The 70,485-nt window shown below is 35.9% G+C and overlaps 5 protein-coding genes across 5 annotated transcripts; 3 read left to right on the top strand and 2 right to left on the bottom strand.

Annotated features, from left to right (window-relative positions):
* Positions 1–17,403: 17,403 nt before the first annotated feature.
* eif1ad (eukaryotic translation initiation factor 1A domain containing) lies at positions 17,404–20,593 on the bottom strand. The gene is made up of 5 exons (XM_042493404.1): positions 20,434–20,593; positions 19,913–20,031; positions 19,685–19,793; positions 18,083–18,191; positions 17,404–17,982 (listed from the first exon to the last, which is right to left on the bottom strand). Exons 2-5 carry the CDS (start codon positions 19,997–19,999, stop codon positions 17,751–17,753), a joined length of 537 nt encoding a protein of 178 aa, XP_042349338.1. The 5' UTR covers positions 20,000–20,031; positions 20,434–20,593; the 3' UTR covers positions 17,404–17,750.
* A 1,894-nt stretch (positions 20,594–22,487) lies between these two features.
* Positions 22,488–29,392, bottom strand: ctsf (cathepsin F). The gene is made up of 14 exons (XM_042493758.1): positions 28,992–29,392; positions 28,124–28,234; positions 27,405–27,486; positions 26,548–26,609; positions 26,290–26,362; positions 25,498–25,611; positions 25,194–25,342; positions 24,988–25,084; positions 24,768–24,848; positions 24,452–24,571; positions 24,094–24,158; positions 23,759–23,849; positions 23,621–23,679; positions 22,488–23,151 (listed from the first exon to the last, which is right to left on the bottom strand). Exons 1-14 carry the CDS (start codon positions 29,235–29,237, stop codon positions 23,077–23,079), a joined length of 1,425 nt encoding a protein of 474 aa, XP_042349692.1. The 5' UTR covers positions 29,238–29,392; the 3' UTR covers positions 22,488–23,076.
* Positions 29,393–30,378: 986 nt separating this feature from the next.
* aup1 (AUP1 lipid droplet regulating VLDL assembly factor) lies at positions 30,379–40,771 on the top strand. Its single transcript, XM_042493594.1, has 12 exons — positions 30,379–30,700; positions 32,194–32,331; positions 32,887–33,037; positions 33,401–33,588; positions 34,361–34,433; positions 35,905–35,978; positions 36,408–36,474; positions 36,752–36,854; positions 38,206–38,343; positions 38,492–38,631; positions 38,907–38,995; positions 40,405–40,771. Exons 1-12 carry the CDS (start codon positions 30,660–30,662, stop codon positions 40,445–40,447), a joined length of 1,245 nt encoding a protein of 414 aa, XP_042349528.1. The 5' UTR covers positions 30,379–30,659; the 3' UTR covers positions 40,448–40,771.
* Positions 40,772–42,025: 1,254 nt separating this feature from the next.
* On the top strand, positions 42,026–49,953 carry fnta (farnesyltransferase, CAAX box, alpha). Its single transcript, XM_042493415.1, has 9 exons — positions 42,026–42,190; positions 43,188–43,273; positions 43,659–43,773; positions 44,169–44,273; positions 44,478–44,604; positions 44,829–44,977; positions 47,282–47,344; positions 47,616–47,808; positions 49,355–49,953. The coding sequence occupies exons 1-9, from the start codon at positions 42,063–42,065 to the stop codon at positions 49,520–49,522; spliced, it is 1,134 nt and encodes a 377-aa protein (XP_042349349.1). The 5' UTR covers positions 42,026–42,062; the 3' UTR covers positions 49,523–49,953.
* Positions 49,954–63,540: 13,587 nt separating this feature from the next.
* LOC121947709 (transmembrane protein 271-like) lies at positions 63,541–64,584 on the top strand. Its single transcript, XM_042492794.1, has one exon. The coding sequence runs from the start codon at positions 63,696–63,698 to the stop codon at positions 64,485–64,487; it is 792 nt and encodes a 263-aa protein (XP_042348728.1). The 5' UTR covers positions 63,541–63,695; the 3' UTR covers positions 64,488–64,584.
* The last annotated feature ends 5,901 nt before the right edge of the window (positions 64,585–70,485 follow it).

Genomic DNA, 70,485 nt, shown 5'->3' with positions numbered 1-70,485 from the left:
AAAAGTGAAAAAAATACTGAAAAAAAAGTCACAGAACAGCATGCTGTTTTATAGTGTAAGTCTGTTGAAAAAAAATGGTCTAAAAAGTCAATATTTTTGAGCGTTTAGGCCAAAGTTTAGTATGGAGAAAAACGCCATACTATAGCTCAGGGAAAAAAGGGAAAAAAAAAAAAAATGATCTTTCCAAATACTGAAAAAAGTCATAACAGCAACAGCATGTTGGGCTGTTTATAGTGTAATCTGTTAAAAAAAAAAATGGTCTAAAAAGTCAATATTTTGAGCGTTTTAGGCCAAAGTTTAGTATGGAGAAAAACGCCATACTATAGGTCAGGGAAAAAAAAAAAAGGTCAAAAAAGTGATCTCAAAACGCTGAAAAAAAAGTGAACATCTTTCAAATGCTGAAAAAAAAGTGTTGAACAGCAAAAAAAAAATGTTAAATAAAAATCTGTTGTCAAAAAAAAAAAAAAAAAAAAAAGTCAATATTTTGAGCGTAAAAAGGCCAAAGTTTAGTATGGAAAAAACGCCATACTATAGCTCAAAAAAAAAAGGTCAAAAAAAATCTTTCGAAATACTGAAAAAAGTCACAGAACAGCATGTTTTGGGCTTTTTATAGTGTAAAAAAAAAAAAAAAAAATGGTCTAAAAAGTCAATATTTTGAGCGTTTTGAGGCCAAAGTTTAGTATGGAGAAAAACGCCATACTATAGCTCAGGGAAAAAAAGGTCAAAAAAGTGATCTTTCGAAATACTGAAAAAAAACGAACAAAAAAAAAAAGTCATTGAACAGCATGTTTGTTGTTGTAATTAAATGTAAAATCTGTTAAAAAAAAAAGGTCAAAAAATTTTCAATTTTTTTGAGTTTTGGAGAAAAACGCCAAAGTTTAGTAAAAAAAACGCAAAAAATACTATAGCTCAGGAAAAAAAAAGGAAAAAAAAAAAAGATCTTTCCAAATACTGAAAAAAAGTCATTGAACAGCATGTTGGCTGTTTATAGTGTAATCTGTTAAAAAAAAATGGTCTAAAAAAAGTCAATATTTTGAGAGTTTTAGGCCAAAAAGTTTAGTATGGAAAAAAACGCCATACTATAGCTCAGGAAAAAAAAAAAAAAAAAAAAGTGAAAAAAAACGCTGAAAAAAAAGTCACAGAACAGCATGTTTGGGCTTTTATAGTGTAATCTGTTGAAAAAAAAAAAAATGGTCTAAAAAGTCAATATTTTGAGTGTTTTAGGCCAAAGTTTAGTATGGAGAAAAACGCCATACTATAGCTCAGAAAAAAAAAAAAAAGGTCAAAAAAAAATCTTTCGAAACTACTACTGAAAAAAAGTGAAAAAAGTCACAGAACAGCATGTTTATGGGCTTTATATGTTGAAAAAAATGGTCTAAAAAGTCAAAATATTTTGAGCGTTTTAGCCAAAGTTTAGTTGAGAAAAACGTTAAAGGTCAGGGAAAAAAAGTCAAAAATATTAAAAAAAGGAAAAAAGGCAAAAAAAAAAAAAGTAAAAAAAAACAAAAAACTTTAAAGCTCAGTCAAAAAAAAAAAAAAAAATGTGAAAAAAAAAAAAACTGAAAAAAAAAGTCATAGAAAAAAAAAATTTTTTATAAAAAAATCTGTTAAAAAAAAAAAAGGTCTAAAAAGTCAATATTTTGAGCGTTTAGCCAAAGTTTAGTAGGGAAAAAAAGCCATAAAAGCTCAAAAAAAAAAGGTCAAAAAAAAGTCGAATCTCTGAAAAAAAAGTCACAGTCAACAGCATGTTCTGCTTTTTATAGTGTAAAAAAAAAAAAATGGTCTAAAAAGTCAATATTTTTTTTTTGAGGCCAAAATAGTATATGAAATGGAAAAAACGCCATACTATAGCTCAGGGAAAAAAGGTCAAAAAAGTGATCTTTCTCAAACGCTGAAAAAAAAAGAACAAAAAAATGTTGATCATTTTGAAAAGTAGTTTGTGTGAAAAAAAAAAGTCATAAAAGTCAAAAAAAATTTTAGTAAAAAAGTTTATTTGTAAAAAAAAAAAGGTCTAAAAAGTCAAATATTTTGAGCAAAAAGGCCAAAGTTTAGTATGGAAAAAAACGCCAAAAAAATAGCTCAAAAAAAAAAAGGTCAAAAAAAGAAATCTCTGAAAATACTGAAAAAAAGTCAAGAAAGCAAATGCTGTTTATAAAAAATCTGTTGAAAAAAAGTCTAAATTTTCAATATTTTGAAAAAAAAGGCCAAAGTTTAGTATGGAAAAAACGCCATACTATAGCTCAAAAAAAAAGGTCAAAAAAAGTGAAAAACGCTGAAAAAAGTCACAGAACAGCATGTTGGGCTTTTTTATAGTGTAATCTGTTGAAAAAATGGTCTAAAAAAGTCAATATTTTGAGTGTTTTACGGCCAAAAGTTTAGTATGGAGAAAAACGCCATACTATAGCTCAGGGAAAAACTAAAAAAAAAAAAAAAAAAGGTCAAAAAAAAAATGAAAAAAAAATACTGAAAAAAAAAAAGTCATGTTTGTTGTGCATGTTGTGCTGTTTGAAAAAAAAAAAATCTTTTAAAAAAAAAATGGTAAAAAAAGTCAAGTTTTTGAAAAACAGGCCAAAGTTTAGTAAAAAAAAAACGCCAAAAAAAAAGCTCAAAAAAAAAAAGGTCAAAAAAAAAAAGTGATCTTTCGAAAAAACTGAAAAAAAAAGTCATGAACAGCATGTTAAAAAAATTTTATAAAAAAAATAAAAAAAAAAAAAAAATGGTCTAAAAAGTCAATATTTTGAGAGTTTTAGGCCAAAGTTTAGTATGGAGAAAAACGCCATACTATAGCTCAGAAAAAAAAAGGTCAAAAAAAAAAATCTCTCCAAATAAAAAAAAAAAAGTCATAGAACAGCATGTTCAGGCTGTTTATAGTGTAATCAAAAAAAAAAAAATGGTCTAAAAAGTCAATATTGAGTGTTTGAGGCCAAAGTTTAGTATGGAGGAAAAAAAGCCATATAGTATCAGGGAAAAAAAAAAAAGTGATCTATAAAAAAAAAAAAAAAGAAAAAAAAAGTGATCTTTAAAAAGTGTAACTGTTGAAAAAAAGTCAAAAAAAGCATTTTGAATTTTGAAAAAAAGTGTTTGAAAAAAAAAAAGTTAGTCTAAAAAAAAAAAGTTAAAAAAGTCAATATTTTGAGAAAAAAAGGCCAAAGTTTAAAAGGAAAAAAAAACGTCTAAAAAAAAGCTCAGGTCAAAAAAAAGTCAAAAAAAAAAAAGTCAAAAATACTGAAAAAAAAAAAAAAAAAAGAACAGCATGTTCAAAAAAGTTAAAAATAGTGTAATCTGTAAAAAAAATGGTCTAAAAAAAGTCAATATTTTGAAAAGCCAAAGTTTAGTATGGAGAAAAACGCCATACTATAGCTCAGGGAAAAAAAGGTCAAAAAAAAAAGTGATCTCGAAAAAAAAAAAAGTCACAGAACAGCATTTTGGGCTGTTTTTATAGTGTATAATCTGTTGAAAAAATGAAAAAAAGTCAATATTTTGAGCGTTTGAGGCCAAAAGTTTTAGTATGGAGAAAAAGTATTTAGTATGAAAAAAAAAAACTATAGCTAAAAAAAAAAAAAAAAAAAAAAAAGGTCAAAAAAAAAAAAAGTCTTTCGAAAATGTTAAAAAAAGTGTGAACAGAAAAGCATGAAAAAAATTTTTAAAAAAAAAAAAAAAAAAAAAAAATTAAAAAAAAAGTCAATATTTTTTTTTAGGCCAAAAAGTTTAGTATGGAAAAAACGCCATACTATAGCTCAGGGAAAAAAGGTCAAAAAAGTGATCTTTCAAATAAAAAAAAAAAAGTCATTGAACAGCATGTTGGGCTGTTTTATATGTTGTGTAAAAAAAAAAAAAAAAAAAAAAAAGTCAATATTTTTTTGAGTTTGAGAGCCAAAGTTTAGTAAAAAACGCCATACTATAGCTCAGGGAAAAAAGGTCAAAAAAAAAAATCTTTCGAAAAAAATACTGAAAAAAGTCACTGAAAAAAAAGAACAGCATGTTGGGCTGCTTTTATTGTTGTTGAAAAAAAAAAAAAAAGTCATGGTTTGAGTGTTTCAAGGCCAAAGTTTTTTAGGAGAAAAAAAAAAAGTTATAGCTCAGTAAAAAAAAAAAAAAAAAAAAAAAAAAAGTCAAAAAAAAAAAAAAAATGAAAAAAAATGTTGAATCAAAAAAAATAAAAAAAAAAAAGTGAAAAAAAAAAAAAATGTTAAAAGCTGTTTTTGAAAAAATTTGTTGAAAAAATGGTAAAAAAAAAGTAATAAAAAAAAGCAAAAAAAAAAAAAAAAAATGGAAAAAAAAAAAAAAGCTCAAAAAAAAAGGTCAAAAAAGTGATCTGAAAAAATACTGAAAAAAAAAGTCAAGAAAAAAAAAAAAATGTTTATAGTGTAATTTTGAAAAAAAAATGGTCTAAAAAGTCAATATTTTGAGCGTTTGAGGCCAAAGTTTAGTATGGGAAAAAAACGCCATACTATAGCTCAGGGAAAAAAAGGTCAAAAAAGTGATCTCTCCAAAACTGAAAAAAAGTCACAGAACAGCATGTTCGGGCTGTTTATAGTATAGTCTGTTGTTTGAATAAAAAAAAAAAAAAAAAAAAAAAAAAAAAAAAAGTTAAAAAAGTCAAGTAGCCAAAGTTTAAAAAGCCAAAGTTTTAAAAATGTCAAAAAACTCAAAAAAAAGCTCAAAAAAAAAAAAAAAAAAAGTGATCTCTCAAAAAAAAAAAAGTCAAAACAAAAAAAAAAAAAATTTAAAGTAGTGTAATTTTCTGTTGAAAAAAATGGTCAAAAAAAAGTCAATATTTTGAGTTTAAAAAGGCCAAAAGTTTAGTATGGAAAAAAAACGCCATACTATAGCTCAGGGAAAAAAGGTCAAAAAAGTGAAAAAAAAACTGAAAAAAAAAAGTCATGAACAGCATGTTGATGGGCTTTTTAGTGTCTAAAAAAAAAAAAAAATGGTCTAAAAAAGTCAATATTTTGAGTTTTGAGGCCAAAGTTTAGTATGGAGAAAAACGCCATACTATAGCTCAGGAAAAAAAAAAGGTCAAAAAAGTGATCTTTCGAAACGCTGAAAAAGTGAACAGTCATGCATGAACAGGCATTTTGTTTGTTTTAAAAAAAAAAAAAAAAAAAAAATTTTGAGGTCTAAAAAGTCAATATTTTGAGCGTAAAAGGCCAAAGTTTAGTATGGAAAAAAAACGCCATATAAAATCAGGGAAAAAAAAAAAAAAAAAAAAAATCTCAAAAAAAAATGTTTTCCAAGTGTAGCTGAAAAAAAAGTCAAGAACAGCATGTTTTGGCTGTTTTATAAAAATCTGTTGAAAAAAAAAAAAAAAAAAAAAGTCAATATTTTGAGCGTTTGAGGCCAAAGTTTAGTATGGAGAAAAAACGCCATAAAAATAGCTCAAAAAAAAAAAAAAAAAAAAAAGTGATCTTTCGAAATACTGAAAAAAGTCATGAACAGCATGTTTCATGCTTTTATAGTGTAATTGTTGAAAAAAATGGTCTAAAAAGTCAATATTTTTTTGAGTTTTAAGGCCAAAGTTTAGTATGGAGAAAAACGCCATACTATAGCTCAGGGAAAAAGGTCAAAAAAAGTGAAAAAAGTGATCTCTCTGAAAAAATACTGAAAAAAGTCAAACAGTTCATGCTGTTTTATCATGTTCTGTTGTATGTAAAAAAAAAAAAAAAAAAGTCAATAAAAAATCAAAAAAAAAAAAGTCTAAAAAAGTCAAATATTTTGACTATAGTAAAAAAGCCAAAGTTTAAAAAAAAAAAAAAAAAAAAAACTAAGTCTCAAAAAAAAAAAAAAAAAGTGATCTTTCAAAACTGTTGAAAAAAAAAAGTCAAAAAAAAAAAAAAAAAAAATAAAAATCTGTTGAAAAAAAAGGTAAAAAAAAAGTCAATATTTTGAAAAGTTTTTGGAGAAAAAGTTATAGTCAGAAAAAAAAAAAGTCATAAAAAAAAAAAAAAAAAAAAAATGGTCAAAAAAAATCAAACAGAAAAAAACAAAAAAAAGTCATGAACAGCATAAAGGCTGTTTAAAAAAAATCTGTTGAAAAAAATGGTCTAATTTTCAATTTTTTTTTGAGCCAAGTTTTTAGGCCAAAGTGGAGTAAAAATACTATAGCAAAAAAAAAGGTCAAAAAAAAGTGATCTTTCGAAAGTCAAAAAAAAAAGTCTGTTTAGAACAGCATGTTTTGAAAATGCTGTTTATAGTGTAATCTGTAAAAAAAAAAATGGTCTAAAAAGTCAATATTTTGAGAGTTTTAGGCCAAAGTTTAGTAAAAAGAAAAACATCAAAAACGCCAGGGGGAAAAAAGGTCAAAAAAAAAAAGGTCAAAAAAAGTCAAAAAAAAATACTGAAAAAAAAAGTCATAGAACAGCATGTTCATGCTAAAAAATAGTGTAAGTCTGTTGAAAAAAAAAAAAAAAAAAAAAGTCAATATTTTGCCAAAGTTTTTAGGCCAAAGTTTAAAATGGAAAAAACCATACTATAGCTCAGGGAAAAAAAAAAAAAAAAAAAAAAAAAGTGAAAAAAAAAACTGAAAAAAGTCACAGAACAGCATGTTCAGGCTTTTATAGTGTAAAAAAAAAAAAAAAAAATGGTCTAAAAAGTCAATATTTTGAGCGTTTGAGGCCAAAGTTTAGTATGGAGAAAAAACGCTATATATACTATAGGGAAAAAAAAAAAAAAAAAGTGATCAAAAAAAAAAAAAAAAATCTTTCAAAAAAAAACTGAAAAAAGTCACAGAAACAGTTATGTTTGCTGTTAAAGTGTAAAAAAAAAAAAAAAAATGGTTAAAAAGTTTCAAATTTTTGAGTGGTAGCCAAGGCCAAAGTTTAGTATGAAAAAGAAAAAAGTCATAAAAATAGCTCAGGGAAAAAAAAAAAAAAAAAAAAAAATCTCAAAAAAAATGCTGAAAAAAAGTCATTGAACAGCATGTTTATGCTGTGTAATCTGTTGAAAAAAATGGTCTAAAAAGTCAATATTTTGAGCGTTTTAAGGCCAAAGTTTTTAGTATGGAAAAAAAACGCCATACTATAGCTCAAAAAAAAAAGTCAAAAAAAAAGTGAAAAAAAAAATACTGAAAAAAGTCACATTGAACAGCATGTTGGGCTTTTTATAGTGTAGTCTGTGAAAAAAATGGTCTAAAAAGTCAATATTTGAGCGTTTTTTAGGCCAAAGTTTAGAAATGGAAAAAAACTATATACTCAGGGAAAAAAGGTCAAAAAAGTGATCTTTCGAAAACTGAAAAAAAGTCAAAAAAAAAAAAAAACAAAAAAAAAAAAAAGTCAGTTGAACAGCATGTTTGATGCTGTTTATAAAAAGTAATTCTAAAAAAAAAAAAAAAAAAGTCAATATTTTGAGCGTTTGAGGCCAAAGTTTAGTATGGAAAAAAACCATATAGCTCAGGAAAAAATCAAAAAAAGTGATCAGGGAAAAAAAAAAAAAAAAAGAAAAAAAAAATAAAAAAAAAAGTCATAGAACAGCATTTGGGCTGTTTATAGTGTAATCTGTTGAAAAAAAAAATGGTCTAAAAAGTCAATATTTTGAGCAAAAAAGGCCAAAGTTTAGTATGGAAAAAAACGCCATACTATAGCTCAGGGAAAAAAAAAAGGTCAAAAAAGTGATCTCTCGAAAAATACTGAAAAAAAGTCACAGAGAACAGCATGTTGGGCTTTTATAGTGTAGTAAAAAAAAAATTTTAGTCTAAAAATTTCAAGCCAAATTTTGTATGGAGAAAAAGCCAAAGTTTATAGTAAAAGAAAAAAAAAAAATAAAATAAAAAAAAAAAAAAAAAAGGTCAAAAAAAAAAAAAATCAAAAACACTGAAAAAAAAAGCATGTTTTAGTGTAATCTGTTGAAAAAACAGCAAAAAAAAAAAAAAAAAAAAAATCAAAAAAAAAAATGGTGAGAAAAAAAAGTCAATATTTTGAAAAAGCCAAAGTTTAGTATGGAAAAAAAACGCCATACTATAGCTCAAAAAAAAAAAAGGTCAAAAAAAATCTTTGATCTCTGAAAAAAGTCAAAAAAAAGTCATGAACAAATGTTTGGGCTGTTAAAATAAAATCTGTTGAAAAAAAAATGGTCTAAAAAGTCAATATTTTGAGTGAAAAAAGGCCAAAGTTTAGTTTAGTATGGAAAAAAACGCCATACTATAGCTCAGGAAAAAATCAAAAAAAAAAATTTCTCCAAATACTGAAAAAAGTCATAGACAGCATGCATTTTTATTGTATTGTTTATGTAGAAAAAATCTGTTAAAAAAAAATGGTTTGAAAAAGTCAAATATAGTTTGAGAAAAAAGGCCAAAGTTTAGTATGGAAGCTCAAAAAACGCAAAAATAAATAGCTCAGAAAAAAAAAAAAAAAAAAAAAAAATCTTTAAAAAATAAAAAAAAAAAAAGTCACAAAAAAAATGTAAAAAAAAAAAAATAAATGTTTATAGTTTTCTGTTGAAAAAAAAAATTTAAAAAGTCAATATTTTGAGCCAGTTTGGAAAAAAGGCCAAAGTTTAAAAATGGAAAAAAAAAACGCCATACTATAGCTCAAAAAAAAGGTCAAAAAAGTGATCTTTGAAAAAATACTGAAAAAAGTCATTGAACAGCATGTTGGGCTGTTTATATAGTGTAATTCTGTTGAAAAAATGGTCTAAAAAGTCAATATTTTGAGCGTTTGAGGCCAAAGTTTAGTATGGAGAAAAACGCCATACTATAGCTCAGGGAAAAAAAGGTCAAAAAAGTGATCTATACTGAAAAAAGTCTGAAAAAAAAAAAAGTCACAGCATGAACAGCTTTTTTGTAGCTGTTGAAAAAAAAAAAAAAAAAAAAAAAAAATGTTAAAAAAGTCAATATTTTGAAGTTGGAGAAAAGGCCAAAGTTTAGAAAAAAAAAAAAAAAAAGTCATAAAAGCTCAAAAAAAATGTCAAAAAAAAATCTCAAAAAAATAAAAAAAAAAAAGTCACAAAAAACAGCATGTTGTTGGCTGTTAATAGTGTAATCTGTTGAAAAAAAAAAAAAAAAAAAAAGTCAATATTTTGAGTTTAAAGGCCAAAGTTTAGTATGAAAAAAAAAAAAATACTATAGCTCAAAAAAAAAAAAAAAAAAAGTGAAAAAAAAAAAACAAAAAAAAAGTCATTGAACAGCATGTTGCAGGCTGTTTATAGTGTAATCTGTTGAAAAAAAATGGTGGTCTAAAAAGTCAATATTTTGAGTTTTAGGCCAAAGTTTAGTATGGAGAAAAACGCCATACTATAGCTCAGGGAAAAAAAAAAAAAAGGTCAAAAAAAGAAAATCTCTCCAAAAATACTGAAAAAAAAAGTCATGTGAACAGCATGTTCTGTTGAAAAATAAAAAAAAAAGTGTAATTTTGTTAAAAAAAAAAATGGTGTAAAAAGTCAAATTTTTTGAGAAAAGCCAAAAGGCCAAAGTTTAGGAAAAAAAAAAAACGCCATACTATAGCTCAGGAAAAAAAAAGGTCAAAAAAAAAGTGATCTTGAAAAAAAAACTGAAAAAAAAAGTCATGTTGAAACAGCATGTAAAAAAAAAAATTGTTTAAAAAATAAAGTAAAAAAAAAAAAAAATGGTCTAAAAAGTCAATTTTTTGAGTGTTTCAGGCCAAAGTTTAGTATGGAAAAAAACGCCATACTATAGCTCAGGAAAAAAAGGTCAAAAAAAAAAAAATCTCTTCAAATAAAAAAAAAAAAAAAAAGTCATGAACAGCATGTTTTGGGTTTATAGTGTAAAAAAAAAAAAAAAAAAATGGTCTAAAAAGTCAATATTTTGAGCATTTTTGAGGCCAAAGTTTAGTATGGAGAAAAACGCCATACTATACTATAGCTCAGGAAAAAAAAAAAAAAAGTGAAAAAAAAAAAGTGATCTGAAAAAAAAACACTGAAAAAAAAGTCATTGAAACATGCATGTTTTGTTGCTGTTTAAATGTAAAAAAAAAAAAAAAATTTTGAGTCTAAAAAGTCAATATTTTGAAAAAGTTTTTTAGGCCAAAGTTTATATAGGAGAAAAAAAAAAAAATATAAAAAAAAGGTCAAAAAAAAAGGTCAAAAAAAAAGAAATGAATTTCCAAAAGCTGAAAAAAAGTCATTAAAACAGCATGTTTGAGGCTGTTTAAAAAAAAAAAAAAAAAAAAATGGTCTAAAAAGTCAATATTTTGAGAGAAAAAGGCCAAAAGTTTAGTATGGAAAAAAAAACGCCAGGGAAAAAAGCTCAGGGAAAAAAAAAAGGTCAAAAAAAAGTGATCTTTCGAAACGCAAAAAAAAAGTCATGAACAGCATGTTTGGGCTTTTATAGTGTAATCTGTTGAAAAAATGGTCTAAAAAGTCAATATTTTGAGTGTTTGAGCCAAAGTTTAGTATGGAGAAAACGCCATGGAAAAAACGCCAAACTATAGTCAAAAAAGGAAAAAAAAAAAAAAAAAAAAGTGATCTCTTCGACTGTTTAAAAAAAAAAAAGTCATAAAAACAAATGTTTAAAAAAAATGTTTAAAATTTGAAAAAAAAAAAAAAATGGTTTGAAAAAAAGTCAATATTTTGAGCAAAAAAGGCCAAAGTTTAGTAGGAAAAAAAAAACGCCATACTAAGCTCAAAAAAAAAATGGTCGAAAAAAAAAAAGTGATGATCAAAAAAAAAAAAAAAAAGTCATAGAACAGCATGTTGATGCTGTTTATAGTGTAATCTGAAAAAAAAAAAAAAAAAAAAAAGTCAATATTTTGAGCGTTTTAAGGCCAAAGTTTAGTATGGAGAAAAACGCCATACTATAGCTCAGGGAAAAAAAGGTCAAAAAAGTGATCTCTCCAAATACTGAAAAAAAAGTCACAGAACAGCATGTTCGGGCTGTTTTATAGTGTAATCTGTTGAAAAAAATGGTCTAAAAAGTCAATATTTTGCCAAAGTTTTTAGGCCAAAGTTTAGTATGGAAAAAAACGCCATACTATAGCTCAGGGAAAAAAAAAAGGTCAAAAAAAGTGATCTTTCGAAAAATACTGAAAAAAGTCATTGAACAGCATGTTGTTATGCTGCATTTTATAGTAAAAAAAAAAAAAAATGGTCTAAAAAGTCAATTTTTTGAGCGTTTTAGGCCAAAGTTTAGTATGGAGAAAAACGCCATAAATTTAGTCAGGGAAAAAAGGTCAAAAAAAATCTTCCAAAAAAAAAGTCAGTCAAAAAAAAATGTCAAAAAAAAAAATGATATAAAAAAAACTGAAAAAAAAGTCAAAAAAATTTATTAGAAAAAAAAAAAAAAAGGTCTAAAAAGTCAATATTTTGAGCGTTTTAGGCCAAAGTTTAGTAAAAAAGAAAAAACGTCATAAAAAAAAAAAAAAAAGGTCAAAAAAGTGAATCTCTTCAAAAAAAAAAAAAAGTCACAGAACAGCATGTTCAGGCTGTTTATAGTGTATCTGTTGTAATCTGAAAAAAAAAAAATGGTCAAAAAAAAATTTCAAATATTTTGAGCGCCAAAGCCAAAGTTTAGTATGGAAAAAACGCCATACTATAGCTCAGGGAAAAAAGGTCAAAAAAAAAAGAAATGATCTTTGAAAAAACAAAAAAAAAAGTCATGTTGAAACATGCATGTTTGGGCTGTTTTATAGTGTAATCTGAAAAAAAAAATGGTCTAAAAAGTCAATATTTTGAGAGCAAAAAGGCCAAAGTTTAGTATGAAAAAAAACGCCATACTATAGCTCAGGGAAAAAATAGTGATCTTTCAAAAGGTCAAAAAAAAAAAAAGGTCAAAAAAGTGATCTTTCGAAATACTGAAAAAAGTCATTGAACAGCATGTTGGCTTTTTAAAAAAAAAAAATAAAAAAAAAAAATGGTTAAAAAGTCAATATTTTGAAGTTTGAGGCCAAAGTTTAGTATGGAAAAAACTATAGCTCAGGGAAAAAAAGGTCAAAAAAGTAATCTTTCAAAACTGAAAAAAGTCATAGAACAGCATGTTTCGGGCTGTTTTATAGTGTAATCTGTTAAAAAAAAAAAATGGTAAAAAAAATTTTCAATATTTTGAAAAAAAGGCCAAAGTTTAGTTTAGTAAAAAAAAACCAAAAGCTCAGGGAAAAAAGGTCAAACTATAGCTCAAAAAAAAAGTCAAAAAAAAAAAAAAAATGCTGAAAAAAAAAGTCATTGAAAGCAGCATAAAAGGCTGTTTAAAAAAAGTAAGTCTGTTCTAAAAAAAAATGGTTAAAAAAAGTCAATATTTTGAGAGAAAAAGCCAAAGTTTAGTATGGAAAAAAAACGCCATACTAAAAGCTCAAAAAAAAAAAAAAAAAAAAGTGATCTTTCAAATAAAAAAAGTCATAGAACAGCATTTGGGCTGTTTTATAAAAAAATCTGTTGAAAAAAAAAAAATGGTCTAAAAAGTCAATATTTTGAGAGTTTTAGGCCAAAGTTTAGTATGGAGAAAAACGCCATACTATAGCTCAGGGAAAAAAAAGGTCAAAAAAAAGTGATCTTTCTCCAAATACTGAAAAAAGTCATGAACAGCACAGCATGTTCATGCTTTTTATATGGCTGTTGAAAAAAATGGTCTATAAAAAATATTTTGTTGAAAAAAAAAAATGGTCTAAAAAGTCAATTTTTGAGAGTTTTAGGCCAAAGTTTAGTATGGAAAAAAAAAAACGCCATACTATAGCTCAGGGAAAAAAAAGGTCAAAAAAAAAGTGATCTTTCAAAACTGAAAAAAAAAAAGTCATAGAACAGCATGTTTGGGCTGTTTATAGTGTAATTTGTAAAAAAAAAAAATGGTCTAAAAAGTCAATATTTTGAGCAAAAAAAGGCCAAAGTTTAGTATGGAGAAAAAACGCCATACTATAGCTCAAAAAAAAAAGGTCAAAAAAAAAAAATCTCTCGAAATACTGAAAAAAAAAAAGTCATTGAACAGCATGTTTATAGTGCTGTTTATAGTAATCTGTTGAAAAAATGGTTAAAAAAAAGTCAATATTTTGAGAGTTTTAGGCCAAAAGTTTAGTATGGAAAAAACGCCATACTATAGCTCAGGGAAAAAAGGAAAAAAAGTGATCTCTCGAATACTGAAAAAAGTCACTGAACAGCAAAAGGCTGTTAGAACTGCATCTGTTGAAAAAAATGGTCTAAAAAGCATGTTCAATATTTAATAGTTGTAATTGTTGAAAAAAAATGGTCTAAAAAGTCAATATTTTGAGCAAAAAAGGCCAAAGTTTAGTAGGGAAAAAACGCCATACTATAGCTCAAAAAAAAAAGGAAAAAAAAAAAATCTTTCAAAACTGAAAAAAAGTCAGAACAGCATGTTTGGGCTGTTTATAGTGTAATCTGTTGAAAAAATGGTCTAAAAAGTCAATATTTTTGAGTTTAAAAAGGCCAAAGTTTAGTATGGAAAAAACGCCATACTATAGCTCAGGGAAAAAAGGTCAAAAAAGTGATCTTTCAAAAATACTGAAAAAAGTCACAGAACAGCATGTTCAGGCTGTTTTATAGTGTAATCTGTTGAAAAAAAAAATGGTCTAAAAAGTCAATATTTTGAGTGTTTGAGGCCAAAGTTTAGTATGGGAAAAAAAACGCCATACTATAGCTCAGGGAAAAAAGGTCAAAAAAAAAAAGTGATCTTTCGAAATACTGAAAAAAAACAGCTGAAAAAAGTCTGTTGAAAAAACAGTCTAAAAATGTCAATATTTTGGCAAAGTTTTTTATAGTGTAATTTGAAAAAAAAATAAAAAAAAGTCAATATTTTGAGTGTTGAGAAAAAAAGGCCAAAGTTTAGTATGGAGAAAAACGCCATACTATAGCTCAGGGAAAAAAGGTCAAAAAAAAAGTGATCTCTCCTGAAAAATACTGAAAAAAAAGTCATTGAACAGCATGTTTAAAAAGCTGTTTATAAATAAAAAAAAAAAAAATGGTAAAAAGTCAATATTTTGAGCGTTTGAGGCCAAAGTTTAGTATGGAGAAAAACGCCATACTATAGCTCAGGGAAAAAAGGTCAAAAAAGTGATCTTTCAAAAATACTGAAAAAAGTCATAGAACAGCATGTTGATGCTTTTATAGTGTAATCTGAAAAAAAAAATGGTCTAAAAAGTCAATATTTTGAGCGGGCCAAAGCCAAAGTTTATGGTATGGAGTCAAAAAAAACGCCTCATACTATAGCTCAAAAAAAAAAAGGTCAAAAAAGTGATCTCTTCTGAAAAAAAAAATACTGAAAAAAAAAGTCATTGAACAGCATGTTGTTGCTGTTTATAGTAAAAAAAAAAAAAATGGTGAAAAAAAAAAGTCAATTTTTTGAGTTTTTGAGGCCAAAGTTTAGTATGGAAAAAACGCCATACTATAGCTCAAAAAAAAAAAAGGTCAAAAAAGTGATCTTTCGAAAAAATAAAAAAAAAAAGTCATGAACACAGCATGTTTGGGCTGTTTATAGTGTAATTTGTTGAAAAAATGGTCTAAAAAGTCAATATTTTGAGTGTTTGAGGCCAAAGTTTAGTATGGAAAAAACGCCATACTATAGCTCAGGAAAAAAAGGTCAAAAAAGTGATCTTTCGAAATAAAAAAAAAAAAGTCACTGAACAGCATGTTTGGGCTTTTTATAGTGTAATCTGTTGAAAAAAATGGTCTAAAAAGTCAATATTTTTTTGAGTTTTAGGCCAAAGTTTAGTATGGAGAAAAACGCCATACTATAGCTCAGGTCAAAAAAATGGTCGCTGAAAAAAAAAGTGATCTTTCGAAATACTGAAAAAAAAAAGTCATTGAACAGCATGTTGGGCTGTTTTATAGTGTAATCTGTAAAAAAAAAATGGTCTAAAAAGTCAATATTTTGAGTTTTTGAGGCCAAAGTTTAGTATGGAGAAAAACGCCATACTATAGCTCAGGGAAAAAAAGGTCAAAAAAGTGATCTTTCGAAAATACTGAAAAAAAAGTCACAGAACAGCATGTTGATGCTGTTTATAGTGTAATTCTGTTGAAAAAATGGTCTAAAAAGTCAATATTTTGAGAGTTTTAGGCCAAAGTGTTGAAAAAGTGGTCAAAAAATTCAATATTTTGAGTGTTTTAGGCCAAGGTTTAGTATGGAGAAAAATGACATGCTATAGCTCAGGGAAATATGGTCAAAAAAGTGATCCTTCAAATTGCTGAAAAAAGTCACGGAACAGCATGTTTAGGCTCTTTACAAGATAGCCTGTTGAAGAAATGGTCTAAAAAGTCAATATTTTGAGTGTTTCAGGCCAAAGTTTAGTATGGAGAAAAACGCCATACTATAGCTCAGGGAAAAATGGTCATAAAAGTGATCTCTCCAAATACTGAAAAAAAGTCATAGAACAGCATGCTTGGGGTTTTAATATTACAGCCTGTTGAAAAAATGGTCTAAAAAGTCAATATTTTGAGTGTTTCAGGCCAAAGTTTAGTATTGAGAAAAATGCCATACTATATCGCAGGGAAAAATGGTCAAAAAAGTGATCCTTCAAATCGCTGAAAAAAGTCATAGAACAGCATGTTTCGGCTGTTTATAGTATAGCCTGTTGAAGAAATGGTCTAAAAAGTCAATATTTTTAGTTTCTCAGGCCAAAGTATAGTATGGAGAAAAACGCCATACTATAGCTCAGGGAAAAATTGTCAAAAAAGTGATCCTTCGAAATGCTGAAAAAAGTCATGGAACAGCATGTTGATGCTGTTTATACTATAGTCTGTTGAAAAAATGGTCTAAAAAGTCAATATTTTGAATATTGTAGGCCAAAGTTTCGTTTGGAAAAAAAAGCCATACTATAGCTCAGGGAAAAATGGTCAAAAAAGTGGAAAATGGTATAAAACGTCAATATTTTGGTCAAAAAATCGTCAATTAAAGTGATCTTCCAGATGCTGAAAAAAGTCATTGAACAGCATCATGAGCTTTTTTATAGTATAGCCTGTTGAAAAAATGGTCCAAAAAAGTCAATATTTAAAATGGACAACATGACTTTTCCACCAAAGTGTAATTTTTCAATTTCAATGGTTACCGTTGTCTGTGGGCAGCACGGTGGCGTCGTGGTTAGCACTGTTGCCTCACAGCAAGAGGGTCCCAGGTTCTGTACGGAGTTTGCATGTTCTCCCCGTGTCTGCGTGGGTTCTCTCCGGGGTCTTCCGCTTTCTCCCACAGTCCAAAGACATGCAGCTCAGGTTGATTGGTGACTCTAAATTGCCCTTAAGTGTGACTGTGAGCATGTATGTTTGTCTGTCTATATGTGTAGGCCCTGCGATAGTCTGGCGACCTGTCCAGGGTGTACCCCGCCTTCCGCCCGATGACAGCTGGGATTGGCTCCAGCCCCCCCGCGACCCTTACGAGGACAAGCGATTACAGAAAATGAATGACTGACTGACTGTTGTCTGTCATAAATCTCGCCCCTCTGATGTTAGTTAATGGGAATTTCTCATCACCATATTTGCTCAAGGGATTTTATTTTTTATTTTAAGTTTGGTTTTCATGAGTATATATAAGTATATGAGTATATAAACAGGGGATTTTCCACCATGATTCACAGCTATGTGTGCCCATCTATGCACTGGCATTCAATGTAGCTCCTCATGATTGGTCAGACAGGGGTTTTGGCAGGAACTCCCCTACCACAGATATCGCTACTGCACAGACTCTGGCTCCGAATAACTTCACCAGAGGAAGATTGCAGACCCCATATCCCGGATCATTTCACCTCATTGAGTATCGTGAGGATAAGTGGGGGCGTGTTGTTGTCCACCTTTATATATTCAGTCTATGGTCTCTCATCCTAAAGACCTGCCCCTCCTCTGCCTGGTAACAGAGCCTTTTAAACAAAGTTTATCAATACTGAATGTTTCACTTGCCCAAATTGCACCAAATAAACAGCCTGTGCAATATTGCAAATTTTCACAGCATTATGGCTTCCACTCGAGCTGTTCAGGGTACGCAATCAGCACCACTTTACATGTGAAGTATGTTGTCTCACCAAGCTCCTGGGAGTTAAATGTGTTAAGTCAAAGCTTTCTGCAGAACTGGCTCCAGTGGCACCACAAATGCACAGTTCAATAGTTTTACCTAAAGTATTATGATACTATTTTCATATCCATGCTTGAGATAGCTCTTTGAATATCAAATAAAAAGAAAGACATTTTTTAGAAATGGAGAATGACAATGTTAAATCCAAATGATGAAAAGCACACCTCACATCATTACACAACCAAAAATTAGCATCTGGGTAAGGAATGTAAGTAAAAGATGAGGCCTAAAGCAGTCACAAGCAGTCTTTCAGTGTTTGTGACACAGCTGCATTCTTTAGAAAATCATATCAAAACAATGAGCATTACAAAGAAGAGCTCTTTAAAGCTGTGTTAATCCAGCTAGTTAAAGGTGTTTCTATTCCCACTACACCCTGGACTTTCTTTACTAGTCTAAACTAATAAATAGAAGCATGTTTGGTCAGCTACAACAAGGTTTTGAGTAATGCAATTTTGTGGGTTTCTAATAGATTTATTTTGTCCCGTAAAGGAGGATGAATGTATAAAACAGAATATAAACATGCGAGAGACAGCGAGAGTACAGTCAAAACTGATTTAAACATGTAATTCTTGCAATTTTAGTTTAAGTTTGGCATTACCATTTTCTGTCTAGCAATTTAACAAACAAGACTTATTTTGTTTAATTCAATTCAGGTCCACTGAATGAGCCCAGCCATTTAACGTCTACCACAGGCCGTCCAGGGTCAGTGACAGCGGCAGCACAGCTGTCGAGCACACTGCCGAGCACACTGTCATCATTTTCACATCCCTCCTTTAGCTTGTCCGTGTCCTCGGTGCTGCCACTATGAACCATTTTCTGTCCTTTCCTCTTCATCATCATCATCTTCCTCCTCACTGTCCTCCTCCTCACTCTCACTGTACTGGTAGTTACAGCGGTTAGTGTTCACAAAGAGATCGCTCTCATCATCTTCAGAGTCACTGAATTCCTCGTCTTTGCTCTCTGTTTCCTCTTCCTTTTTCTGCTGATTGTTTGTCGTTTCCTTCTCTGACGGCTCCTCTGTAAACCCCTCTGGCCTGACAGGAAGTGAAGGGAAAACACACAATAAAACTCAGTTACAGTTGACAAAATGATGCTGATTGTGTGATGTGTGTTTACATGTGTGTGTGCGCTCACCAGAGCTGCTGTTTCTGCAGGTACTGAATGTGATCTTTGTAGAGAATGAAGCTGATCTCTGCCTTCACCTTCTCTCCTTCCTCAATGGGATCCACAATCACATAGTCACCTTCCAGATCAGAAAGCAGACATTCATGAAATGTGAACAAAAATCAAAAGGTCATTATTAATAAAAACAAAAAAGATTTTTCTTCCAGCCAAAACTTATGAACACATCATTACATTAATCACTAATTTTGGTCCCTTCTATTGATATTAGGGATGTCCCGACCTAATTTTTTTGACCCTGATCCTGACTGAAGTCATTTGATATTGACTATATCATACAGAGATACAGAGTCCCAATCCGATACTTGAATTTACCTGGATAACAAAGCTGCACAGTGCATAATTTAAGTAGTTTAAAGTTATTCAAATGAATCCAGTGTATGCTTGAAAGTCTAACAGCTCTGCAATGCAATACAAAACATGTCAGCATCTAACTTTTTTTTTTACTTTATTTTTACAATATAATTAAGTAAACTAACTAAAAATATTTGTAAATGTCTCTTATCACAATTCCACTTAGTGCAGCATTTTTTTCAGTAGCACACTATAAATGAGTAAATTAATCAATATTCCACCTCAAAGTAGTGTTTTAGCTGGACTTTAACATTACCAGTCACAAAAAATAAAGATCTGTCACAATTCCTCTTTTTACAGCATTATAATAAAACTTGTTCACTGAACAACAAAAATTTCAATTCCACTTACAGTGATGTAGGAGCTTCAGCTGAACATGGAAAAAATCTGTTTCTACATATTGGAGAAGCAGCAATACAATAAAACCTGAACATCTGCTGCAAAACACCTTGATGGCAGACGTAAACAAATGATAGGGTGGGACGCATGCTAACAATAACCGATCTTGATCACTTAAAAAATGCTTTGATGTGGCCCGATACCCATCCTTCCAGTTCGATTAGCACATCCCTATATGATATCATATCAATGTCTTTTCTCTTGAAAAAAAACAGGAAATGCCAAATTATCAAATCATTATTTTTTTAAAATCTGCAGACCACTCAGAAAAAAACATCAGAAGCCCCACATGTCTAGACCAGTACCTCAAGGATTTCGTGGGATATTCTTTTAAAATTGTTGCACACTGATTTCATGCTAGCTTTCCTATAAATTGCAGTGCATGCTGCAGTGTCTATAGGTGTTTTTTTTTTTTTTGCAAATTGATGGGACAACTTAAAATTGAACGTTGTCACTGATTCTGAGAAATAACGTCATATGTGCAAACTCTTACTCTTACTCATTGTAATGGCCTACCAGCAAATAGAAACATAAAATGCAATGCTTCCGTGTATTGTAATATTAATTCATTGTATATTGAATGTGAGATTGCCAAAAAGAGTATTTATGAATCTTAGTACACAGAATATAGCAGTGTATTCAAGTGGCTTCATTAGATCGGCACTTGTCGCACAAAGAAGAGATGGAGGGAAACCATTTACTTATCTTAGATTTGGAAATATGCAACCTATGTACTATTTTACTATGAAAAAATAATCTCTGTTTTTATATACAATCTAATCATCACTCTCCATCACTTACCTCTCTTGATCCAGATGTTCTTGCGGAATTTGGTGGGCATGCTCACCAGGAAAGTCTCACCCTGGGCTGTGACAGTTTCATGGAGGTTGTTACCACGGCTACCAGTAACCTGCAATTACACAGGTAGAGATTGAGATCCTGTGAGGAAAATGTCTTGCTGCTTGCTGTAATGTGTTTGACTGTTTACTGACAATGCATTAAACACAATGCAGTCAACACACAGCTCACCTTCACAATCTGCTGGTTTTCTGTGGGTGTGACGAAGTCTCCAAGAACCTCCTTTACAACATGTTTGCGTTTCGTGGCCTGTGACATTGTAAACGGTGAGCTTCAGATTCACTCGCCAGCTGAGGGAAGAAGAGTGGTCAAAGTGCAGGTTAACAGTGATGCACTCACCTGTGTTCACATTAGAATACATTTGGGGAACACTAAACGTGGACAGAAGATTTGATAAAGAACGTGATAAAACTCAAGTCTGACTTGTTAACGTGAAAACTAGCTAAGCGCACACAAATAAATAATCAGTTAGCTTAGCAACTTTTACAAAACTTTGTCTACCGCAGTTTCAATGTTTGGATGAATGACAACACTTGGCATTTCCATAAACGTATTATGCTAGCTTGTTAGCTCGAAACGTTAGCGAGTATCTACTTTAAATATATAAACCACTGCTTTAGCCATCTGAGCTAATATTAGCTATCTCTAAACCTTATCTCCTTCTAAACTGCGTTAGCAGGTTATATAACAACCTTGAAAGAGAGAAAACAGCGACGTCAATAGTTCCTCTTCGACACAAAGACTGTTTTTGGGCAGCTTGAAAGGAGCTAAAATAGCTTTAGAAAATAGACACGTTGATATTTTATAAGAAAAGCCAGACCACATGCGTTCCTGTTTTCTGACAACACTAAATGGTACACTTCCGGTGTCAAGGAGTCTACCCTTTTCAAAATAAAGGTCACTATCTAATTTTCGTTTTCCTTTAGGCTAAATGGCTATGCCATCAGGACTGGGAATTACAGTTTACATTCCTGGTTAAAACGTAGGCATTAGAATTTAAGTTTGACACTTAGCATCAATTGCTATTAACTGTCTGACTATATAGTAAATTTCAGAAGTTCAAAAGTTCAGAATTTTGTTTCTTAAAATCTACTAACCTACACAGGTCTACGCCTTCCGTTGCAATGCCATTGCATTGTGGGAAATAGAGTTTAGTTTTACTCTGAACTTGAGCAATATTCAAAATCACTAACATTCAATGTTGTCAACGTGTACTTGCAGGCAACTCAAGATAAACCTTTTTTTTAAAATAACGTTACCTTTCACCAGTTTTTGCACAAGGCTGATGAATAATTGTCTATTGTATTATTTATTGTCTCCACTTAAATTTTTCATGGGTCACTTTAACTTTAGTAATGTGACTTTCATTGGGATTTCTGAATAAAGTCAATATATATATTTTATAACCTTAATCCTAGACTATATTTATATAGACAGTAGGCTATAACATTGGTGCCACCCTTACACAGTTGTGTATTTGTATTTTGTAAAACTAGACAAGGTAACCCCAGCCCTAACCATAAGCCATCTATTGGTGTCATTAGTGCCAACCACGTCGGCATAGTTTGTCAGGAAGGGGGCTTAACAATGGTCCATACTTAGGCATAATTTTAGCAAGGGGAACAACTGCATAGCCCTTTTCAAATAGCTCATTTAAACTCTCACCTCAAGACATCTGAAGCAGAATGAAAATAAGTTCTATAGGTACCCATGAGTTTCCCCTAAATTTGAGAAGCTTGTTCCCAGTAAATGTTTTATTCCTTTGAGACAATGCACTAATTTCAGTCAAAGCTGTATGATCATCTTTTCAGGGAAAGGAGAACCTATTTGAAGAGCAATGAATCACTTAAAGCATGTTACTTTGAACAGATTCATAACACACTAGAACATTATTGTTGTGAAACTCAAAATGTTAACTGTACCTGTATTAATCCATGCACGTATATAATTTTTCATAATTAAGTTAACTGTAAAATATGAAACTAAAGTATGTCAGTGTGGGATTCCCTTACTCTTTGTAGCCTCTTTCCCACTGTACAAAAACACACTAACACCAGCTAACATGACTGTAGTAGTCACAGGTGATTCTTGCTTCTGGCTTTGACTGACATTTGTGGAAACACAACGTCTGGGTGAACGTGCTCATTTCAGCTCCTTAACTAGAGATATGCAATGACACACTGCCACTGAATTACCGTCTGTTTCCTTCTAAGCAGCACTTAAACATTGATCTTCATTAGACTGCGCCAAGTTTGAAAGAGAGACAGAATAACTAAGAAATACATAAAGAGAAGTAAGCACTGTAAAGTTTTCAGACCTCTGTCCATACTGCTGTCTACTGTTTATTCTCTGGTCTTTCCATGGCGTCAAATGGATGCACCAAAACACATCCTTGTCTGATGCGCTACAGCGTACACAGCTCGGCTCTACTGGCAATGGGAAAGCGGGTTTATCCGTGTTATAAAAACATGAATGTACACGCATATTTTGGTGGAAAAGAGGAATATTCTGACAATACTTTCCAACTAGCCTGTATACCTCAACAGCATAAGAAAATTCATGAAATATAGTTATGGCTTTTAGCCTTGGCCTGCCACACAAGATTTTCAAATGACCTGCCTGGGCACCCGTGCTAAACATTTCTGAGGAAACCAGAAATTTTTATGTTGCATTTGTTTGTATTTTGAATTGATGTTTTATTCTGTTGTTTCGTTGCATATAATAAAATGATATTGTCAATAAAGAATAGGATTCCACACTTTATTATTCAATCCTCATTCATTTCTCACTGTCTTACAGCAATTCTTAAAATTACATAGCAGTAATGTAGTAATGTGCAGATCAATATAAGGTAAAACCCTATATAGCATTAGCTTGACACTTGTAACAAAACATCCAGGAGAACTCACACGAGACAGAACTACGACTAGTGCACACTCTTTATCAATTGAGGGCTCAGTTACTGTGAGGAAAGACAAGTTAAAACCAAAACTCCCTAAAACACAGCAATCATTGTGACCTGACGGACTAACGGAATGAGATGCGTACATACTTTAAAACTACTATAAAATTCCTCAGTGAGGCTATCTTTATTAGAGCTGGTATGTTTTCGGTAAACTGACATGAGGTGTGAGGTATCAGGGGGGAACACTGGTCTGGTTTAATGGAAAAGTAACATCAGCAGGACTTTTTATGTGTCTGGTTGGAATCATGCGTTCTGATTTAAATGTGTGTGTGACTTGTGCAAAGGGGGGAGCAGCTGGAAACTGTGGTACATGAAGTATGATAGCATGTGTGTGTGTGTGTGTGTGTGTATTTGTGAGTATGTTAGTGCTTTAGTTGACGACAGCAGATGAGCACATCTTGTTGATCCCACAGGCATTGGAGCCTCTGTATAGGTAGTAGTAACCCTGTATGACAGATTGAGGGAACAGAAATCACACATACAATGTTATTAGGGCAGCAACAAAGTACAGAGGACACTTTATTTTATCTATTTATTTATTCTTTTTTAAACTGTGTCATCAAATCATCTAATTTAATGCAATATAATACAAAACAGTAGTTGTTTTTTTTTACAATATGGTGCAACACCACAGTATAACTCCAGACGGTGGCCCTGTTGATGTTTTGCATTGTCACTTGCAATTAAGCACAGTCACATTTCCAGTGAGACGTGACACCAGTGACTGGTTTTTACTTCGTCTGTTCATCTCATGAAATTCTGGTGAGATCTTTAATTCTAAAATTAGAGCAAGGGTTCTGGTTTCTTAATTTCCAATAATAATATAAATAGATTTAAATTAGATGCTAATATAAATCTTATTTTTTTCTCTTTCTCTAATGCCTGAGCAAAGTCTGTAGATGGGGTTGTCTTACCTGCTCTCCATAATCCTCCCCCCAGCTGTTTTTGATGGCCCAGAATGGGACACCTTTACCTGAAAGCACAGGAACATTGATACATGAGTAGGAAGCCGGTCAGTGAAGCCAGGATAAAAACTGGATAAAAACACTTACGTTCTCCGTATCCCACCATCAGCACAGCGTGGTCAATCATCCAGGGGTTGCAGAAGATCTTCAGAGGGTGAGACACACCCTTCCTGTAGAACTACAGACATTTAAAAGACAAAATGATTTAAATATAGTTAAATGCTGATGATCACATTCTAGGGAAAACATCATATATTTTGACATGATTTTATCTCTTGCTGTGGTTGACAGTAATGAAGTACATTTACCTCAATATTGTACTTCTTGCTACTTTGACTCACGTTATGCAGTTACGTACTTATACATGAAGGTGATGGCAGTGTGCTAAATGTGTCAACACTGTGGTGGACACTGGTGCTCACCTGCATGGCAAATGCATTCAGTGCAACGGAGATCGGTCCATTCTCAGCCAGCCAGGCTGCAATTTCTGAGGAGAAAAAAAAACACACTTAAAGGCTCTTTGTTCAAATGGCCAGACGGCTGAAATTTGTAGTACGATGAATATATCTGCAATTTTAACACCCATTTACACCCTCTATGTATTTGTCTTTGAAGTAGGAAACAGTTATGTCATTACCATTACTTTGTTTAATCTAATTAGTGCCCCTTTCAGATCAAATAAAGGCTTGTTAGTGTGTATTTTAGTGATATTTTATGTTGACATGTTTATCAGTGCTTTGTCTTCCCTTCATCGCCTCTCTTTTCGCACAGCCCACTCACCCTTCTCGTCTTTGGACAGCTCCACAGAGCTGTTGATGTAGGCGGCCACCTTCATGCTGGTGAAGTCGCACCTCTGCTTTTGCCCGGTGTATGAGTAGTCAGTCTCTGTCTCCAGACCACCTAAACAACACAAGAATGATGAAGATTTAAAGGTTAAAGCTGGCACTCAGCATAAATCACATGTACCCTTTGCAGGCCGCTACTAGCCAATACACAGCTGTAATTTCCTTGAAAAATATATATAATAATGGGGACAGGATTTGGATTTTAAAAATGGTTGCAAACATCACACTTCCTCCACCCTTGTCTTTCTTACCAAGCTTCTCAATAGCTTCATAAGCATTTGATGGCAGCCCTCCTCTGCACGCCTGATCCAGCCCATCACAGTCAACCAGCTCTGTGAGGGACAAATCAATGAACCAATCAAATCATGTTTTTTATCTGCAAAGACAAACAGCGATCTTTTATTCTGCAAGAGAAAGTTAATGAATTATTGTATCGTCTTGTGTTGTGTGTGTGTGTGTGTGTGTTCAAACCTTGTTCAGAGAGGGACAGCAGTGTCCCATTTTTCAGGAACCACTGGCCTTCAATGTTGCCCGTCACAGAAAATGCCCAGCAGGAGCCACACATCCCCTGCAATAACAAACACACACCAATCAGCATGAAGTAGACAGTGTGATTTATTGTTTAGTAACACGTTATTTCGAGTGGCTGCCCCATAATTAAATCTGTTTGTTAGTACCTGGTCCTTAACGGAACTGACGGCTCCATGATCCCTCCAATCCCAGCTGGCAGGGGCAGGGCCTCTGGCAGGGGGGGCCGGTTTCATTGGTCGATGAAGAGTCCATTGGCTAAGTAGAGGATTCAGGTACATAGAGCGAAACTCTTCCTCTGGAAAAAAACAGAAGGGCGAACTTTTGTGTTACTTACCAGGATTTTAGCAAACAAACAAAAAGCTGATGCAACGCATGAAAAGCAGAAGGTGCATTTCCTCATTGGAAACTGTGTGGAAATAGAAGGAAATGCACACACATGCAGACACGTACCAGTTAGGTCGCTGAACTTGGTGACTCCATACTCAGCTGATCCTTGATCCAAAGACTGGAGCTTCTCAGCAGTCTTCAGGTTCTCGTGAAAGATGCGCAGACGATGATCTGCCTCTGCAGGGTCAAAGATTAAAAAAGAAAAATTTGATTTGGCACCTGACAGTGAACATTGTTCTTTAAACTTTGAATCTCTTGCTTATATATGCCCCTGCAAAGTCATTTAACCCCTGTGTGAATGCTGATGGTACACATTCCCCTTGCATTGAAAAGCCAGATGTTCGCGGGTGTTTGGTATTTTTTTGTGCGGTGGGAAAGAGGCTTTAGTCTGTTTACGGTTCTAATTTCCATATAGGTGGTTGTGTTTTATCGATTGTATGGTGCTCCTTTGTGATGGATCAGATACCCTTTGTTTAATGTTTTTAGGATTATTTTATGTGGTATGGATCGTATCAAATAATTTTTACTTTATTTAAAGTATTGTGTGCTTTAGGAATCAGTGTTTTTTTTTTTTTTTACTATTTTTGTCTTTCTTTTCTTCGTTTACATGAGCTCACTAAGACGTATTTCAATCAGTCATGTTGGTATGGCAAAAAGTATTGCATCATGAATGTAGAATGTCCTCATTCCAAAAGCTCTGAATATGTTAAGGTTTTCTTTTATTGCTGTCATGAGTAAGCTGTAAGTATATTTGAGGTTGACGATCTGTCGACAAGGTGGTGGCACATTTTGCGCTTTGCTATGTTTGGTATATGTTATATATGTACAACACATACTTTGGTGTCAGTCACTTACCCTCTTGGCTGCTGTAAACTTTATTGTATTTGACCATGAACTCTTTGAACTGGCCCAACAGCTCCACAGACTCCTGCCAGATAAAAAAACAGATAAACACACAAAATCAACAACATGGCCTTATCCTCAATCTCAAGTTCAAGCTGATGAAAGCAGTTTTCACAACCAATGGAGTACATAAGAGGCAGACAACAAATGGAACGTAACATAAATGCTGTTGTGAAGCTGTTATTGATCTGAGCGTTTCATCATTTTTACCTCCAGAGGCTGGCTGGTGGACGCATCTACAACCTGGTTGGTCTCTTCTTGTTGCGGTTCAACTGATAAGGGAGACATCCAAGAAATAAGTCAATGTACAGAACATTTATAATCATGTTTCATGTGTCCAAAGCTACAGTGACTCTATGGATTTGAAGCACTACGTCAAGTAATGGGAATATGTGGGAAGCTGTTAAACAATTTTGGACATGTATTATTATTGATTTTGCTTGTAAGTTTAAATCAACATGTGCTGGTACACTAATCACTATTTAACTTTTTACCTCTTTGGTATGAAGCATCACTTATCAACCAGTTAAGTAAACATAAGCGTTACATAATAACAGCAAATTTAGCAAAGTTTAGTTTAGTTTTTGGCAACATACAAAGTTTATAGAACATGATATGGTCAAAATGAAGGGAACGTTCTGTGACTATGTCCATGCACAAACTGCTTGGCAAGATCAGTGCCACTCAATGAAAGTGGATTTTTTGATTACTTGGACCACAATTATAACTCATAATGGTGTTGTAACATGCCACTTCAAAGATTATTTTCTATATATACATTGTTTTGACCATTTCCATAGAGCAACTGTCATGTTGGAAAATACTGCTTTCATTACAGAGAAAGCCAAGCATCATGGGATAACACTTATACCACACAGGCCAACAGTTATTATGGGTAACCTAAGACTCTTGGGTTAAGAAAAAATGCAAGACACCAGTGCAGAGGAACCATTGTCACTAACTGCTGTGTTTTTCAGCTACACTTTGACTGCTGGACAGCTGTGACTAAAAAAAAAGAAGAAGAATATCAGAAGTTTAATGATCAACGTTTTCGGCTGCTGACTGACCTTTAGGCTGGCACTTTTGTTTGAGCAGAGTTGAAGTGCCCTGCCAGGGGACGTCCCACACTTCGAACACACACACCTCCGTCTGACATGAACAGAAACGTACACAGGACAGAGATATTGTATATTCTGAACTGAAAATAAATTGGATTACATTTGTTATATACAGTATCCAAACTGGGAGTTGTTATTCATGTCTCTTCTAAGTCTTTATGTTATCATGAGTGAAACAGCTCAATGTAGACCATGTTTTTCCCCATAGACAAATGGAATGGGTCTCCACTATGAAGTCTTAGAGTAGAGGAGCAAAGAAACAAAAAAGAAAGAAGGTCATGTGTTAGCGCTGTGTGTGCAAGCATACACATTTGACATGAGGCGTTAGCGTGTTGGAGTTACTTCAAGTCAAACTCAAGTCACAAGATCTGATGACTGGTGACATCTCTGCTGAACAAACAGAACTACACTCGCCGCAATAATAAATCAACGCAAGTATGTGCACTTTCCAGTTTTTGGGATGTATATGTGTGGAATGTTTGTGTTCAGTTTCAGGAGCTGCACAGCAAATTAGGTTATACAATGTGCAATGAAAATAAAGTAATTCTATTATTCTCTATTACATATGTCTTACAGAAGCCTGCTGTTTTAAAACCACAACTGTGACCTACTTTCTTTTGTACATTCACTCTCTCTCCCTTCCACACACTCAAACACACACATCCTACCTTGAGTTTCTGTAACTCGGGATAGAAGTCACATGTCCTGAGCATGGCGGATTTTTTACATTGGGTGTTACTCAGTTCCACTGTTATGGTGTAGCGGATACCCTTAACCAGCTGGAAAACAGAAAAATACACACATGCATTGGTCACTTTCAATGTTCATATAAGAAATGATGCCCTTAGTAAAGCATTTATTTAGACATGACTCAAATGGTGTTAAAGTCTAATATACTAGTGGCAATACATGTGTATTTGAATGGCATTTAGCCAGATTAAGCTTTCTGTCAGTGTATACTGACAATGATCTAGTATCTGGATGCTTCTCTTGCTGCACTGAGAGTCTGGTGGCATCGGGCCATACTGCACAGATGGATGTGCTGACTCTGGTGAGGCAGTTTGTCTGTAGTGTCAAGCCAGGTTAAACTGCACGAAGTGACTTCCGGACAGAATTAAAAGGTGAACCTATGAAGAGGCATATGGTGTCACAAACCTTTCTTTTTGGACTTTTTGTAAAGTTAAAATACAACACAAATTTGACAGCAAGTCTGTGAATTATGAAAATAAAAATGTTCTCTTTAAATTTAGGAACACTTAAACCACTGAAACCAGTTATGCCATTATTTTGAAGGTAAGTCACCTTCTTTCCGGCCTTTGTTCAGCTAACTGTTGCTAACATTGCGCAGATTTAAATAGCCCCCGCCTGTTGTTTACACCAAAAAAAATGAGCACATTATGTCACAAATCATAATACAACCAACATTTCTCGTTTACGCAACTCTCGTATAACAAAATATAATTCTAAAATTCTGCGACTTTAAAATATTTTTTTTAAAAAACAGATAAAACCAGGTCTTTGTTTATGTTACGTTACCTGTTTGCTGGCGGAGATGAGCCGGCTGATTTTGCGGAGGTGCATGGCATTGGATCCCCGGTTGTAGCGCTCCTCGGCGAACTCCAGAGCCTTCTTCAGCCCGGGGTCGGACTCATGCAGACGGATTGGAGAGCCCGGAGGCCCGAAGAGAGGCCGGTCGATGTCCTCACCAAGCCCGAATACCGAACCCAGCACGGCGGCCAAGGCCAGCCACGGGATTACCGGACAGCGGGATCCGACCACCATGTTTTCTCTGGTGTGTCGTCAAAGAGAAGAGGGACTAGTTTCCCGTCCTTGCTCAGTTAAAGAGGTATGTTTGTTTTCCTAAAAGAAAAATCGATATCAGGCTATCGGTTGTGATTATACAAGAGGCAGCGGTCCGGTGTTGTTGCCAAACAGAGCTGGGATGAGGTTGTGGGAGGAGACAGCGGTGTTAATCGAAGGGGTGTGTTCAAGAACATACACTCGTGATTTGGCAACGTTGTCTAATATATATATATAAATATGTTATAAACGTATAACATATCACATCATTCCATATGATTAGGATGAAAAGACAAATCAACTGGTTATTGGTGAATGCAAACTAATACGAAAACGTTAACCGATAACCCTCTGAAACGTGGTTTGACTAATGACCAACAAGAAATTTGTGAGATAAACTATTAGAAGACAACAAGAAAAATACCAGAAGGAAGAGTTTCAAAAAAAGATGGGAGGGTTATTAAAAAAGCACGAAAAATAGAGAAAACTGTCCAGAAAACTATATTTATAAATATGATAACTTTATAGGCTATTTAAACGTATGTTACGAAAAAATAATAAATTATTGTTTTGTTTTGTTTTTTTAAAGCATTTTTAGCACTATTTGTCATTATGTTTGTTTATTTTTACTTTTTCTGCTTGTTTTCAGATAATTTTCTTGTAATTTCTTTCTTTAAAAAAAAAAAAGATCCACTCAGTTCACAGGGACACTGCAAAGTGTAATAATGTAATGTTGGTGGAGATGTAATTGTCATTTATCCCCTCATTACAAAATATCAAATGATTTTTTTAATCAAGAATCTCACTGAACAATTATCAAATACTACATAGAGCTTTGTCTCCTAAAATTATGTCCAATATCAAATATAACCACTAGAGAGCGAAAAAACATCATAACTTCTCTGCTCTTTTGTAAAGGGACGTTTATTTTGAAAGTAAATGACCCGACGAAGCCACAGAGCTGAACTAGACTAGTCCTGCTTTGAGTTTTAGTCTTTCGCTATTACAGATTACATAAAACATGCAGATAACGTACAGGTTGCTATGCAAAATTTAACAAAAATGTTGTGACAGGTTACTAATATGGACATTGCACTTTTATTCTGGACGATTCTGACCGGAAGTGTAGTTGTTGTTGCTGTTGACGAAGCACACAGGCGCTAGCGCTGCTAGCACCGCGGGCAGAAGCATTTTAGGCTAAGCTAACATCTTAAACTTGCTAAAATAAGCTGTCCGGAAACGTTTAACTCCATTCTCACTAGCTGAACGGGGGAACAACAACGTCAACTGCCTCTTTACCCCCATGCGACAACATTGCTGTCGTGAACGTTATGACTAATTTATTTTTAGCGATCAGGTTGTATTCTTAGCATTAGCCTCTGAGCAAAGGTCCGACTGGCAGACATGGAGAATCGGGGGATTGAGGACATGTTTGACTTTCGTCGGTAAGTCAGCTAACGGCAGCTAGCTAATGCTGTTAACCTCCAGCTAATTAGCCACAATTATAACAGCGTTGCGATCACACCCTGTTTGTTCAAGAAATACAGTAACGTTATTATGTTATCGCTGACATCTACTGTATGCTAGCTAACTTCTGTAGGCTCCCAAATGTAGCCGAACCTGTTATAAACACGCAGCTAACCAGCTAACTGAAGCTGTTTGGCAGTGACGTGAAAGTAAACATTTCATAGCTAATGTTGGTTGTGTAATCTTGTGCAATTCGTATTTCAGTGTTGCACATTGCGCTGGCATCAGCTATAACATTGAATGCGTCAACTAATTAGCTTGAACCTGAGATCGCGAAATAACTCTTCCTGATAGCTGAGAGTGAAGTTTTCTGAAATACCCAACTTCTTTAGGGTGAAAACAGTAGGCTGAGATGACATGTGTATGTCTGTGTACGTTGAGCGAACAGCTGCCATCAACATCAGCTTACATATGAATTGTGATGAGCTTCGACTAAATAGCGTTATTCTAACAATAAATGGCCCATCTTTCACAGCAATGCAGGTGGGTCATAAGGGCTGTAAATGTAGCAAGCACTTGTAATGATTTGAGATTTCAGACCAAATAGGACCATTTTGACATTGGGCATCTTTGGTGTTCTCCAGGTCCTAATGGCCAAGACAGTCACATAGGGACACGTGTAATGACGCGTAGGAGATGAAAGCTGCGGGCTGTGGTTTAGTACGAAACTGAAACTCACGTTAAAGCACCACTGGAGGAGACAGCAGTATGTTAATTTGTAATCAGTTAATAATTAACATTTTCTATTAATAATAGATACATTTCTTTAATAATAGTAAGTTTACTACGTTTGGTACTGTAACTGCAAATGGAAGTGGGAACAGATTTTTAACTGGCCTTCAGTTTCAGAAGAGCATGGGGGACGCCAATGTTCAAATTGTATACAATAGTGGGGCTATAACTTCGGATTATTTTCTTGATCATTTTAATCATTTTGTCAATGTTTTTCTTTCAATCAATATTAAAACATACATTGTATAGTTTCACAGAGCTAAGGTGACGCCATCAAATATTTTATCCAACCAACAGTCCAGAGCTTTTCAGTTCATCATCATGTATGGCAAAAAATGCCAAATGTAAGATTAAACCATCAAATATTTGTCTTAAAAAAAAAACTTAAAGTGATTATTCCCATATCAAAATAGTTACCAATACAATGATACATTGTGGCAGAATGGGGAGTTTTTTTATATGGTGTGTTATTTTGCAGTGGATTTATTTGATGGCTCAGTATCAGTACATAGTACATACGCTATTGAAGTAAATGCACTTCATACCTGCTTTAAGTCATTGGCATTGTGGTTCATTTGGTCTGTCAAAATCTCACCAGCAATTATTTCTCACATGTTCCAAGCACTGTATTTAAAATGTTGCCTGAAAATCAGATTTTTTTTTAATTTTCTTTGTGCAGATTTCCCAAAGATGCAGTTGTTCTCCTGCTGCTGATGATTTACTTTCCGGTTGGCATCTGTTTGATGTTAATACGGATTTTTATTGGTGTTCACGTGTTCTTGGTCAGCTGTGCACTCCCAGAGAGTTTTGTTAGAAGGCAAGTATTGTGTATTTTAACATTATTAATTTTTATATTAACACATTTTATTCTCAGCTGTAATTCTTAGAGGCAATTGTGTGTATCATCATCTTATTCTAATTTGTATAAAAGTTTGTTTTAATGATGATTGAGGTACAAGTGTCAATATAAGGACAAACAGTGACAGTTAATGCAAGCACGTGCTATATAATACATGCTGTGAATCCCATTAAAAATAATTGCAGCATGGTGCCTCTTAAAGCTATAATGACTAGATTAAACTCAGCCACCTCATAAAATACCCTTGAGGTGATTGGACGCTTATATGTTATATATTAGGTGTCTGTAACCAGGTAACCTCGTGTAAAAGAAACATGGTTCACAGTATGTCCGCATTTAATTAAAGGTAATGATTGAGTCATTAAAGAACCATTACATATAATTTAGATGCATGTTAATAACCTGGAAGCTGCTGTTGGAGAAACTGTGTATGTTATTGAGAATAATTGTCTGCATGTTAAGAACATACTGCCCCTGATTAAATCCACCTTTACCTTCTCTGTGTTCTCTTAGATTTATTGTCAGGGTTATGTGCTCAGTGCTGGGGATGCACGTCAGACAGAAAAACCCTCGCTCCCGAGACAAAAACACCAAGCTGTACATATGCAATCATGTGACAGAGTTTGACCACAACATAATCAATCTCCTGACCCCCTGCCATAATGTAAGTCTGAAACTTCTATACAGTATATAGTATGATTTAAACATTTTAGCTATCTCTAATTTGCAAGAATGCTACATGTTTTCTGCACCAGCAAGCATCTGTCAATATGCTCTGCATACGCTGAAAAACACTGAAAGGATGAAAGTGCACAATTTTCATTTGTAAACTGCTGCAGATGACAGATGCAGAGGAGACGGTGTGTGCACTGGTGCATGAAGCATATTAAAGTTTTACGTGCATAGTGTCAAGGCCATCTTTCTATCCTATCTTTGACTTTTTTTGTTTTACCAGTGCAAATATTTCAATTTTAAATACAGTGAATGTAGTTTTCGTTAGTTTTCTCTGTCTCTTTCTTCTTATTAGCCCCAGTTAGAGGGCTCCACGGGCTTTGTGTGTTGGGCCAGAGGTTTCATGGAAATCCATTCAGCGTCTGGCCAGGAGGCAATAGGGGAGTCTCTTCAGAGGTACTGCTCCACTGAAGGCACCCCACCTTTGCTCCTGTTTCCTGAGGAGGACACCACAAACGGCTGTGCTGGCCTGCTGAAGTTCAGGTTGGTGCTTACACGTCTGCTGCAAGATCTGTCTACTCAGTGGTTAATTCATTTCATGTTGTGAAATTGGTTGATGCAGTGTGAGCAGACTGTATGACGCACTGAGAAAATGTAACATGTTTCCCTCAAATTGTACTTCAGCTCTCTTGTCTCTGGTTTTGCATAGTGATTCATATTAACCTACAATAATCAAACCAGCGCAGCACAGCAGTAACGGTTTGGGATCTATCAGTATTTGTACATGGAGACAGTGTTTTGGCCTCCCGCTCATGATTTTGGTAGTAGAAAGTGATTTAATCAAGCCAGCCACAAATTATCATTCCTCTTCCATGGCACTTTGAGATAGAGATTAATTACTTTGGCGGTTGTTTCCCCTCACTAATTTCCCTCTAGAATTCTATGGGCAAATTAGTGTAAGGAAGTGAAAACAGCTGCAAAATTGATTCATTTCTATCGTTAATTTGAGTAGCTCAGAACCAAGTGTGCTATATCTTCAGCTGAAGACTCCTACAGACGCACTGAAACCCAATAAAACTGGGAGGAATACTTTGTAACATGATCAAGAATATTGCCATGCTTTTGTTTGCAGAGTTCTGAAATTTAGTTTATATGAGTTTACACACTAAAATATTAAGTCCTTTGTGCCACTGACATCACACACCACCAGTTCACCAGCTTATGGTTCTCAGTGATAATTTATCAGAAGTTATATTTCTCTTAAGTAAAAAAAAAAGTTCTCATCTTGCTCATCCAGCCTTTTTTCTCCTCTCAGCTCGTGGCCTTTCTCACTGACTGACTCCTTTCAACCTGTGGCCTTACGGGTGACCAGACCACTGATTGCTTTGGTAATGTTGTTTGAAATTGTATTTTAAGACAAAAATAAGATCCAAAAATAAGATGGACACTTTTGGCAAAAAATGATTTTTCTGTATTTACATTATTCACAGTAAATATCTCCATGTATTAGGTTAATAACATATAAACTATGGGCGAATTTGACTGCCTGTAACAGGACACTGAAATGCAAACCGTAAACTTGAAGAGGAAGGAACGAAATCAGAAGGGAAAATGATGCATATTATTACGGCTGTACCAAATTATTTTAAGCTTGATTCATAACCTTCATTCGACATTCGAATTCTAGATCCACATTTCAATGCTGTGCAGTTCCCCTTTTTTGAGTGTCTTTTCATTCTGTTTACGGGGGAATAAATGGCAGAAATGAAAAAAAAATTTGTAACTGTTTTAATTTTTTTACAATTAACAGAAACAAAGAATTGTTGTGTTTTCAGTACCATAGAGTAAGCCATTTATATCTACATATGAAGTAGGTCCTCTGCCACATAGTCTGCAATGTTGTTTCTACTGTAGCCCAGAACAGACAAACGAAACACCAGCTCTAGATAGGGCCATTTGTACTTTCACTTCAGTCGTCATGGTTCTATTCGCTCTGCACACAGGAAAAACTTCAGTTCTGCATTCTCACCCTAAGTTGCAGCTCTAAATCCTACACACTGGACTCAAGTTGGTATATTTGCGCAATTGCAGATACATATTAGGCAGCATAACTATTGGTTTTATTAAATGATTTCTAAAATTAGATAAAGGTGGTGGCTGCAGAGGATTGTTTCTGACTCAAAACATTTTCAGGGGAGGGTTGTAAAATCCCAAAGTATTGAAAATAAGATTGATGTCATCATTTTAAAATCTAAAATATTTTACTTCATTCCATATTTGATGGCTTTTAGCCTTTCAAAAACAACATTTTTACTGCAGTCAAAAAACTGTGTGCTCCCGAGCCTGCAGCACACAAAGGGAGCCATGCACCTGTATTTACAGGAAATTAACCATTTAGCAGCAAACTAAATTACATTTGTTCATTAAAGAATGTTGATCTATTGAAAAAGATGAATTTGTGATGAGTGATAATTTTGTTCAAGGATTTTTAATTTAATTTTTTATTACGGTTTTGAAGTCATAAAATACGCGATGAGTGGAATTTCTTGGAAGTAACAATAAGCTGATTAGTGCAAACTGCTTAAGTCTAATCCAGCCATCTCAGTACTGAGAATAATTGTGTGTTGTGTTGCTGTGAACAGCAGAGGCAAAAATTACAGCTTCTACAATCACCAAGTACATTTTTAAATAGTTGCAGGATTGTTTGGGTCACCAGTTCACCTGCCACAGCTATTATTGTCCATATTGTGTCTCTGAGTGTTTGTACACATACACATCTGAATGTCAGGCATGTCACACAATACTGGAATATATATATAGTATATAATAATGACTTCATTGTTTTTTGTCTGTCCACAGAGCACACCAGAGTCAAGCTGGTTGACGGAGCTCTTATGGACATTTTTTGCTCCATGTACAGTGTATCATGTAAGGTACTAAATAATTTGTATCATTATTACTATCAGAAGTTCCTTTTTTAAGTGGAATCCTGATGGGTTGCAGCCGAAAGATCAATACTAATCTTATAGTTTTGTTCTTTTTTCTTGAAAACTGAGGTAGTTTTGTGGATGTTCATTATGTTAAGTCAATCCATTGAGTAAAAATTAAAAAACCCACAAAAGTGGGTGAAAACACTTCGTCATGACAGAGCGACCAACCCCAAGATCATCTTCTCTGACCTGTAATGTTGATAAAAAGGCAAATGGTTTCAAAGCTAAAATACTTTTGTAAGTAAATGTTTAATACTGTCTTCCAAATTTAGTTTTTAAATAGTCTCCTGTTGATTTTGAATATTTCGGTTACCGTGATTGTTGTTGGCATTACTTAATTTGTTTCTGTTTTGTTCTGCATTTTCCTCCCAGTTGGCTCCCACCAGTATCCAGACAGGATGGAGAGTCCATGCAGGAGTTTGCCAACAAAGTCCAGGAGGTAAAAGGGTCCAATTTGTAACAGTAAAAACAAATAAGTTATACAGTAACAAACAAACTTTACAGTGATCCAATTTAGGCATTTCATCCAATTTCCCACACAACCATAACGAGGCCCTTCTACGAGGATCTTGCAATAGTTCTATTATAAGATGTGCGTTTTCCACCCTATATTTTGTCAAACTAATTGCCTCGTGTTTTTTTTTTGTTTGTTTTTTTTTTTTGTTGCATTTTTACTGCTGATGTATACTAAAGACTATGTTTGTCTTCAATTTCAGCTGCTAGCAGGTGAACTTGGCTTGGTCCCCACCAAGATCACTAAAGCTGATAAAGCAGAGCACATCAAACGGAAAAGACACACTGTACCACAAACATCTACAAGTAAGTCAGTGAGATAAACACATAATACACCTGCGGCCGTATTCACAAACCTTGTACAAGGAGTAGCATCTAATGACGAAATTCTAAGAATAACAACGTGTTTTTAGGAATTTCCCCTCGTGGGTCAGACTAGATCCTGGTTAAGATAAAAGTGGCTTAAAAATTGTTGGGAGTAGAAAGGAGGACTTTTAAGTGGCTCTAGAATTCTAGCAGAGGAGAAAATGGTGGAGAGACAAAGGCAGGAGAAATTAGGCTGAATGACAGTGAGTTAATGAAACACTACAGATTAGATCATGCAGAGATGATTTCTCCCACCCACCGCAATAACGCTACAACGCCTGAAATGAAAGCTATCAAAACACTGTACTTAACACAAGATATTTGGCAACAGTGATGACTTGGGCCTGTCTCAACCTTCCTTTAGCAGAGTGATCCCACAAGCAGCACTTTCACAATCTTGTACTGTGACACAGTTCGTTCATTTACACTGGATGTCGGCACTGTGCAGGCTCACTAAAGGGCATTTCTGTGACAACCAATCATATCTGTTAAAAGAATGCATCACACCTAGCAACGGGGTCATCTACACCTCCTCACCAAGGTTAAAGTTTCTGTCCCCTCCTTACTTGGTGTTGCCCTGAGAATTTTCCTAGATCACTACTCAGCTAGGACTCCTTGCTAGAAATGTTTAGGCTAAATCCTTTTTTCCACTCCACAAAAAACCAACTAGCACCTGCTAACATCTGACTTTTTAATGTTATGGGAGAATGTACAATCGGCATTCACACCCGATTCAAAAGACTTTGCAGTGGTCACAGGTATTCATCGCCTGCAGCTCCGATGGGCATTGATGGGAACACAACATCCGGGTTAACACACTAATGTTAGCCCCTTTACCGGCGAGATGCAGTGATGGGCCGCCACTAATTACCGTGTGTCTCCACCTAAGCAGCGCTTAAACATTGATACAAATGTAGTTTGAACTGACTTTGAAAGAGAGACTCAATAAGCAAGAGATAAAGAAAAAAAAGTAATTACCGTAAAGTTTTCACAGACCTCCCTCCATACTGTGTTCTACTGTTTACCTATTCTCTGTCTTGTCTGTGAATTCGAACTTGACAATCCAAAAAATAACCCAAAACACACACACACAGACAGTACTTGTCTGCTGCAGAGCAGTGTACACAGCTCTGCTCTACTGGCAATGGTAAAGGAGTCTATGGCCTTTTTTATTGGGTTTACACATGTTTGAAAAACCCAACTAAACTGTGAATGATTTTCTACATGCGTGAATTCACCTGGTCACTTCTTTTGGGGGGGGGTGTCCACTGATTTGTTTTCCCTACCCTAGGTGTTAGACCTGGTTCTATTGGCCTTGGTTTCATGGTCCAGAGTTTGGGTACAGATGATCACAGGATTGCTAAGATGGCCCAACAGGTGAAGGATGTGCTGCCTCATGTCCCACTGAATGTCATCACAAAGGACTTAGGTATGACCCAATTTCACTGCATGTATACATTTTGATGCCACATCCCTTCACCCTCCTCCATCCATTCTTCCAATTTCTAAAACATTCATCAAAAACGTGAATAGGGTGAACTGCTACTCACTTACAGTTGTCTCTTGGTTGTGTACAGCAAAAACCAATTGTGTTGACACCACCATAACAAATCTGCTGGAGAACAAGGATGAGGGCCCAATGGAAGCAACCGGAACGTCCACATTTGGGTCTTCTCGGAACAGCTCCTACTCCTCTGGTTCTGCCCCTACCATAAAGGTTTGACTATTCAACATGCTGCTCTTTTGGACTCAACAGGGGAATTTATCATTTACGATCCATTTTAATCACATGGAAACATATGAAGTTCACTTTTCCAAGAATTTTCACTGGGGCATTATGAGTTGCAGAGAAGCAGTTAAATGTTGAATATTGTAGTTCAGGTACTTAATCCTGTGCCGCCTTGATAGATTTTTATTATTTTCTACTGCAGTCTCTCTGGCTTTTTTTTTTTTTTAACGAAATTGATAATTTCATTTTCTTTTCATTGACAGCCTGCTGCCAAATCATTTGGGAAATCACCAGCTGACAGACATTTGTCTCTCCAAGAGAGAAAAGAAGCACTGTATAATTTTGCAAGAAGGTGGGATTTTTTTCTTTGCTATTAACAATGTTATATCATTACATCATACAATAGATTATTGTATTATTTTCAAGAGTAGCAGAATCTGTTAATATTGCAGCACAAATGTCAAAAAGGTAAGGTATACATGATTACATAAAATCCTCCATTAGCCTCTTAACTATTGTTAAGTTGGATTTATTGAAAGTACTTCATGTCTTTTCAGTTCATGCTAATAAGACACCTCAGAGAAAGCCAAACCTACTTCATTATGCACAACATCTTGCAGTTTTGCAATATTCATTTGGTTTGAGATTTACTCTGAATTCAGTCCTAAGGTCATATCTGTCGCTCAACACTGAAGTCTTATGTAAAAATACACCTGTCCTCCCTAATTTAGACCCTACAGATTTGTTCTGAAATCCAGACTGACTGAAATGGGATCTCGTTACGCTTTTTTCGCTTTGGAATAAAGCAGTGGCAAAAAAAACTTCTATGACAATGTTGTAAAAAGCTTGTGGCATTGCCCCCAAGTGGCCAAAACAATTTTAAACATTAAACTACTGCTCTGAAAATGATGTACATGGAAAAATGTACTCCTGGTGGGCTTTTGTGTAATGTTCCTTTGATACTTAAAGTGTTCATGTTCAAATACTGGACAAATTATTACTCTGGCACTAGAATAATTTAGATGTACTATACACCTGAACCGCCCCAAGAATAAAACGCTGACAGATGAAGTAAAGACCAAGTATACCCCCTCATGGCAACAGCACTCCTTGATGGCAGTGGCCCAACCGGTAGGCCAATGTGCCATACCACACCAAAAAAATTGCTTGTGTCAAAGAGCTCAAGGCGTCAACCTGGCCTCTAAATTCCCCAGATCTCAATATGATCGAGCATCTGCAGGGACGTGCTGGTACATCGCCTCATAACACACAGGACTCAAAGACCAACCACCAACGCCCTGGTGCAAGACACCTCAGGACATCCCCAGAGGTCCTGTATCCATACCTTGACGGAGATTTTTAAATGCTAACAAATTTCCGGGTTTTGGGACTCATTCCTGGGGTTCTCTCTATCGCCCCTAATTAACGGTCCAGCCTAAAAAATTAAAAATCAATACGTGTTGGCAGATGTTTTAAGCATGGTGGGCTGGTGGACATCATTCACTTCACCTGGCAGTGGTGTTAGTGTTGTAGACGATATAATGAAGATGAAAACCCCATTTAAGATGTGGCAGATTAGTTTTACAAACAGAGTTTGACCACAAGGTACTGCATGCTTTTTTATTTGGTCCAGAGAGACACATGCACTGTCTGTAATAGTGTGTCACATGAACTGTCTTTATTAACCGTGTGATTAATTCTTGGTATATTACACTAACTCATAAAGTAAACATTGACTGTTTGATGTTTTTCCTCCTCTAGACGCTACATTGAGAAACACGGACTGGATCAAGAAGATCACTAAACACATTTTGGGTCAAGCCATCATTGAAAACATGTCGGAGAGAAGCATATTCAACTTGCATAGCTGTCTAATTTGAATGGTGATTTTATATTCCGTCAACAGGTTCTGTTGCGAAACAAGATGTTTATTGCAAATACTGGAGACAGGTACTCAGAACATGAATACGTTGATGGAATGGTGATTATGCATGTGTTTTAATTCTTCATTCTGGCTGATACATAATTTTGATAACAATTTGTATTACGATCCACTGACTGTGAATCATCTATTTATTTTTATAATGTCCAGAGTCGTCGATGAAAATAAAGTTCAGCTTGACCTTAAGACATTTCTCGCTGATGGTGTTTCCATAGAGTGTTAACTCACATGTCCACAGCTTGGCTTTGGGAGACAACTGCTAGAATTTAAATGTGAATTGAATATGTATGGTAGTCTAATGCATTCACCAGAGAGAAAAAAAATCTCAGAATTCTGAGAAACTGTATGAACAAACCTATCGATGTTTTTCAATTAACAAATTTGTCTCAAAAGTATGAGAAGTTTTTGTACAAAAAAAAACTGCTTGTTTTTCTGAATTAAGATTTGTTAATTGTCATTTTTTGAATCCCATATTTAATATTGTTAATGCAGAAATACAAGCACTTTTTTCATGAAAACCTCACAATTATGAGATAATACACTTGTTAATTCATAAAAACAGAACAGATTTTTTTTAAGTGTGTGTATTCTGCTTGCGTACATATATTTCTTTATATTTTCTAATGCATGTCTGCAAACGCGAGAAAAAAAATTCTCCATAGGAGGGAGCCAGAGTGTAAATCTAGACTACCACTGATGCTCAGTGAACTCTTCAAAATCATCAGCACCTCACTTCAAAAGAGAATTGATCATGCGAACAGATACGCAGAAACAATATTACCAAAAACTGAGTCGCTGTAATACAGTATGAGTGTAATAAATGATATGCATATGACTAAACGTGTAAGGGGACAGTCAGATTGGTCAAGTCCCAATGACAGAGGTCAGAACCATGTGTCCTGAGACTGGATGTGATTCTCAAACGCAGTGTGAACGGGTGTTGTTATGCAGATTTACTGGTCCATTAGTAAAGCTGTGTAAATGCCAGCTGCAAAAGACAAAAAATAACAGTAACAAAAATTATCAAGTGATTGGCCTACATCCGTAATTATTCTTAGTCATGCCTGAAGATATTTTCAAATGTGATGCCGTGCTAAAAAAAATAAATAAATAAATAAAATGTCAGCTCTCACATCCAGTTTGGGGTGCTTTTTGGATGTGTAGAAGTGGACAGTGTTATTTTCTGTGCCTTAAACGTCACATCTGTCTGATGGCGAACTCCTGGACATTTGCATAGACGGACATCAGTCAGGCTGTCTGCCCACTGGCGCTGTGGTTCCACAACTGCGCGATACTGTATCAAACGGAGGTGTTTTTGGTGAAAACAATATTTTTTTTAATGGATGTATCATAGTGAAATCGTTTTTTTTCCCCCGATTTCTTCCCGCAGTACCTGAATGCAGCTTTCACTAAACCGGATATTACGTTTTCTTCCTTCCTCGCGGACTACAGACAGGATTAAGCTACACTGTTAGCAATGTCAGGTGTTGAGGAAATTCAAAATGAAATTGTAGAAATCCAGGAGGACAAAGACTTTGATGTAGAGACTGAGGACCACCTCGGGGATGAATACTTTATCGACCCGACTCGATATATATTTTACAGGTAGAGTTTGCATAAATGTTCGGGTGGCTAACAGTTAGCTTGATAGCTGCTTTACAGTAACCACTATAACTTACTTTGTCATAACACGCTAATGTTGACAATTTATTGTTTAATATCATTTTTTGTCAGTATTTTACGGTTGTGTTTGCCATGATAACGTTTGAACAGCACACCATAAACAATTATTGGATTAGTATTAGTATTAGTGTGCTTATTGACTGGTACTCTCTGAATTCACCCCACCCCTGACAAGAAGGGTAAGTAAAGTAACCAAAAAAGCTAAACATAAACTGTGTCGACGCGACGACTCAGATAAGTATCTTATTTCACTGTGAATTCACACCTTTGCTGTGTTTATGTAACCATTTGAAACCTGGATCCACATCACTTTTCTTGTGCTGCTTTCAGACGCTTTCCACAAATATTTAAACCCTTTGACCCCGAACAAATCGCTTTGATTTCTTTCAAAAACATGGAGAAAAAAGGCAATTAGCAACTTTGCAAGAAATGTCTTGTAAATTGCAAGAAATTAGTACAGAATTACCTCCAAAATGCAAGGGAAAAATCCAGACAACCATGTGTCTGATTATCATATTTTTTTAGTGTATAGTTTTTTTAAATAACAGAATTATTATAATGTTAATCATTATAATTATAATGATGGTGTTATAATGCTTAAGCATGTTTTCAGGGCAGGGTCCTTGTTAGTTGTTTTTTTAAATTTCTCTTTTTTGACTCATTTTTTTGTTGGTTTTGTTTTGTTTATTGAAAATTGTTCAGTAATGAAAAATACAAAGTAATTTCTAACTAATATTTGGAATATGTCTTCTTAAGCTACTTATTGCTTTCTTCACATTTTTAAAATAAATCCAGCCAATTTGCCAGTGTGTCACAGGCTTAATTAAGTAGGCAGAAGTGCAATCTACATGAGCTCCCTTCAGGTAGTATTTTAGGTTAGCAACCAGGATATTCACCCCCCCATGTTTCTGTGTTTTAGAGACAGAAAGGAGTGGGCTGACCTGGAGCCTGTTCCTCAGGATGATGGACCTAATCCTGTAGTGAAGATCGCCTACTCTGAAAAGTGTAAGTTTGTTGAGATAATTAGAAGAGATGGGAGTCACATAGTGGATGTAGATCCCTGAATCATAGCTTGTAACATGATACATTTGTAATAACATAATGATTAGAATAACTTTACCCTTTACTACAGTAACACAGGCATTCATTCTAGTGGACTGAAAAAACAACTGATTTCACTATTTTAGCACAGTGAATAAAAGTTTAATTTGTACTTGCAATATTAATTTACAGAAATTTGTTTTTTCCCCTCACCCTTAGGGGCTCTATAGTCTGTACAACATACTTCACCCTCTGTCTCATTAGACCAAACAAATGTTAAGTAGTAGTGTAAGCCAGAACTGCGTTGATGTTAATAACTAATGTACATACTGTATATTTCTTCTAACAGTCTCAGATGTATATGACTATTTCCGTGCACTCCTGAAGAACGATGAAAGAAGCGACCGGGCTTTCGCCTTGACAGCAGATGCCATTGAGCTAAACGCTGCCAATTACACAGTTTGGTGAGCATGCTGCATGTTTGGAATATAGAGGACCAGTGTTTACTATTATGCAGTGTCTCATTTTCACGTCATGGGGAACAAAAACGAGAAGTGATTTTCTGCCTAAAATCAGTTTATAGAATGATTTTCAACATGGTACCTTCAATAGAAAGGTCAAAGTGAAGAGACTGTGGGTCATAAAGATTGAGCATCATGAGTTAAACAGTGTGACATTTTATATTTGGATGTCAAATTGTATCAGGATAGAGCTGTCCCTTAATTAATTAATAGGTTACACGCTCACAAGCTGTCTAGTAGTCTATGAAATAAAAAATATTTAAATTTTTGTCTGAATAAAAATGAAGTAGGAGAATTACATGTGTTTATTGACAGTACTCGGGTTTGTGTATATGCAGGCACTACAGGCGAGTACTGCTGCAAGCCCTGTCTAAGGACCTGAGGGAGGAGATGAGGTACATTACTAACATCATCGAGGAGCAACCCAAAAACTATCAAGTCTGGTGAGTGCAGGCAAATTCATTTCAGGTCAAATGTTCATGCAGAAGGTGTTAAATAGTGTGGCATCACTTAATATTAACGAACAGGAACCTTAGTAAAGTATTTGTTTAAATAGCGCTGTGTATGCGAATTTCTGTTAACAACAGTTAAAACAAGGTTTTTCTACAATGATTCAGTAAGACTAGTTTTCTGAACTCATCTTCCAGGCACCACAGACGTATGGTGGTAGAGTGGTTGAATGACCCCTCGGAAGAACTGGAGTTCATTGCGGACATTCTCAGCCAAGATGCAAAGAACTACCACGCCTGGCAGCACAGACAGTGGGTCATCCAGGTAGGTGTTGGAGCTCTTAGCAGAGTTTGGCTTCAAAAAAAGGCCCAGATCCAGTTTTCAGCCCACAGTGAATCACTCTGCCAGAATGAATCTGTTACTTAATTATTTAGTTGTTTGTTGATGTGTTGTTTGAGTATTTGTCTCATGCATCGCAGGGCCACCATTAAAAGCACCATGATTACAGAAAGAACTACACTGCCAACATTGTCTTAATCAATCTGCAGGAGTACAAACTGTGGGACAATGAGCTGGAGTTTGTGGAGAATCTGCTGGAAGAGGATGTGAGGAATAACTCTGCGTGGAACCAGAGGCATTTTGTAATTTCTCACACTACAGGCTTCTCTGATCCAGCCATAGTGGAAAGAGAGATTCAGTGAGTACTTTTGATGAGAGTTTGAATGATCTGGAGTTAAGAATGGGGTTCCACACACATTTATTTATTGCAGCCCGCCATAACATCTACCACCACTTATTGATTTTATATTGTTGGAGCTGGATTGTTGAATAGGAGCACTGTTGGAATTTATATACCAGTTGGTTATTCATTGTACATAGGGCTGGTTTAAAATAATATTGTGATATTTTAAGGCTATGTCGCAATACACAATATATATCACAATACTTTTAAATGTCCTTTAAACTAATATGAACTACAAAAAAATATATTGAATAAACTGCAGTTACAATATAGTTAAATAAAGTAGTAGTAGTAGTAATACAAATATGCCTCAACCGCTGACACTACAGCCACTACCACTCATCAAGTTCTCTTTAAGCTGGAAACAAACTAACAGCTCTCCAGTTCACATATTAATAGTATTTGCAAATCTCAGGAGTGCTCCATGGCAGCAAAATGTGACTAATTAGTCACATTCTGGAGCCCTGCAAAAGCCCTGCTTTGTGTTTGTGTCTGTGAGAGGCAGAGAGCCGTAAAAGAGAGCAAGAGAACCATAACGCCGGTCGCTTCTAAAAACGTTGTAACAGTCAATACTTGATATAAGCGATAAAGACGATTTATATGTCGCACATGGAACAAGCCGCAATACGTCGAGTTTATTCAATATATCTAGGGCTGCACCTAACAATAATTTTTTTAGCGATTAATCTCTCGATTATTTTTTTTATTGATCTAACTATTATTTTTTTATTACTCGATTACTATAACAACAAATTTACCGAAAATAACATTTTAAAACTTATCATACACTGCAGAGCATTATTCCCCAACAATAAATAGCCCAGTCTTAACTGGTAATCTGTGTTTTACAGTCTGATATAAAGTCTCTCCAAAATAAAATTAATGCAATTAATTAATGCAAAAGCTCGTTCCACTCAAGTAAAAGGAATGTAGTGTAATCTACATTTAGCAATCAAACAGATGCATAAATAAAACAATGTAAAATTCAAGTCACTTTTAGGAGGAGTAACAAAACAGTTACTCTTTGTTACAGTAACAAACCTCAAATCTAGCAGTCCAACAAAACATCTTACAGTAAAATTAGTGCAATTTGAATAACACTATAACTTTTCTCTAATAGAAATTATAATAACTAGTCCATTCTTTCTGCATCCAAATAGTCCAGCCTTAACTGGGCCTTAAGGCATACCGCTTCCTGCTGATATGAGTGCTGTATTTTCATATTAATAAGCACATATTCCACTCATTTATGAAGTTATACAAGCTCCTGTAAATGTTTCAAAATAAAATGCATTGTATCAGCAGCTGATGACACAGTCAGATAGCTTTTGTTTTGAAAGGGAAGCAGGGAAGTTGAGGTGAAACAAACACCTCTGTATTTCCTCATTTCTGTGACAGAGAGAGACTGTCGCGTAAAAAAACGGCGAGCCACCGTTTCTGTAGATGTGCCGCAGCTGACACGCAGCTCAGACGCGCCTGACGGGTGCTGTTTAGGCGGGCAGTGTGCACGCTCTCATTTGATAACATCAGCGCCAAAAGAAACCCCAACACGATCACGCTTGCATGACACGCGCTGTGTGAAACAGTGTGACGTGTCGATGCACGTTACTTGAATTGACGTATTTATTCAATCAGTTACGTCGACGTGTCGCCCTAGCCCTAAATACAACGCCCACCCCGTAATTGCACTACACTCTCATGGTGCAGAGCGTACTCTGTGCACAGACAGATCAATAATCCATCCTGGAACTCAAAACTCCACAAACTGCTGCTGATGAAATAAAGCTCTCACAGGAAATTCAGCCTGTGCTGCGTTCACTGACCCACAAAAACATTAAAATTTAGAGAGGAGACACTGAATGATAAAGGGACACAGACAAGATTAAAAAAAAATGCCACCCATACTTTTTAATTCTGTCGGAAAAACTGAAACGTTATTTTGCACTTTTCAAGTTAGATAAAATGTGATAGCAATTGTTGGAGTCACAGTTCCTACCATAAAGAGCTTATATTAAAAGGATCTCTTTCTTTGCACATAAGATACATATTGTGTATCTTTAAATGTCAACATGATACAGTTCCATCAAAGCCAAACACAACATTCAAGAAAATATTTGAAGTTTTTCTGAAGTGTTAAACATAATTTCCTGCATTTACTTGCCAAAGTATAAACTTGTCATAACCTTCTCCTTCAGTGTGCGCAAGTGCATCAAGTCTTCTGCTGCCTACATTTGACTGATTTTCCTCTCTTTGTGTAAGGTACTGTCTGAACCAGATCAAGAAGGCTCCCCACAATGAAAGCGCGTGGAACTATTTGAAAGGGTAAGATGGAACATATCAGATGAGTCTTTTCTGAAGTTATAACTGAATCCCAGGAAATCTGCGAGGATGTTTGTTATCCTCTTGTATTTTGTCATCCTGTTCACTCCAACTGAAAGAGACTTGTACAAGTGAAATCACTGATATGTCAGTGTGCCATCCCTATTCAGACATTCACAATATGACATGCTACAGGAGAGAAACCTAGTGTAGACTCGGTTATTAAAAATTGAAAAGCTCACTGACAGTATCTGCTTTTTTTTTCTCCCTCAAGGATGCTGCAAGACCGAGGTCTGTCGTCTGCACCGGGCCTGCTGGAGAGGGTCCTTGAGCTGAAGGAGACTCATTGTTCCTCTTACCTTCTAGCATTTCTGTTTGATTGCTACGAGGACGCCTTGGAGAACAGCAGCCAAAAAGAAAATGCAGCAGAAGAGGAACGAAAGGAAACTTTAGGAAAGGCTCTAGAAGTAAGTGCTTTGTTGTGCTTTGTTTTAGGAAAATAAAACGTTAAGCCCTAATTTTATGGCAGTAGTATCAGCTGTGGACCTCTAGTAGTTTGCAGTAATGCGGGGGTATTCTGTGATCTCAGTCAAATGCAAATATGGCACATCAGTCATTTGTCACTAAAAATTCCACTGCCAAATTACCGACCATTTTTCGCCAAACACAGTGTTCATGTGATACTTTTAGTACCGTGTGAATCGGCATCTTGGTGATTTGGCTCTTTTCTGCCTCTTACTGGGTTTGTGAATTACGGAGGCTGAGTTGGCAGTTATACATGAAAGTTTGGACAGCATTTTGGGTGCAGGAGGCTCATCTCCCTGCACAGCATGGAGATCCATTCACAGAAAGACCAAGCTCAAATCCATCAAAAGAGCAAAGTCTAATTAGATGATGAGATCAGTCAGTACGTTTACATGCACAGTTAAGTTGAGTCGCAGTTATATCTCGATTAGGTCATTTAATTGGACGATGTCCTTGTCCAAGTATACACGCACTGGGGGAGAATCGATTTGGTAACTGAAGTATGTCGGACTCCGCCGCAGCAGGTGGAGATATGCCCCCTTTCAGCTAGTTGCTATTGGACCTTCTTCTGGTTGACCTATTATGTCTCAAACCAAACAAGTTAGCAAGCGGCAAAGGGGTTGCATTTTCATGTAAACATGTATAACTTTTCAGCACTGTAGATTTGGTAAAACTCTGTTTACATTTTCGTCTTGTTTTGTTTTCTTCCCTTCTTCGTCTTTTGTTTTTCTCAGCTTTCATCTATGAATTCATACTGCTTGACTTCTGGGTCATAGCTCGGCGTGTGGACTATAAAGCATGTGCAGAACGCCTAGGCCAGTTCAGGTCCGGTTTAGGCGTATAGATAATAGAGTAAATCGGCCCCCAACCGCATTATCTAGATGTGTTAGTCTGACTTTGAGACATTTGACTTAGTACAATTTCAGTTGGACTAATATATTTATGTGCATTTTAAAATTACAGTTTTAGTTGGATGAACATAATAATCAGATTTTTTCTAATATGTAAAATTACTGAGGGATGTGATAATATGTGGCAGAATTGGTTCTGTTGGTATAATCCACATTTAATAAGAAAAATGGAGGTTAACACTGTACACTGCTGCTAGTGGTGCAGTGTTGTGTTTCTGTGGAGTTACAAAGGACTGTGCAATCCAATCTGGGGAATAATGTTAGTAAATTTGGGTAAAATACCACCTCTGCTTATCCTGTGTGAATGCACCACACAAAACACTGACGAAGGTGTTAATTTCTAAATTAAATTGGTCCCCTGGTAATACTAGTCTTGTGTGAATAGGGTTTTTAAAATGGTTACAGCATTGTGATTACGACTCATTTTTAATCATGTTATTAATGTTTGCCTTTAAGAGATTCATCGATTGCCAATAAATCTGTGAGAGATCAGGATTATATTATTTTCGAAAAAATGTTAATTGAGCCATTATTGTTGTTTTCTGACCCCTCTTGTGTTTCTTTATCACCCTTAAAGATTTGTCAACTTCTGGCTCAGGAGAAGGACACCATCCGCAAGGAGTACTGGCTGTTTTTGGGACGATCTTTAAAGAACAAACACGGAAACGGTGGTCTCTCTGATGAGCCTCTGACGGATGATCCTGAAGCAGCAGTCCCAGCATCTGGGCAGCAGGAGACGAGCTAGACCACGCATCTATAATTTCTGTCTTTTGTTGTGTTTGACAGCAGTTCCCGCATACTGATCAACTCCTGCTAATGTGTTTTCACCCACACGTATTTCAGTTAAATGTTTGCGATATGGTAGGCACACGTTAATAACTAATGAAAGAAAAAATGCTAGCAGGAGCCTTCTGACATTTATTTGCATTTCTTTGTGTTGTGTTTTTTTAAATAAATTATGTTAGTTTTGTTGCAATTCTTGAATTTCCAGATTAACAGATATTTTTGAATGGACAGTCATCTCAAAAGACTTTGAATGGTGCATAGTGTGCTTGTAAACGCACTCTTTATACAAATCCTGGATTATGTCTTGGTCGTAGAGAATACATGTAGCTATGTTTGAATGGAGGGCAGCAGAAAGAATCATGAAGCATAACAATAAAACTCTTTGTAGTACTTCTGAGTGGTCTAATACTGTTTGTCAGATATGGTAAACCAGATGAGAGATGAAATGCAGTGGTATGCTGCTGCATTCCAATCAATGAGTCACACACCATCACAATGTTCCCTCTTTTCTAAATCTATATCAGTTTCTCTGTGAACAACTTTCTTGCTATTGGGCGGAGTTTGTTCTGTGTGGTTCTCAGAGCTGTGCTGCCAGGAGAAAAAACTGAACTAACCAGCGAGCCCGTGCGCACACATCACATGTATTGACGCTCACTGCCTCATGTCCTGGACTCCCTTGGAGCTAGGAAATGGATTTACTCCACTAGATGCAGCTGTTTCTACTTCTGCTGACACTACAACACAATCCATCCTTCCAGTTTCTAACCAAGCAGTTGGTTTGCCAGCAGTGTGAAATTACAGCTTCTCTAAATACTTGATATTATGATAGAGGACTGCTTGCTTTTCTCTGAATTTCTTCCTCAGTGTGGAGGACACTGACAAAATCACGTCATCAGCAGAGTGAGCAAACGAACCATATGACACTGATACAACAAGGCCAATGATGGGATTAGTTTAGAAAAATATACTGGCCAACACAAAAAAGATGTCATTTAAAGGGACAAATAATAATAATAATATAAAAAAAGGGACCAAAATCAAAAATACAGTTTTTTTCTTTTCAGTGTAGCTGTTAATCAATCTCGATTGTTGTGGTGTGAGTTGCTGAGTGTTGAAGATATCAGCCATAGAGATGTCTGATTTCTCTCCAATATGATGGAAATAGATGGCTCTCTCTTGTGGTGCTCAAAGCGACAAAAAAGAAAAAAAAACATTTATAAAACTCAACACCAGCAGCAATGTCACTTTCTAGAAATTGTGACCCTGTTACTCAAGATAACCCACATACAGACCTTTTAATTAATTAATTTATTTATTATTATTATTTATTTTATTTATTTAGTTAGACTTTAAATTAGTAGCTGTTATGAGGAATGTATTTTAAATACTAGCCAAAAAATGTATACCTAAAACAAGACTTTCTGTTGACTCAAATCACTTTTTTTTCTTCTAATTTCATGACTTTTGTGATTTTTTTCTTCCAGAAAATTCATGACTATGGGAACCTTGGAACTATTTTTTTTCTGCCAAACTACACTCATCCACCGTATCACCCTGCAAAAGGAAGTGAGCATCTAGGCTAATGCGAGCTCACCAAGCCCCACTGAGCTAGCTGATGTTACAGCTCAGGTGAGAAGGATGCTATTCATGTTTACATCTGGCAGTGTCAAGAAAAGAAGCCTCTTGTCCATGAGGAGATGCACACTTCCTCCTGCACTGTAATACACTTGGTAGATGTAGTTTGGTTGAAAGAAAATAGTTCGTACATGAAAATGCTCACAACAAGCTCTGTTGATTATTTTAAGGAACCTGGGGGCTATTGCACAAAAGTAGAATTTAGATATGCAGGACAACGGAAAAAGCAAGACTTGACCTAGTCTCATCAGTGACCCCTGGTTTAAGCCAAAACCAGATGTAAGTATTCTGGATAAATGCGCGTTCACGGCTGTCGTGAGTAGACCACATGTGCCCATCAGATCATCCTGATGCAGATGTGGAGAAAATGCGTGCAGCAGAGTTTTCATCGAGTGAGCAGCAGTTTTTCATGGAAATGTATGAGCGGGTAAATTCATTGTAATACATCCATGGGGTAAAGCATATAGTGCGCAAAAAGGGATAGTACGGACGTTATAATCAAACAAAGAAAAATAATCAAAACAAAATAATACTGACTTAGTGCATAAGTCATGACAGATTTTATGAAGACTTTAGAAAAAGTGTTTGAGATGTAGTGTAATGGTTTATTTTTCGTTTTCCGCCCGGGGGTCTAGGGTTCGAGTCCCTGTTCACGCGAACTTTGCCTCTTTAGATTAAAACTTTTATCACTCATTACCTTTAACTTGAGCTACACTGATACGTCATAATTACCAAGCAAGGATATATGTTATTTTTACAAATAAGTTGGACACTTTGCCTTAAAAGTTAGCAGTGGAAATTATCAATTCCTGAAATGTATTATGGAGACTAATTACCAGCACTTATAAAGGTAACAAGTATTTAGCAGAGCTTTTATCCTCCTCCACCAATCTCATCCACAACGCCACACAGAGCATCAGAGGGAGGGTGAGAGCCTCATCACCGACTTAACTGAAACCACCTTTGCAACTCCATTAGCCATTTCTAATCATATCAACAAATGTAGTGATAACCTACCAATATATATTACATATTCACTGAACTTCTGACAGTAACATGATCAGGAGGACAGGTGGTGTTGTGGACCAGAGTGCTGACTTCTGACTATCTGTTTGGCACTGGTTTAAATCCCCCTCAACTTTACACTGAAAATTATAACAAAATTATAACGAATTACAGAGTGGAAGCCTATTTTAATGCAGCGCTATAAAAATAAATAAAAATAAAGAGGCCAAAAAAACCATTGTATAATTATAAAACATATGTATTTCTGATCAGAGTGACTAAAGAAATCAGGCACCGGGATTTAAAAAGCCCGGCTGTTAGCCTGGTCAGGAGCAGGCTAGCTGCACAAAAAAAATCTCCATAGTAACTTATGTGCCTCTACTTTCATGCAACCAAGTCAAGGCTAAATTCAGCCTGGATGCCTTAATCCACTATCCTAGTTTTGTGCAATAACCCTCTGGTCATGATTTCTGGAAAGAGACATTGCTGTTGAGTTTTCAAATGTATTTTTTGGCACTTTGAGCATCACAGGAAATACACGTCTCCAACACTTAGCAACCCACATCAAAAACAATCTGGATTGATAAACAGCACTACAGATAAGAGGAAAAATATGTATTATTCATTTTGGGGTGAACTGTCCCTTTAACTAAAATGAAGTTCTCGTGTCTATGTAAATGATTGTGAAGCAGCTACTTTGTTGAATAAGAGCTGAAATAACAAATCAGGCCGCATAATCCAGGCTGCAGACTGAATATGAATGTTGTCTACACTGTTTCAACTTATTAAACAAAACAGATCAGGTACCTGCTGCATCACTTTAAGCAATGTTTGGAGGACAGCTCTCCCTAGTGGGTAAACCTAGACCGAGAAGCAAAAAGGGTCCCAGACAGTGTGTAATTAAAATACTAATTGAACCCAGCACAAGTCCAAACAAACCACCCAGGTTCCCTTGCAATCTGCAGGCTATGGAAGTTATTAAATACAGGTGAAGAAGACAGGCTGCTGCCAATAATCGCTCTGTTGTAGTGACCATATGTGATGTTCATAACAGCAGTTAGTATTTTGAGATGCATGCACAGACGCACGGTGGATTAACAGGAGAGCAGTGTATCGGTGTAGAGTCCTGGACTAGATCCAGCTTGGTTCTGAGACATCTGTTTCTTCTAAATGGTGGAAAAGGCAGCTAATCCTGTGTGGGACTCTGCAGCCTCTCCGTTTAGCATCGACTCAGCCACATGTTTTATTTGTAACACTGAGAAGCAGGAGCATTGATACCAGAAGCACACAAGCACAGGGTAGATTTTCGAGAGGGAACATATTTGCATAAATACTGTATTTTCATAATTCAATACAGAAAAACAGACAGTGGAATCTAAGATGAAGGGAATATGAAATTTTGGCAAAGACATGAGAAGATTTAATGCCCTAATCATCATCTCTGGCAATTTAAACATCAAATTAATGTCCTATGTAAGGGAATCATTGTAACCAAGAAATGTGCAGAGTAACCTGGAGCTACTATATGACAAATTAGATCTTACATAATGAATTTAAATGGAAAAGACTTCCAAAACTGTTTTGCCGCACTCACAAGTAGATAAACACAACTAAGCTAAAGGTGACGCAAACCAGAGAGCATTCAAATGGCCTCATCAGCTTCCCCTGAGCTAGTGTCCACACTGCCTTTAAATTTTAACTTGGCTGAATTTTAAAAAGTAAATTGAGTCATTACAAAATTACCTCAACTTACCCTTTAAAATCCAGTCAACTTAAAATTTTAAGTCAGCGCAGACACTAGCTTTGTAAAAAAAATTTTTAAAAAAAGTTTATTTTTACATTAAAAAGGCCCATAAGGAAAATATAATACACACAGTGTTCCATACAATTAACCATTTGAAACCAGAGCAATTTGGCTCGATTTCTTTCAAAAACATGGGAGGACAGCAGTAAGTAACAAAAGAAGAAATGGCCAAAACATTTGCAAGAAATTAATAAAAAGTACAAGAAAATAATTTGAAAATTAGCACAAAAAAACCCCCCAAAAATGTTAAAGTAAAAAAAGTAAAAAATAAAAATAAAGGAATTGACCTTGGAAGCGTGGTTTATATTTATAATTATAGTAATTACATATTTATATCGTCACAGAATTATTATAATTTTTAGCCTTTTTCTCTTTTTCCCTGTACATTTTCTCTAGCTACTAACTTTTTTCTTTCTTTAAATGTGCTAATTTCTTGAAATTTGCAGGACATTTCTTACCAAATTGCTCATTGCCTTATCCCCCATATTTTTTTAAAAAAAAGAAATCACACCAATTTGCGCAAGGTTCAAGGGTTTAAATATTTGTGAAAGGCATCGAAATGCACCACAAGAAAACTGATGTTGATGAAGGGTTAAAATAAAAGTATACCAAACTGAATACTTGGGAAAACAGCATTAAGTTACTCTAGTAGTTTGGTTCTTGTTTGTTTGAAATACTTAAAGAAACGGCAAACCACGTGTGCTTAAAGAAAAATACTATTCTATATTTTTCTTAACATCAAAAAAAACCCTGAAAAGACAACTTTGTTTTTTTTTCTCTGCTCACAGGGACTGTGTTTGCCTCATTCATCATATTCCTCTGCCTCATAGAGTTCCATTGTTGTCTATCAAAAACACATCAGTGAGTCACATTGTTCCGCTGGCCGACATGTTCCTTCACTACAATGAACATGGGCACTGTAGTTCACTTTGAGATGATCCCACATACACCAGCCTGATGCCTCAAATACACACTAGTATACAAAATGTGTGTCAATCCACAGCTGAAAATAGTCCTCAGCAAAAGCACTTATGCACAATTTCCTTCTGTTTGAGTACCAATTAGTAAAGCCTATAACACCTAGTTGTTTTAGGAAATGATTTAGCCTTATCTGTAATAAAATAAAATAAAATCCTAAAGGACTCCTAAGGGAATCCTAAAACCAGAAATGGGTTAGCATTTTAGCACATCTTGTTCTTTCATTTTGAAGTCAGTGAGTGGGTTTTTGGTTAGAAGCCTAAAATAAGGTCTGTAGTTAACACAAGCTGAAATGACTATTACATTTTCTCTACAACATAAAATACATCAGTAAACACCCCACTCGAACTTTGAAGGTTTTACATGTCTTAAAAAAGGCAGTTGCTAAGAAGTAGCTAAATGAGACAACATCATCATGCTGAACACGTCTGTACAACATTGTTGTGATGGCGATGTTAAGTCATGTGACCATGGTGTGATTCGTTTATAGCCTGACATTAGCTTTTTTACTTCTGGCGACTGCATTCAGGCTTCATTCTCTTTTTCTGAACAAAACTTTTAAGTACAGATGTTTGTTCGCCACAGAGGTTTTTTTCTACAGTAATCCAAAATCCAATGGAAAAATCCCATAGCTTTTCTAGTAATTTGGCTAATGTTAGTTTGACTTTCAAACTATGCAAGTGTCATACGTGTGACTAATTCACAAAGGACAAAATGCCACAAAAAACAAACAGACTTCCTTGTTGACTGCGTTTTAACCTCACACATCTGATCATCATCATTACATCTCTTCCTTCCTACTAATGAAGCAAGGTCGTAGTGTGATCATCATCATTATTAGCATCATCATCATCATCATCATCATCCTCATCATCATCCCAGCACTGCTCTGGAATAGAGAAGGTAAAAAGAAAAAGAAAAAAGTCATGGATGTTGATTTAAAAAAAAAAAAATACTATTAATCTTCTTTTAGGCGTAGTAGATGAGCGATCACAATGATGGCACTGAGTGTGGAAGTCATTTACTTAATGCCTGAAGGATGGTTTATAATTGACTTTATCTAAGCATAAAAAAATGCACTGTGTGGGATGTTGAATGAACACTGCTCTCACATTAACTGTTGTTGGTCTTCATGATTTAATTCAGTTTTGTGGATTTGATTCGTGTGGCCCTTTGTGCCCTTTACACTTTGTAAAATATGGTTGACCAGAAGTTCTTTGATTAAAAATCAGTCCATGGAAACCAGCTCAAAATATGTTGTGAGCAGTGACGTCTATTATCACATCAAGTAGTGCAAATTGAAATTGCCAGTGAAAGAGTCTAAAATTTAATAGACTTTCAATTGAGATAATGAGGAGACATTTTTATTATTTTGGTTTCTTTTAGACAGTGACTGATAATGGTGATGGCAACACTGTTGACAGACTGCATTAATATTTGAATAATGGTGGTAATTAGTTTCAGAGTGATAAAGTATTTTAAGGGTGTTTTTAGTAGTGGACAATACTGTATTATTTCAGAATTCAATGTATTTTTCTGTTTTTATTTCTTTATTTAAGATTCAGTGTTTCCTACAGACTGTTACTTTCCTCATGGTCAATCATCCCAGAGCATTTACTGGAGATGATAGTACATAATGCTCAGATGAAGCCAGTCTATGACATTTCTTTAGTTTTCTTTCGCATTTATCAAATAGTAGCTGTAGGAGGGAAACCTCCAGATATATTTGGCCACTAAATTAAGAAGTAACTAATGAAAAAAATATTCTCATACAATAATGGAATATTTCATTAAATATCAAAAAGTATCTCATGTCTCTCTTAAAGCCACTTGGGGGCAGCAGAGCGAACTCAAAACACAAAACATCAATTAAACTTGATCTTGCTAACAACTGCTTAAACATATGCTATGCTGGATTTTCCCAATAAAACAATATATAGACTCATTGAAAGGTAATCCCTCTATCATCACTTAAGACCCATTAGAAGTGTTTGGCGGTGCATTTATCTGCAAAAACTCTGCGGCTAATAACTATAAGCAGGTGAAACAGAGACTTTATGGAAAGGTTTCAACCAGGTGCCAGACTGTACCTTGCAGATCTTGCAGCACACATACAAGGGGAAGCCAAGAAAATAATGGGAACAGTGGCGCGCAACAGCAAGTGGACAAAGCTTCTTCCAAAATGAAACTAACCTTTGAGTCGGGCAGGTAGTGTACAGTTAGTTTATCAGAGCTTTGTCACTAAAAACAGCAATCTGTTGTGGGTGTAAAGAATGGCTGAAAGGAGGGCTAGAAAAACAAAACTATGAGCTAAAACATGCTAAAAAGAAAATTCTGCAGATTTGAGGGGAACTGCAGAGTTAAAGAAGTTTTTATTTCACCAATACAAAGACAGTCCTCGCATAAAACTAAGGTGTCTATGCAGTACAAAGACACTGATACCTTTGAAATTAGTGTTTCATGACTATAGAACAAATAGAAAAGGGACTGTGGCTTTGGTTTTTGCTGAAAATATAGAAAACCTATAACTACCACAATGCATCGAACCAATAAACCCTGCTGCTGGTGGGTGACGTACTGTGACCTTGTCCATTTGACACAATGGCGGTCAGCTGGATCTCATGTTACAGTCAAACGGTAAGCTAAAACTGGTTTCTGAAAGCATTTAATGTGAAAAATATGCAACAAAGTAAATGAATCTTGGTTTATAATTGATCAGTGTTGCTTAGTTTTACTGTTTGGTCTCCATTTTTTCAGCTTCACTGTGCAGGAAGTAGTATGACGCCCACTTTGTCTTCGCAAACTCTCGCCATTAAGGCAAAATTGGGTGCTAAAATACATTTCTGAAAATATTTTAGGTGTGAAACAGCCACTGCAGTAACATTATCTTGATTTATATTTAATCAGCCCTGCCTAGTTTTACTGTTTAATTAGATTTCGGTCCGAGTTTGAGAGACAGAGTGAGGGGCGGGTCTTTCTCTTGATCAGCTGTATACTCTTTGAGTCCGGGTTGGAGGCAGGGTTGACGGGCAATAAAGAAATGCCGAAGTACAGCCTGTAGATCGAACAACAGCGCCAAGAGCTAGGAGGAGGAACATCTAGGTACTGGGTAGATGAAGGAAAAGGTTACCACAGTTCATTTATTCACACTACCCACATTGTTTTAATATAAAGCTGCTTGAGAATTTACAGAGTATTCCTCTAAGTGAAGATTTTCTGTGAGTTTGTCACAACAAGCAACGCCTTTCACATTACACCCTGTCATTTGATCCACTGTTAATGGAAAAATATTGACTACTGCTGCTTTAAATAATACTCCTGTCCCTTGACCACCTTGCTTGTTTGTTCATCTTCCTTCCAGTCCAGCCCATTTGACAGGCCCTGTCCCTCGTCTTATCCTGGCCGGACAGGACCTGCGCCTCCGTATTGATTCTTTATATAGTTCTGAGTCAATTCCTCTTTGAGATAAACATAGCCCGAGTCCCTCCCAGTTCCAGCCAACAACAGTAGAGACGGCTTTCGATTCATTAATATTTATAGGCTAACACAGGATTTTACAGGCTGACCTGTCACCGCTGGTGTAACTGCTGCCGTAAAACTGCATCTCAGACACTGTTAGTCCCGTCACAGCTGACTCTTGGCACAGCTGAAGCAGTAAGCTCCAAACACACACACACACACATTTACACACACAGTATGACTTGTATTGATTTAGGTTAAAAAGCTGCACTTGAAGGGGGAAAGGGGATTTTACCTCAATGTTAGGACTCTAAATTGGCTGATTTTATGTTTGGTTGATGTTGCAGCCTTGTGTGTGTGTGTGATCTTGCCTATTAGGATGGGAATTACTTTCCTCTTCAGTGGCAGCATCTTCCAGGTTTGTGACCATGACAGGGAAATTGTCTGTGTTATAGAGGTGAGCAGTGCTCTCCTTGTGCCCTGATCAAAGACATATGCTGTTAACAACTTCTGCTTCATCAAATTTGCCGGACAATTGAATTCAGTAGTTTTCCCTAAGATTAAAATGCGTGCTGCGTACCTGTGACTGCTCTTACTGCGAGTTAACTGAAGCCATTCTCCAAGCCGGCCTGGTCCAAGTTTATTTGTATAGCTCTTAATCACAGTTACAGTCTCTAAAGGCTTCACGACGCCCACATTATGGAACAACAAATGTGAAAATTGGTTTGAATCTGCTGATCAGCAAAGTGTGGACATTACACAACACGGTAACAGAAGGCTGGACTAAGAGCTGTAGTTTTTCTTGCCTGCTGGGTCAAAAGACATGAGGTGATGGCTCCACTCTTGACATCCTCAGTGCTGCCAGCGGAGCGGCCCCCGCCCACTGCCAGCAAGCAGGGCTACCAATCAATCAGCCAATCAGCACATCATCAACACATCATTCACAACACCTTCCCTGATCTGCAAACCTATGCAAAGTAGCCATGACCTAATTAGAGCCCCCCCCCCCCCCTCTCTCTCTCACTCACTCACTCACACACACACACACACACACACACACACACACACTGGCAGCTGTAGTGGTACAGCCAATGAGGTGGCTCATTGTGATGAATTAGTGGGCTAGGGCTTTCCCTGGTGTAATTCTCTCACCTGCACCCGTCAAACATTTGGTTCATTAAGTCAAAAAGTCGTGCCTGTCCTCTGAAAGTTTTCACATTCAGGGTAAATGAATTGGAAACAAATCAAATCCAACAACCTGCGACACTGCCAGCAGGTCACACCGGGGCATCATGTCCCTGAACTTGTCTCACATGGTTGCCTCTTAAGTTTGTAAACAAATTTTGGCATTTAATATATATTTTTGCTATAGTTCTAGTTCTACGACATGTCTTTGACATTGCCATCCGCAGTCTAATTGTTCTAGGAGACCTTCTAACACCAGGCAAAGGGACTGCTGAGGAAAACTTTTAGCCAGCTCGGGTGTATTTGTTTGAATGTTGATTCATGCACATTGTTCCTTTTAAAATAAAACATGAATAGAATAGTCTAGATTAGGAGCCTCAATGTTTTCAGTCCAAGGGCCCCTTAGCTGAAAGAGAGACAGAACACAGACCCCCTACTAAGTAGAAGGTCGATGCTCCGTCAGTTTTTCACAATTGGAATAATAATAATACAGTTAACTGACCAACATTTTTCAATAGTAATGGTCCAATCACAGGATCCAGATTTCTCCTTCGTCATTAGTTCGAGGTCCACACATTAAATTAATTACTTCCTAATTTATTATAATATTCAGTGTTATTTTACAAAAATACAAGCAACACATTGGCTAAGAACACAAAGAAGGAAAACATAATGCAAGAATAAACACAAACGGCACTTGTGCTAGAAATTCATTGTACTTAAAAATAAAGTCGGCATTTTTTTAAAATTTTTTTTTACAAGTTTTACATGTTCATGAGTTTCTTGCAGCCCATTCAGACTGGACTTGTGACCTGCTTTTGGACCGTGACCCACCAGTTGGGAACCCCTGTGTTTGTGGAACTCACTGTTCTGGATATGTGCTGCACAGTGATTTAGAGTTAGCTAGCTAACATGATTGCACAAGGATTCATGGGTAACAGCCGGCCTGTTATCAATGCTGTGTAGGCTACTGTAAATTCAATGTTTGCTTTTATTATGTAAATTAATGTTATCTTTGCAAATAATATGTTGAATTCACATTTATCTATACTTTCAGACTTTTTTTAAAAAAAAATAAAAACTTAAAATAAATTATTAAACAATATTTTGGTGGCAGTAATTCTGCAGACCCCCACTCATGGACCCCGTGTTGAAGACACAAGGTCTAGAAAAACAATTTTTTTTAACATTTGTGGTTTATGACCATAATCCAGGAAAAATAATAACCCGCTGAACAGTCTAAGCTGAAATTTGTGTTTAGTGCTAATTAGCAAATGTTGTATGCTACAAAAATAAACTAATGTGGCATCGAGTGCTTAAAGTCTGCACGTACCACTTCTAGTTGTTATTATTAAAATGCCTTTTTTACTTTATACTTTACTTTATACTTTATATATATAAACATGCAAGCACTGTCCTCACAAGCATTTTAGTAGCATTTAGCTCAAATCAGCACTGTGCCAAAGTGCAGCTGCTTAATGTCTTAACTTTATCTGAACTATTTTGATTTTCATGCTCCTCCATCCCTATAGAAATGTAATATAATTGAGTGAATGTTTTTCTATTGGCCCTAATAATTCATTTAGAGTACTGAAGACCACATTTACTTGGCATTGTTGCGGATCCTTGATTTGCAATTAGAGCAGCCCAGAGTATTATGGGATGGATTTAAATGAACCAGATTTGTGAGCTAAACATTCACTCTGTGAACTCCATGCCAGCATGGTAGCCTATAATAAAATTAGGTTTCAAGATTAGTAATGTGTATGCCAGATTCCCACCCTTTCTAGTGGCATGTTATGTAACTTAAAAATTTTGCCTCTTTTAATGGTGGCAAGAATATAAAATTAGTCATCCTAATTTTATTTCCTTTTTTGGTTTCAGAATTATGAAGACAGTTGGAGAACAATTAAATACAGAAATAGGATGCTGGCTCCACAATATGATAATATGATTTATTTCTTGGCAACTATCATGTTTTCCCAAATGATTATAATATTTTTAGGCAATATTTTTATCTCAAATGGCTTGAAAAACTGTGCTGTAGCTCTTTAGCATGCTCCCAGACCCCCCCTTGATTTGGGCTGAGCCCACTATGTGTGCAACATCTTGCTCCGCCCCTGCCTGTATCCAGCATTGATGACAAAACGTGAACTTTGGGACAAAACTAACACAATGGGCTTCATACTCATACATTTACTTTTAGAGTGTGGGCTCCATCAACTTCTGTTAGGCATTACAACATCGACATGACTCATGCGGTATGTCTTTCTACATTTGCTTTGAGACTAAAGAGAATTTCTAAACGGTAATCCACCCTGTAACACCTCTGCTTCTGTTTTTAGTTTAGTCTGTGGCCCTCGCAATCTCCATCACGACGCCAAGGTCATTAACAAACAACAGAGAGACCGCAGTTATGTCCCCCACCTACACAACAGGTTATTAAATGCCTGCTAAATAAAACGCGAGAAGTATAGTTTCTCCTACGTCCAGGGACGCCTGTTATATTTGCAGGGAGGTTGGCTGAGAGGAAAGATGTAGAGGAGTCCAGTCAGCTGCCATCTGGCCCGGGCTGGATGTTTCAGCACCACGGACAGCGCACGGAGCGCTGTGCACTGTTATTAATGCTTTTGTTTAAGATTTCCAGAAAGATCCACCTGACAATAACAGCAGCCCTTATGAGAACATTATGCAAGGATGACGTAGACATAGCACAGCATGTATGTAGCCTATACACACTGTAAAATCTGACAAGTTGATTTTACTTGCCTTGAAAAGTTAAGTAAATTTAACTACTAATCTTAATTTGTGTCTACTTTATACCTAATTGTTAAGTTTACTTAACATTTACTTATATTTACTTCATTTTGTGGTGGTGTTGCCACTCAAAAATGACAAATTAATTCAATTAATCTTTCTAAGTTTTAGCAACTCCAGCAAACCAAGTGCGCTGTGCTAGATATGCAATCTGCCAGTTGCAAACTAGTCAATCATATTTATATATTCTTAAACATGTTAAGAACACAGAGCTTGCAGATTTCCTAACTTCAGTATTGGCAAAATTGTCTTTGTCATGATCACGTTAAGTCAGACTAATTTTCAGTTTCACTTATCACTGTTTAAGTTGCAATAACTTTACAAAACTAAGTAAATAAAGGCAAATAGACTTAACAGTTAGATAACAAGTAAAGACAAGTCATTATATTAACTTTCCCTTTTCAAGGCAATCGATTTCCAAGATTATTTGAGGTATAAGATCAGCTTTTCCGATTTTACAGTATATAATGTCTTTTAAATAAAGTTATTATAATTAACCAAAACTCAATGTATTCTTCTTTATTTGCAGGGATGCAGTTTAGCAGCAGTAGGCCTACTAATTAAATTCACTGACTCACAGCTACGGCTACCAAACTGATTTTACGACGAGGCTGGAGGGACATTAAAGGGGTGTGAAGAAATTAATGTTCCTGAAAGCCAATGATTTCTGTTCCTGCTGGTGTTTGTTTTCTCGATCACCAACTAAAAGTCGTTTTCCCACCTTTTCATTTAGCTATAAGGTCACTACGGGGCACCTCGGACACATTTAAAGTGTCCTGTAGGAGTGTTGCAGTGATTTGAGGGCCTGTGGGTCACCGGTCATTGGTCCACAGGACCCTCGAGCATCTCGAGCAGCCGCCGCCTCCTCCTCTGCCACAAAAACGCCACACACCATTCAAGCAGACGATTTGGCGGACTGCAGATGAGACTCTGTGCACAGGAGGAGGAGAAAAAAAAGGACAAACTTTTGTTGCCTCAGGAGGTGATCTGGGGTAAAGTGATCCTCATTTGCGTATCGATAAGTGGCAAAGAGGAGCGCGTATTGTTGCCATTAGTTATTTATATATTCCTGTAAAGCGGCGGGGATGCGAGAGAGACGCCACAGCGGCGAGGATCGCCCGCTCTGAACCGGAGGAGTCACCGGCAGATGATGTCCCAATGTGAGAGTGCTTCCAGAGGAGACGAAGGAGAGGACGAAGGAGGATGAAGAAGGGGGGAGAGGGATCGAGAGCGGCAGAGGTGGAATATAATGAAGTTGAGTGGGAAAGGACTGTGCACCGTTTTCTCCAGCACCCTCCTCTTCGTGTGCGCCCTGAGCGAAGTTGTCGTTGGATTAAGATGCGTCTCGTTGGGATCTACGGTGAGAGCGCATTTCCACCTCGGCGCCGCGGCCGGGGCTTTCTACTCCGGGCTACTTGTGGGAATCGGGCAGGTCCTGCTGGGCTCCGCGATGCTGTGTTGCCTAAAGAAGCCCGGCTGCAGGAATTTCTTTCTCCTCGGGGTTGTGGTCTTCTTGTTGGGGGTCCTCACCGCCTTCTCCGGCGCGGTGGTGGACGGGGACACGGCTTCTCTGGTGGAGAGGAAATATTCCCATTACTGCTTCCACTCTGTGCTTGTGAACCCTGCGTGCGAGCAGCTGAGGGATTACCAGCGGAGTCTGGTCATCTCCACTGTTCTCAGCACCTTGGAGTGTCTCCTCGGGCTCATCAACCTGGTGGTCATCAAAAGGTACAAAGCAGCGCAGTTCTCCAGAAGCCGGCAGTCTCAGAGGCAGCGCGCCGGCGCGATCATCTTCAGCGAGGAGCACGAGTGTTCCTCGGCGGATTTCCAGCCGGTGTCTTACATCAATTTGGGTGTTTTTAATGTGTTTGACGAGACAGGTGCAGAAGTGCAGTGCGGGGGACACCCGTCCATAGAGCTGCCGGGATACTCGCCCACGGACCCGGAGCTCAATCACTGCTTCCCCTTCTCATACCCGCTCCCCAGTGAACTGCCGCCCGCATACGAGGACATTTTCCCCGCTGAGGCATGCAACACATAGCCGCTCTGGAGCTTTTTTTTCTCCCCCCTCTGCTGTGACAATCAATGACTTTGTGCTTAAACAACCCCCACCCCCCACTCCCTCTCTTCCAACAACACCCCCAACAAAAAGCAGTAAGTTACACAGCAGGGCGACAGCAGTGGATTTTAATTCAGCTGATTCCTTCTCATTCTGATATTTTCTTACATCTGCCGGTATATCGCTCATCACCAGTCAGACTGATGTAGGCTCAGTGAACAGATCAAAGTGATACAGGCCCAGACAGCGCAGGCACATCAAGGCCCATAAACGCAACAGCTTGCTAGTATAACAAAAGCAGAGTTTGTGTTTTGAATGTTTGCTGTTAACATTTTTACTTGTGAATAAAAAGTGTATTTAACCTCATCTGCTAGTATAGCTTTTGGAAATCCTGTTGATGCTGTGGTCAATCCAATTCCCAAGGCTTTAACCAACTTCTTCTGATATAACCTTTTCATTTTATAGAGCCATGTAGTTTATCATCACCTGGGAAAATACATGAGACACATACTCATCATGACATAATGTTGACCAAAAAAAAAAAAAAAAGACTCAGCATCTCACATTCAGTGTGTTGTCCTCTTTAAAGGCACACTGTGATTCATTATCTAATTTTCATAAAAGTTTGCCGACTCAAAGGAGACAAAAAAAGACTTGAAGCATCAGAGGCTGACTTTTTAGTCTCTAATGTGAGTCAAGCTCCAAAACACTGGGTCCTACATTTCCCACGATGCAAAGGGATAACATTTTTCACAAGACCATTCTTGTCCGGAAAACGTCTTTAAAATTTTACTGTAAAATCTGACAAGTTAATCTTACTTAAAATAATCTCGGAAACCAAATGCCTTGAAAAAGTAAAGTAAATATCATTATTAATCTTAATTTATGTGTACTTAACATTTAAGTGTTAAGTTTACTTGAAAAGTAACTGTATTTGCTTAATTTTATGAAGCTGTTCCAACATAAAAATTACAGGTGGAATGACCTTGTTCTTTCCAAGTGTTAGCAACTTCAGTCAATCAAGTTCGTCTGACTTAACTTGATCATGACGAAGAGGATTTTATTAATAATGAAGATCTGTGAGTTCTGTTTTCTTAACATGTTTAAGAAAATACAAATATGATTGACCGGTTTGCAACTAGCAGAATAAAGGTATATGTAGCACAGTGTGCTCAGTTTACTGAATTTGCTAAAACTCAGAAATATTGCCATTGTTAAGTTTCAGCAACTTCACAAAATTGAATATAACTAAATTTTAAACTTAACAACTACATGTAAAATAAGCATAAATCAAGACTAATAGTTGTATTACATTTTCCAAGGCAATTGGTTTCCTAGATAAAAAAAAAAAGTAAAATCAACTTGTCTGATTTTACAGGGCACACCCTCAGTTAGAAATGCAGGTTTTCAATTATAGTCTCCAAGCCTAAACTGAGATAGCCCGAATGACATCACTTTCCTTTCAGAGTGTAGCCTTAGATGTCAAGGGGGACACGTCCCTCTCACTATGTAGAACATATGCATTTGTCCCCACCAATAAAAATTTGACAAGTTTACACCATAAATTGATGCAGAAACTGCACAAATTTGTGCATAAAAAATCATCAGAATGCAGGAAATTAAATGTCTGATGCTTAGTGTTTTTTAGCGGAGGGCCCCCAAATTCCCTGTTGCAGATGTGTGCCCCCCCAATGTTGAAAGGAAACCTATACCTTGTGCTGGACATAGAAGACATTATAATATATCTGATTTCCCACAGTGAGTAGTACATCTCATGACGTGTAAAATTGGTCGAGTGCACCTTTAAGATTTTGGCGAAATTGCAGATCAAAGATAGGCACGTGAAACTGCTGAGATTGATATAATTGCCATCAATGATAATGAGTGTGTGGGAGGAAGCAGAGGGACAGTCTGAGCCTGAATGCACCGTAAGTCATTTGCTTTAAACTAGCAGCAGGGGTAATGATAGAAAATCTCTCATTTTGGGGGTCTTTTAAAGCACCCGCAGATGTAGCAGCCTGTTCGATATGATACAGCCAGAAGGTGGTCCTGCACCATTTCCAATTTAAAAGATTGGAAACTGTGCAGCGCTGCCTCCCATATTGTTCCATTTGATCCGACTTGAAATAATTTATTAACTCCAGCACACACAAATAAGCACATCAGCTCTCAGCACGGATCCTCCCGGGACCATCAAAACATTTTCAACCTCGTTGTTGCTAATTTCACTTAACAGCTAGAATGATGACAGAGAAAATAATGGCCGAATTGGCTGTCATTATTACGTGGCCACCTTTAGACAACACTCCTCTGTGGTAAATCAAGCTGAAATGGTCCCTTTCCCCTCAGATTAAAGCCCTCAAATGAGCATCTGTGGCCAAATGTCTGTTCAGGGGCACTTTGAGAGAGAAACTTTAAGAAGTACTGTACCGGCTCAGTGTAATAATCCTCCTCTTATCCTTTTCAAACCGTGAGATGATGCTTTCCACTCTCCCATTCTACTTAAGACGGGCTTTAAGTACCAAAGCTCAATACAGGACTGATAAAAAACCCTGCTACTCCCTTTCTTCCAAAATTTCATGCCAGTAAAATATATAACCTAAGATTAAGTCAGCGACCTACAAGAGAACAAAAGAGGTCTGCAGGGAGTCAGTGTCCTAAAAGTTTCATGGAGGGGATGTCCAAAGAAAGATGCAAACAAAGCTAATGGTAAGCGCTCTGTCCCACATAGAAGCAGAAAAGAAAACAAGACTTTCAGACCCTTTCGAACAAATAAGGTGCGTACCCTTGCCAGCGGCAACTCTTGAACCTGCAGCACAGACGCCCAGGTCAGCAGTATCACACTGAGTTTAATGAGTTAGCAGCTCTGGATATGTTTCAGGTGGCCTGTTGTGTTTTTTTTTATTCTTAGTATGCTTGCAAAGCTACACTTTTTAGCAGGACAATAGATAGTGTACTCTTACCTTTCGAGAAAGTATCTAACAATGTTATGGTCTTACCTAACTCTTAGCACCTTGAAATGAAGTTAAATATCAGGTTTTGCAAAGATAGTTGTTCAGGGAGCTGGTGAAATGGAGTAATTCATATATTATTATCATGCATTGTGCTTGGTACTCACCAAAAATGGTACAGCATTCAGTAACTAATGTCAAAATAAACCAAACAATAGCTGAGGTAAATAGACATGATTTGGTTTTACTCAACTGCCTATCAATGGGATATTTCAGAGACTTAAAGGGATAGTTCAGATTTTTTAAATTGGGGTTTTATGAGGTTCTTATCCAGATTCAGTCTATTATACACAGTAAATGTTGGGTGGCACGCCCCCAGTTTAGGGAAACAGACAGGAGTGCTGACATGGAAGCTGAGTAATGCACTGGTGTGGATGGGGGCTGGCATCACAACATATTGAAACCCGTTAAAAAAAGTCCAACCTAAAAAACAATCAATATCAGTTTAAAGTGTATGCTACAGTCAGTATGTTTACATGATTTTAGAAAAAGTCAAATTATTGCACTCGTCCAACTGAAACTGGAATTTTAAAATATATGTAAACATGTTAGTCCGCCTGAAATCGTACTGATTCGATTTTCTCAAAGTCGGACTAACACACCTAGATAATGCGGTTTGGGGTCAATTTACTCTTTCATGTATTCCACTTCAACTGGCCTAGCCAATCTGTGCATGCTCCACAGTTCCTGCACTGGACTTTAACCCGCAAGTCAAACAGCATAAATTTGTGAAAAAAAGCCAGAAAAAGAAAAGAAGAAGAAAAAGGGGAAAAAGCAAAACAAGATGAAGGTACCAAGTAAAGCACAGAGTACAACGGAAATGTACAGCGTCAAAATGTTAGCCATGTTTTTACGGTTTGCCACATGCTAACTGGTTTGGTATGTGACATAATAAGTCAACCAAAGGAGGTCCAATAGCAACTAGCTGAAAGGGGATATATCGCTATTTACCTTGGTGGAGTTGGACATACTTCCATAAATAGCTTCATTTTGTTTTCACTGGAAATCCCTCTCTGACAGTAAGGTACAGAGTGAAAGGAATTTTAATATTGAATTATGTAGGTGAGACTTTTCCACATCCACAGCAGCAGATTGCTCAGCTTCCATGTAGGACTCCAGCTTGGTCTCCAAACTAGGGGTGTGCTGACTGATATTTACTGCTTGTAATTTACTCTCTATGGATAGGTACCTCATAGAACTCCACTTTGAAAAATCAGAACTGTATAAATTAACTAAAAATGAGATGGTGGAGGATGAAACTCCAGTCTGTGATCACTCTAATCACCAGAGCTTCAGTTACTGGCTTTATTTGCATTGGGAGTTATTGGACTGATGATATTTACCATTCCCATTTTCCATTTGATTGTCTGGCTAAGCTAAGCATAGACACAGATTTCATATATTTTCAGAATGCACAGGGTCTATTTACATATAAAATAATTGAAAAGTTGTCCAGAATATCTTCCAACTGCCAAGTCAAACTGAACACAAACATCATCACTGCAGATAAATTGCTGATTATATCTTCAAGAGACTCATGCAGATGCCCAGACTAACATTTTCTGACATTTGCTGCTAAAATCTATTGCATCGACAACACAGGAGGGTTTTTTTTGCAAATTTTATTCCAAAGAAATTGAATGATTTAGTGGAGACTGAGCTGCTTTTATGCTCCTATTAGGATCACTGTTCACAGCACTAAAACATAAAATTTCACAGCAATATAACATTTAATTATGCCAATTATGCCACTTTTAACATCAGACTGTAGTTAGTGCCACCACAACAGACTGAGTCACATAATTTGGAACCCAAATATGTTAGAAAATCCAGTTTTCTATGGCTTTTTATTTGTTTAGGACATTTTGAGAACAGTTAAAGGTTGGTTGTCAGCACAACAGTCATACACTGAAGAGAAATTCTCATCACATAAAGAGTGATCAAATGTGAGCAAACACAAACCAGTTCTGTATTCAATAATCAGATATGATTTTGCTGAACAGAGTGTGCTACATGTCATTTCAAGAGGGAAATACTGTAAGTTTTACTCCACAACATTGTTTTAACTGTTTTGTTTTTTTTTTTCAAGTTATTTGACAAATTAAGATTTTACATATACAAAATGGATGGTGATCTTAAAAAATATACTGCACTGTTGTGAATTAACCCTTTGAGACCTGGATGTACATCAGTTTCTGTTGTGTTGCATTCAGACGCTTTTAACAACTCTTTAAATTCTCTTTAACTCTCTTCAATGGCAATGAGCAGTTGCGATAAAGTGGTGGAAGGTGCCCCTCGAAAAAAAAAGGAAAAATGTCCAGAAACTATATTGATGATTATTAGAATTTTTCTGGCTTATGGGCGATGCTTGGTATTCCATTTAACTTTATCCAACATGTCGGCCGGGTGACAAACTTTCCGCTTTTTACAGCTAAACTGTACACTAAAACATGTTTCTGAAAACATTTGGGGAGAGAAATAGGCAAAGCAGTGAGAAAATCTTGACTCATATTTGATCAGTGGTGTTTAGTTTGACAGCTTTATCGCAGTTCATGAGCTGATCATTGATTGATAGCTGCGCTAAAGACTCCTCGGCTCTGATTGGTTGCTTTCATTTACATGCAGTAAGGCCATTAGACATGGTATAAGGCAATAGAGTAGACAGAGAAGTGTGTTTCCTTTTCACAGATTTGTCTAATTCAGTGCCATGTGGATAAAGCTGCAAAAAGTTATTTCTTATAAAGTTACCAACTGTAGCTTTAAGAGTACGAGACAACCATCTCATTTGAAGAACAATAATTTAACTAACCTGTATAGATGCCTAACACATCAAAACAGGACTGTTACAAAACTCAAAATGTTCACTTCATCGGTATTACTTTATCAGGTCATTAACCCTTTGACACCTGACCTAATTAGTTTCATTTCATTCAAAAACATGGGATGAAGGCAATGAACAGCAAAAGAAA

The sequence above is a fragment of the Plectropomus leopardus genome, chromosome 9, assembly GCF_008729295.1.
Source record: "Plectropomus leopardus isolate mb chromosome 9, YSFRI_Pleo_2.0, whole genome shotgun sequence".
NCBI lineage: Eukaryota > Metazoa > Chordata > Actinopteri > Perciformes > Serranidae > Plectropomus > Plectropomus leopardus.
Note: the sequence above shows the minus strand (reverse complement) of the source record. Positions and strands in the feature narration are given on the sequence as shown.

Coding starts and splice junctions, on each gene's coding strand:
- eif1ad (XM_042493404.1), bottom strand. CDS start 19,999: ATGTCACAGGCCACGAAACGCAAACATGTTGTAAAGGAGGTTCTTGGA. Junction 19,794..19,912: donor AAAACCAGCAGATTGTGAAG/GTGAGCTGTGTG, acceptor GTGTAATTGCAG/GTTACTGGTAGCCGTGGTAA. Junction 17,983..18,082: donor CTGCAGAAACAGCAGCTCTG/GTGAGCGCACAC, acceptor ACTTCCTGTCAG/GCCAGAGGGGTTTACAGAGG.
- ctsf (XM_042493758.1), bottom strand. CDS start 29,237: ATGGTGGTCGGATCCCGCTGTCCGGTAATCCCGTGGCTGGCCTTGGCC. Junction 25,612..26,289: donor AGTTTACAGCAGCCAAGAGG/GTAAGTGACTGA, acceptor TTGACCCTGCAG/AGGCAGATCATCGTCTGCGC. Junction 23,850..24,093: donor TGAATGCATTTGCCATGCAG/GTGAGCACCAGT, acceptor AAATGTCTGTAG/TTCTACAGGAAGGGTGTGTC.
- aup1 (XM_042493594.1), top strand. CDS start 30,660: ATGGAGAATCGGGGGATTGAGGACATGTTTGACTTTCGTCG. Junction 38,632..38,906: donor GTTCTGCCCCTACCATAAAG/GTTTGACTATTC, acceptor TTTCATTGACAG/CCTGCTGCCAAATCATTTGG. Junction 38,996..40,404: donor CTGTATAATTTTGCAAGAAG/GTGGGATTTTTT, acceptor TTCCTCCTCTAG/ACGCTACATTGAGAAACACG.
- fnta (XM_042493415.1), top strand. CDS start 42,063: ATGTCAGGTGTTGAGGAAATTCAAAATGAAATTGTAGAAATCCAGGAG. Junction 44,605..44,828: donor ACAGACAGTGGGTCATCCAG/GTAGGTGTTGGA, acceptor ATCAATCTGCAG/GAGTACAAACTGTGGGACAA. Junction 47,809..49,354: donor CTTTAGGAAAGGCTCTAGAA/GTAAGTGCTTTG, acceptor TCACCCTTAAAG/ATTTGTCAACTTCTGGCTCA.
- LOC121947709 (XM_042492794.1), top strand. CDS start 63,696: ATGAAGTTGAGTGGGAAAGGACTGTGCACCGTTTTCTCCAGCACCCTC.